This window comes from Arvicola amphibius, chromosome 6 (genome assembly GCF_903992535.2).
Source record: "Arvicola amphibius chromosome 6, mArvAmp1.2, whole genome shotgun sequence".
Lineage (NCBI taxonomy): Eukaryota > Metazoa > Chordata > Mammalia > Rodentia > Cricetidae > Arvicola > Arvicola amphibius.
The window spans coordinates 108567475-108639563 of NC_052052.2; the positions used below are offsets into that span (position 1 = coordinate 108567475).

Consider the following 72089-nt stretch of genomic DNA (forward strand, 5'->3'; position numbering starts at 1 on the left):
TACATCCCATGTTCATCTTTATGGGTCTGGGTTACCTCACTCAGAATAGTGTTTTCTATTTCCATCCATTTGCCTGCATAATTCAAGATGTCATTGTTTTTTACCGCTGAGTAGTATTCTAGCATGTATATATTCCACAGTTTCTTCATCCATTCTTCCACTGAAGGGCATCTAGGCTGTCTCCAGGATCTGGCTATTACAAATAATGCTGCTATGAACATAGATGAGCATATGCTTTTGTTGTATGATTGGGCATCTCTTGGGTAGATTCCCAATAGTGGAATTGCTGGGTCCTGGGGTAGGTTGATCCCGAATTTCCTGAGAAACCGCCACACTGCTTTCCAAAGTGGTTGCACAAGTTTGCATTCCCACCAGCAATGGATGAGTGTGCCCCTTACCCCACAACCTCTCCAGCAAAGATTATTATTGGTGTTTTGGATTTTAGCCAATCTGACAGGTGTAAGATGATATCTCAAAGTTGTTTTGATTTGCATTTCCCTGATAGCTAGGGAGGTTGAGCATGACCTTAAGTGTCTTTTGGCCATTCGAACTTCTTCTGTTGAGAATTCTCTGTTCAGTTCATCGCCCCATTTTTTAATTGGGTTAATTGGCATTTTACCGTCTAGTCTCTTGAGTTCCTTATATATTTTAGAGATCAGACCTTTGTCAGTTGCAGGGTTGGTGAAGATCTTTTCCCAGTCAGTAGGCTGCCTTTGTGTCTTAGTGACAATGTCCTTTGCTTTACAGAAGCTGCTCAACTTCAGGAGGTCCCATTTATTCAATGTTGCCCTTAAAGTCTGTGCAGCTGGGGTTATGCATAGGAAACGGTTCCCTGTGCCCATTGTTGTAGAGTACTTCCCACTTTCTCCTCTATCAATCTCAATGTGTTCAAATTAATATTGAGGTCTTTAATCCATTTGGACTTGAGTTTTGTGCATGGTGATAGATATGGATCTACTTTCATTCTTCTACAGGTTGACATCCAGTTATGCCAGCACCATTTGTTGAAGATGCCCTCTTTTTTCCATTGTGTACTTTTGGCTCCTTTATCAAAAATCAGGTGTTCATAGGTTTGTGGTTTAAGATCCGGGTCTTCTATACGATTCCATTGGTCAACTTCTCTGTTCTTATGCCAATACCAAGCCGTTTTCAATACTGTAGCTCTGTAATAGAGTTTGAAGTCAGGGATGGTAATGCCTCCAGAAGTACCTTTATTGTATAAGATTTTTTTGGCTATCCTGGGTTTCTTGTTTTTCCATATAAAGTTGATTATTGTCTTCTCAATCTCTGTGAAGAATTTTAATGGGACCTTGATTGGGATTGCATTGAATCTATAGATTGCTTTTGGTAGAATTGCCATTTTTACTATGTTGATCCTCCCAATCCACGAGCAGGGGAGATCCTTCCATTTTCTGGTATCCTCTTCAATTTCTTTCTTCAAAGACTTAAAGTTCTTGTCAAATAAATCCTTCACTTCCTTGGTTAGCGATACTCCCAGATATCTTATGCTATTTGTGGCTATTGTGAAAGGTGATACTTCTCTGATTTCCCTCTCTGCTTCCTTATCCTTTGTGTATAGGAGGGCGACTGATTTTTTGGAGTTGATCTTGTATCCTGCCACGTTACTGAAGGAGTTTATCAGCTGTAGGAGTTCTTTGGTGGAGTTTTTGGGGTCGCTTATGTATACTATCATATCATCTGCAAATAATGAAAGTTTAACTTCTTCCTTTCCAAATTGAATCCCCTTGATTCCCTTATGTTGTCTTATTGCTATTGCTAGAACTTCAAGCACTATATTGAAGAGATAAGGAGAGAGTGGACAGCCTTGTCGTGTTCCTGAATTTAGTGGGATAGCCTTGAGTTTCTCTCCGTTTAATTTGATGTTAGCTGTCGGCTTGCTGTAAATAGCTTTTATTATATTTAGGAATGACCCTTGTATCCCTAATCTCTCCAAGACCTTTATCATAAAAGGGTGCTGAATTTTGTCAAATGCTTTTTCAGCATCTAATGAGATGACCATATGGTTTTTTTCCTTCAGTTTGTTTATATGATGGATTACATTAATAGATTTTCGTATGTTGAACCAGCCCTGCATCTCTGGGATGAAGCCTACTTGATCGTAATGGATAATTTTTCTAATGTGTTCTTGGATTCGGTTTGCCAGTATTTTATTGAGAATTTTTGCGTCCATGTTCATGAGTGAGATTGGCCTGTAATTCTCTTTCTTGGTTGAGTCTTTGTGTGGTTTAGGTATCAGGGTAACTGTAGCTTCATAGAAGGAATTTGGCAGTGACTCTTGTGTTTCTGTATTATGAAATACCTTAAGGAGTATAGGTATTAGGTCTTCTTGGAAGTTCTGGTAGAATTCCGCATTGAAACCATCTGGTCCTGGGCTCTTTTTGGTAGGGAGGTTTCTGATAACAGTTTCTAATTCTTCGCGACTAACAGGACGATTTAGAGCATTTACCTGGTCCTGGTTTAACTTTGGTATATGGTATTTATCTAAAAAACTGTCCATTTCTTTTACATTTTCCAATTTTGTGGCATACAGGCTTTTGTAGTAAGATCTAATGATTTTCTGAATTTCCTCTGTGTCTGTGGTTATGTCCCCCTTTTCATTTCTGATCTTGTTAATTTGCGTGTTCTCCCTCTGCCGTTTGATTAGTTTGGCTAAGGGTTTGTCAATCTTGTTGATTTTCTCCAAGAACCAGCTTCTTGTTTCATTGATTCTTTGGATTGTTTTCTGTGTTTCTATTTTGTTGATTTCTGCCCTCAGTTTGATTATTTCCAGTCTTCTACTTCTCCTAGGTGGGTCTGCTTCTTTTTTTTCCAGAGCTTTCAGGTGTGCTGTTAAGTCACCAATGAGTGCTTTCTCCGTTTTCTTTAAGTGGGCACTTAGTGCTATGAACTTTCCTCTTAGCACTGCTTTCATTGTGTCCCATAGGTTTGAGTATGTTGTGTCTTTGTTTTCATTAAATTCAAGAAAGACTTTAATTTCTTTCTTTATTTCTTCCTTGACCCAGGTGTGGGTCAGTAGTTGACTGTTCAGTTTCCATGAGTTTGTGGGCCTTCTGGGGGTAGCATTGTTGTTGAATTCTAATTTTAATCCATGGTGATCCGATAAGACACAGGTGGTTACTAATATTTTTTTGTAACTGTGGAAGTTTGCTTTGTTACCAAGTATATGGTCAATTTTCGAAAAGGTTCCATGAGCCGCAGAGAAGAAGGTATATTCTTTCCTATTTGGATGGAATGTTCTATAGATGTCTGTTAAGTCCATTTGGTTCATTACCTCCATTAAGTCTTTCAATTCTCTGTTAGGTTTCTGTCTGATTGACCTGTCCATTGGTGAGAGAGGAGTGTTGAAGTCTCCAACTATTAGTGTGTGTGGTTTGATGGCTGCCTTGAGTTCTAGAAGTGTTTCTTTTACATAAGTGGGAGCTTTTATATTAGGGGCATAGATATTCAGGATTGAGACTTCATTCTGAAGGATTTTTCCTGTTATGAGTATAAAGTGTCCCTTTCCATCTCTTCTGATTGATTTTAGTTTGAAGTCAACTTTGTTGGAAATTAGTATGGCCACACCCGCTTGTTTCTTAGGGCCATTTGCTTGATAAACCTTTTCCCAACCCTTTACTCTGAGTAGGTGCCTGTCTTTGTGGTTGAGGTGTGTTTCTTGTAAACAGCAAAATGTTGGATTCTGTTTTCGTATCCAGTCTCTTAGCCTGTGCCTTTTTATAGGTGAATTGAGTCCATTGATATTAAGTGATATTAATGACCAGTGGTTGTTAACTTCAGTCATTTTTAGTAGTAGAGTTTGTGTGTTTCCCTTCTTCTAGTTGTGCTGGTGAAGGGTCGCTAGATGCCTGAGTTATTGTCGGCGTTGTTGGACTCCTTGGTTTGTGATTTTCCTTCTATTACTTTCTGCAAGGCTGGATTTGTGGCTGCGTATTGTTTAAATCTGTTTTTGTCCTGGAATATCTTGTTTTCTCCATCAATGGTGAATGCAAGCTTTGCTGGGTATAATAGTCTAGGCTTGCATCCATGTTCCCTAAGTGTCTGTAGCACATCTATCCAAGCTCTTCTGGCTTTCATGGTTTCCATTGAGAAATCAGGTGTAATTCTGATAGGTTTCCCTTTATATGTTACTTGACCTTTTTCCTTTGCAGCTCTTAATATCTGTTCTTTATTCTGTATGTTTTGTGTTTTGATTATTATATGGCGTGGGGATGCTTTCTTTTGATCCAGTCTATTTGGTGTTCTGTAGGCTTCTTGTACCTTCATAGGAACATCCTTCTTTAGGTTGGGGAAGTTTTCTTCTATAATTTTGTTGAATATGTTTTCTGGGCCTTTGAGTTGTAATTCTTCTCCTTCTTCTACCCCAATTATTCTTAGGTTTGGTCTTTTCATGGTGTCCCAGATTTCCTGAATGTTTTGTGTTAAGAATTTGTTAGATTTGTTTAGTTCTTTAATCTGTGAGTTTATTTCTTCTATAGTATCTTCAGAGTCCGAGATTCTTTCTTCCATCTCTTGTATTCGGTTGGAAATACTTGTCTCTGAAGTTTCTGTTCGTTTACTCAGAGTTTCCATTTCCAGTCGTCCCTCAGATTGTGTTTTCTTCAATACCTCCATTTCATTTATCAGGTCTTGTACTGTTTCCCTTACCTGTTTGATTGCTTTTTCTTGTTTTTCTTGTTTTTCTTGGGTATCTTTGAGAGATTTATTTATTTCGTCTACCTTTTTGTTTGTCATCTCCATTTCCTTATGGCAGTTTTTTACCTCCTGTTTAAGGTCCTCTATTATTTTTATAAAGTACTGTTTAATGTCGGTTTCTTCTATATCTTCTGGGGTAGGGTGTTCAATTCTTGTTGTTTCGGGATGTCTGGCTTGTGGTGATGTCATGTTGCCTTTCATGTTGTTGGAGGAGCTCCTGCATTGGCGCCTGCCCATCTCTTCCCCAAAGAACGATGGATCCTCCTGCAGACTTTCAGGTCCCCTTGCAGGCCAAGCAGCTCTCAGACAAAGGCCTACCTTGCTCCGGGCAGTCAAATGAAGGAGGGGACCTCCCACCGGCCTGGGTGCACTCAATTCCAGGTCCCCAGAGCCCAAACAGGCTGAGCTGTGGGATTTTGTGGCCCCAAAGACGGGAGGATGAGGCAGGGGGAGGGGGGGGAGGATTCTGGGTGCAAGCTGGGAAGGGACAGGAAGAGAGAGGCAGTATCCGGGGAGAATAACCCCTGCAGGATGAGCAGGAAGTGTGCTGGTGGCAGGGGGAGTTGTGGAGAGTCGGTGGTCCCTCACCGGGCAGCTGCCGCGGTTCGGGCACTCACTCCTCACTCACCCCAAAGAATGATGGATCCTTCTGCAGACTGTGAGGTCCCCTTGCAGGCCAAGCAGCTCTCAGACAAAGGCCTACCTTGCTCCGGGCAGTCAAATGAAGGAGGGGACCTCCCACCGGCCTGGGTGCACTCAATTCCAGGTCCCCAGAGCCCAAACAGGCTGAGCTGTGGGATTTTGTGGCCCCAAAGACGGGAGGATGAGGAAGGGGGAGGGGGGGAGGATTCTGGGTGCAAGCTGGGAAGGGACAGGAAGAGAGAGGCGGTATCCGGGGAGAATAACCCCTGCAGGAAGAGCAGCTCTTTTTTTTCTTAAAATAAGTTCCTTGAGAATTTTGTGTGCATTGTGTTCATACTTGCTGTGGGACAATGGTTTTGTACCCTGTAAAGTTTTGTAAGTTGTACTGGTTTAAATAAATGCTGATTGGCCAGTAGCCAGGCAGGAACAGCAGAATTCTTGGAAGAGCAAAAGCTGATTTTGCAGTCATAACTCAGACGCAGAGGAAGCCACATGAGAAAGCCTTGCAGATCAAAGGTACCAGCCATGTTGCTGACACAGACAAGAATTCTGTGTTAATGTAGGCTGTAAGAGTTAATAAGAGGCCTGAATTAATAGGCCACCCAGTTTATGATTAATGCAGACCTCTGTGTATTTTGTTGGGACTGAACGGTTGCAGGACCAGACAGGACAGAAATCTCAGGCTATGTATATTTATTCTCAGCTCTTCCCAGATCCATTCTCATTCCCAATCCATTCAATGTAGTGTCCTAAAAAAACAACCATACCAGCCAACCAGCCAACCAGCCAACTGACCACTCAACCAACCAAATAACCAAACAACTAACTAACCAACCAACCAACCAAATAACCAAACAACTAACTAACCAACTAACCAACCAATCAAACAACCAACCAAAAAACAAACAAACACCAAAAACAAAAACCTCTTAAGTTTGTGCTACCAAAATAATTTTGGATGTGTGGTCTTTCACTGGAGTGTGGTCAGCTAATAAAGGGATACACACATAGATGAAACTGTCATATGCTCTTCTAGCAGTAACAATTGACATGTGTTCTGTGCCTAGGGGTAGGAACATATGAGTATCTACCTGCTAGGATTTTTACATTGTTTTTACATGTGACAAGTGGAGGGACTAACTCTGCTTCATTCTACATTTATTCAACAAGTTTGTATATTGAATAGTCTTGACATGTAGAGACAGCATCTCTCTGCAAGGAAATGGGAATCATGACTAATAAAGTAAACAACTAATTTCCTTGTCAAAGAAGCAGCCATGCTTACTGTTCATTGTAAATAATATGGGTTTCCTTTACTTTTTTTACTCAACCTACTGAATGTTCATGTGCCATTGAATTGTTTTACTTCATGCTCTGAAACCTAGAAATGTAGGAGCTGATGCAAGAGTGACCTTACTTTGGCAACATATATTGTCATGAGCAATGAATTCTCACTTACCCTAACCCAGGAGTTTCAGGGTTTCTACCAACATGTACAAAACATATCTAGCTAGTTTATTAGTTTGTAAGTAAGATTATAATCTCGATCTTCCATATTCTTGACAATTATTTGAAGTAAATTGAGGAGTAGGAAGAATGGTAGCAGAGTGGGCATGTTAGGTGCTATTTCCTTCTTTCCTCCTTCTCTTCCATCCTTCCTCCCTCTCTTTTTCCTCCCTTCCTTCCTTCCTTCCTTCCTTCCTTCCTTCCTTCCTTCCTTCCTTCCTTCCTTCCTTCTTATTTTGAAACAGTGCACCTCTACAAAGCCTTAACTGTTCTAGAACACTTTTTTTTCTCATTTTTTTTATTCAAGATTTCCATCTCCTCCCCCTTCCCTCCCCTCCCTTCCACCCATACCCCCACTCCACCCCTCTCCAAAGACAAAGAGCCATCAGGGTTCCCTTCACTATGTTAAGTCCAAGGTCCTCCCAGCTCCCCCTAAGTCCAGGAAGGTGAGCAACCAAACTGACAAGGCTCACAGTGAGCCCGTCCATGCTGTAGAGTTCATGTTCATTGCCATTGTCCTTGGTTTCTCAGTCCTCCTCCACCGTCAGCCACATTCAGAGAGTCCGGTTTGGTCCCCTGTTCCATCAGTCCCATTCCGACTGGACTTGGTGGTCTCCCATTAGATCTGTCCCACCGTCTCAATGGGTAAAAGCACTCCTTGCGGTCCTGGCTTCCTTGCTCATGATCTCCCTCCTTTTGCTCCTCATCAGGACCTTGAGAGCTCAGTCTGGTGCTCCTATGTGGGGCTCTGTCATTTTCTCCATCCAATGCCAGGTGAAGGTTCTATGGTGATATGCAAGATCTAGAACTCTTTTTGTAGAGCAGGCTGGCCTCAAATTTACAGAGTCTGTCTGCTTCTACTTCCTGAGTACAAATTAAAGGTGTGAGCAACTATGCTCAATTCTCTTTCTTTTAACACAATACTTTTTATTAATTATTTGGGAGTGTCACAATGATTATTATATTGTGATCATATTTGACTCCTCTACTTCCCCTAACTCCACCTAGATCCACGAATACCTACCAACCTCATGTATTCTTTTTATTCTTAATATCAAAAGGAGTTCAGTTTGTGCTGCTCATATATTCAGCATGACTCACTTACCAGGTGCCACGCACTTAATGCAAACTGACTCTCCTTCCCTAACCAGCCATCAGCTATCAATAGCTCCTCAAATAAGGGTGGGTGCGACTTTCAATAGGAGAAACAATGATGCTTTTGAAGCCCAACCAGTAGCAGTGAATATAGTCTCCAGACCCTAGTGAACCCTTAAGCTTTCATCTCATTTACCAAGTTGGAAACCACCTCTGTGATATGTTAAAGGCTGCTGTAATCCTGTCTTAGGTTACCCACTACTTTAATCACGCCTTTCATTATCACAGCTTAGATTTGTACTCTGAATATTGTGTCAGGACCTTTCATTGTTTATACAGGTAACCCATCATCCACGTGTCTTTTTCTCATTGGACTTCCTCTCTTATTCAGGCAAGCTTTGATTTTTTTTATCGACTGCTAGCTCAGTTACTTGTCTTATTGCCCAGAGCAAGGGCTGCACAACTGACATCATAGCTTGTTTACAATCCCATCCCATATTTGTTACTTTCAGGGGTTGTAGTATATTATCTAGTCTCTCGGAGGCTTGGGAGGAACCTCTATAATCATGTTGCACAGCCCATACCTCAAGGAGACATTCCAATCTACACTACATAGTACAAGATGAACATGTTTCAATTTCCTTCCCTCTTTAGTTGAAGCAGTGCTAGTTGTGTTTGTCTTTTCATCTGTTCCAAGGACAATACAATTGCTAGTGTAGCAAGCAATCCTGCCATTCCACACCACTAAGAGAAGGGTGGATGAACCTCAGAGGCTCTGAGGGTGCTCCACTCAGTTGTGTGCCATCATCCATCATCATCACATGCGGGAAACATGGCAAACTCGGCTATCTGACTTTGTAAAATGCTGTATTGTTTCTTTAATTTGTTTCCTCTTCTCTGAGTGGCATGGAGGATGAAGACTCAAAGAGAAGGCTGGGTACTTAGCAGGTACTTACAAAAAATAGGAAAGATATCCTTCCTAACTGCTATGCAAATCTCAGCATACCTTATAGAAAAAAATGGAAACATACAAGCAGTAGGAAAAGGAAACAATTATCAAAGTGAAGGAACAGCCTACGGAATGCAAGTGGACCTTTAGCAGATACTCATCTTCCAAAGTGTGAGCATCCAGAACATTTAAAGAACTGAACAATCTTGCATTGAACCACTTTGGAAAGCAGTGTGGTGGTTTCTCAGGAAATTCGGGATCAACCTACCCCAGGACCCAGCAATACCACTCTTGGGAATATACCCAAGAAATGCCCTATCATACTACAAAAGCATTTGTTCAACTATGTTCATAGTGGCATTGTTTTAATTGCCAGAACCTGGAAACAACCTAGATGCCCGTCAATGGAAGAATGGATAAAGAAAGTGTGGAATATATACATATTAGAGTACTACTCAGCAGTAAAAAACAATGACATCTTGGATTTTGCATGGAAATAGAAAACAATATCCTGAGTGAGGTAACCCAGACCCAAAAAGAGGAATATGGTATGTACTCACTCATTAGTGGAATCTAGCCATAAATAAAGGACATTGAGCCTATAATTCGTGATCCTAGAGAAGCTAAATAAGAAGGTGAACCCAAAGAAAAACATATAGTTATCCTCCTGGATATTGGAAGTAGACAAAATTGCCAGGCAAAAATTGGAAAGTTGGGGGAGGTAGTGGGATGGGGGTAAAGGGAGAGGGGGAGAGAAGGGAGAAGGGGAGAATGGGTAGAGCTTGGGGGAATAGGATGGTTGGGATGGAGGAAGGGTGGATATGGGAGCAGGGAAGTAGATATCTTAATTAAGGGAGTTCTTTTAGGGTTGGCAAGAGACTTGACTCTACAGGTGTTTCCAGGTATCCAAGGAGATGTCCCCAGCTTGTTCCTTGGGCAGCTGAGGAGAGGATACCTGAACTGGCTCTATCCTATAGCCACACTGATGAATATCTTGCATATCACCATAGAACCTTCATCTGGTGGTGGATGGAGAGAGAGACAAAGACTCACATTGGAGCACTGGACTGAGCTCCCAAGGTCCAAATGAGGAGCAGAAGGAGGGAGACCATGAGCAAGGAAATCAGGACCGTGAGGAGTGTGCCCACCCACTGAGACGGTGGGGCTGATCTAATGGGAATTCACCAAGGCCAGCTGTGATGTAGGAGGGTCTTCTATCTATCTGTTGTTTCATTGGTTAATTAATAAAGAAACTGCTTGGCCTGATAGGTCAGAACATAGGTGGGTGCAGTAGACAGAACAGAATGCTGGGAAGAAGGGAAGTGATGCAATTGCCATGTCTCTCCTCTCTGGTTCAGATGCCATGTCTTTCCTCTATGAGTTAGTCATCATGATTCTCTGATCCGAGATAGACGCCATGGAGCCAGCAGCCAGGTCAGACATGCTGAATTTTTCCTGGTAAGCCACCACCTTGTGGTGCTTCACACATTACTAAATATGGGTTAAAGCAAGATGTGAGAATTAGATAATAAGAGGCTGAAACTAATGGGCCAGGCAGTGTTTAAATGAATACAGTTTGTGTGTTGTTATTTCTGGGGCTAAGCTAGCTATGCGGGAGCTGGGCAGGATAAAAAGCAGGCCTGCCCGCAGCTCATCACTACACAGCTGAACTAGGACTGATAGAGCATGTCATCAAACCAGACTCTCTGAACATGGCAGACAATGGGGGATGACTGAGAAGCCAAGGACAATGGCACTGGGTTTTGATTCTACCGCATGTACTGGCTTTGTGGGAGCCTAGTCTGTTTGGATGCTCACCTTCCTGGACTTGGATGGAGGGGGGGAGACCTTGGACTTTCCACAGGGCAGGGAACCCTGACTGCTCTTTGGAATGGAGAGGGAGGGGGGGAAGGGAGGAGAGGAGGAGATGGAAATTTTTAATAAAAATAAAAATAAAAAAGAACTGTACAATCCAAATAATAAACAATTCAACCATAAATGAAGAAAGTAAAGAGCTCTAGGATGACCAATAAGAGTATAAAAATGTTCACTGTTTATGGCAATCAAGAATATGCAAGGCCAAGCTAGAGATCCTGTCACTGATCAGATGACTGAATAAAGAAAATAGAGACCAATGAATGCTGTTGAAGAAGTGGGTGGTGGGGTCCTTCTGTAATGCTGGTAAGAATGTCAGTTGCTTCAGCCAGAATGAAAATCAGTATGAGTAGCTTCAGCAAACTAAAACATAAACTTCATTTTGGTCTACATATGCTGCTCCTGAAGTGTATGCAGATGAATCAAGGTGAGTATAACAGCAATATCTACATACCTGTGTTTTTAAAGGTACTTTGCAGTGACCAATATATTGAATCAGTCTAGGTGCCAATCAGAGGATGAATGGATAAAAAAATGTGGCATACATATAAAGTGGACTTTTATTAAGATATAAGGAGGAAAATATCATCTTATTTGCACCAAAGTGGATGAAGCCAGGTGAAAATGATCTCAATAGACATAAAAATCACAACTTGGGAAGGTAAATAGCTCATGTGTTCTCCATAGATGGTGTCTAGATTTTCAGAAAGACAGAGTAGAAGGGGGGCTGTTTTAGGGAATCAAAGAGAGAACAAAAGGCATTGTGGATAAGGCAGTATGATCAAGATATCATGTGTCAGTGTGGAAAAGTCACAATGGAATCTTACTGTTTACAAAGTAGAGAAGAAGAGATAGCCTTTTCAAGAGAAACTGAGCTCCCACCAGCAGTTGTAGGTAACGTGATTGATCAGTTACTACCCACCAGTTTCCTGTTTTCAATTTAAAGAAGTCAATGTGGGTTATCAACAGACTCTTTTCTTCTACAAGAAATTCATGCTTTTATTTTTACTCACCAGTAAAATTTATTATATTATTATATTATTAAAATTTATTATATTATTATATTATTAAAATTTATTATATTATTATATTATTAAAATTTATTATATTATTATATTATTAAAATTTATTATAGTTCACTTTCTTTACTTTCATACAAATGCAAGCAGCCTTTAGTTCTCTTTTCTGTGGACTATTGCTTTAAGCAGCCCCTCCCACATGCCACTGTCTAACTCTATACTCTGTGGACTGTTGCTTTAAGCAGCCCCTCCCACATGCCACTGTTTAACTCCATACTCTATGGACTGTTGCTTTAAGCAGCCCCTCCCACATGCCACTGTTTAACTCTATACTTTGTGGACTGTTGCTTTAAGCAGCCCCTCCCATATGCCACTGTTTAACTTTCCACTAGATATTTAAGGAGCTTTCACATTTGGCTGGACTGCATCCTGTGCAAGCAGAAGACTCAAGACCTGCTTAGTTGCATGATTGACAAGCTATGAGTTCTGTGCCTCTGCGTGTGGCTCTGAATGATGGTCACTTCATCCCTGTATTGGGGTTTGGAACCACTGTGCCTGATAAGGTAACATTTGTGTCTTGGGTATAAGGGTTTATTAAAAACAATCAAGGATATGTGGAAGTTGAAGGGTACTTTCAGATTTTCTCCTGTTTGAAGTAGACCTCTAGAATCTCCAGATTAGATTTATCCACGTTTAATAGGGAGGGCAGTCTTGCTACTGTTCCTTGGAGATTTATGCGGACAGTACTGTTTATTCTCGACTCTGTTTTTCCTTTAGTTTCTATTCTGTTTGGCAATAAGTGGAAAGCAGCTATGAGTGCTACTATTGTGCTTTGAGTTTGATTGTAATGGGCTTAGTGATGTGTATTATTTCTGTGATTTAAGCAATTTCCTTTTCTGATAGATATGATCCAGATAAAATATTTTGATAGACTTTACTAGAGATGTTGCTTATGAAAAATGATGAGCTTATTGCATTCTGCTGAGCAGCAGGGAATGAGCACCACAGCACAAATTCCAGACCTGTGATGAAATAAGATTTGTTTTCTACTTTCACTGTAGAAACATTTACCAAACAAATAAAGAAATAAATAAAACATTATATGGGTGTACTATACTTTAACAAAGCAACTCTAAATTCTTGTTCCTTGTTCCTGTTTATGACATTTGAATCAAAATACCACAGGAGGTTCTCATGGGAAAATGCTTACATTCTGGTTTTATCCTCTGGTTTTTCAGTGAGTGTCAAGGACAACACTTAAAGCTTGAGTGGTAGTTTTCTCCTGCAGAAGACATAATTGCAGAGATATTTTTACCTGTTTAGGTAGGAATTTTTACCTCATAGCATGCATAGCTTGAGAGAGAGGTAGGGAGCAAACATTACAAGAGCTGTGGTTTCAATAAATTTGTAGATGTCAGTACAACTTAGAGAAGGATAGGGATAGGCTTAAGAGAGTTCAAAGGGACAATTGTTGGAGGTAGAAATGTTGCTCAGTGGTTAAGAGCACTGGCTACTTTTGCAGAGGAGTTGAGTCCCAGGCACTCACATTGTACTTACAATTGTCTGTAACTCCAGTTCCAGGGCATCCAACAACCTTACTTCTTCTTCTTGCTTCTGCTGGCACCAGAAAAGTGAGACATGGATATCCATACAGACAAAACATTCACACACATAAGATGAAAACAATTAAATGGAAAACTGTCAAAGAAGAACATTATAATATTTTAGGAAGATTGACTACATTTAAGAAAACAATTCATGTAAAATTGTGTGGGGTCTTTAATGACTGCAGTTTGATTGATCCATATGGTGTAAGGAGAGAAAGAGGCCGTGTAGTCCTGCTGGAGACAGATTCCAGAACTTTAGCCAGTAAGCCACAGCCACATGGCAATACACAAATTAATGGAAATGGGTTAAATTAATATGTAAGAATTAGCCAATATGAAGCTAGAGTAAATGAGCCAAATAGTGTTTCATTAATATGGTTTCTGTTTGATTATTTCAGGGCTAAGTGGCCTCCCTCCAACACTATGAAAGCAAATTATTAAAAGAACACTCTTCTGTCTCCTTTATTTATTCATTTTTTAGCTCTGAATCAGCAGACAGAGGATGTTGACAATGACTCAAAGGTTTGGGCTTTCTCAGTAAAGGGACATTTCATTAATCATCAATATCAAGTTGATTTCAATGTGTGATGATTTTATGAGCAGTTCATTATTTTGTGCTTGTCCAACTGTTGTTATTTCGCTGCCCTCATAATTTATTCTACGTGAAGGAGTCTTGGGATAGAATGTAATGCACTACCATTTGTTGGGGTCTAGCTTTGATGAGTTTGTATATTCCACAGTAGGGGCATGTGGATTAGAAATGTTAGGCAGAATAGACAGAGATACAAAAGAAATACAGAGACATAGGATAGTACCAGAGTGCAACTCAGTGAAAAATGAATACTGTATCCACTCACATTTGTTTGCTCTATGATTATATAACCCTATAAAGAAGTGGAACAGTTACTTGTTTCAATACTTGAGACATCAGGTCACTATTTCCCAAGTTAAGCATTCTGATGTTTTGGACAGGATATGTAGCAAATACTCATTAGTATCTTGTAGGCAGCCACTCCTTATGTCAAACCTCCTATTTTAGAAGTGAAGTAACAGGAATAGGATTGAATTCTCTGACCTTAGGTCAGGGTGGAGCAGATCCACCTCTATGGGCTATCTTAATGTTTAAACCACCAAGTAACCACATCCTAGGGCAGGACACCTTGTTTGTAGCCACACTGAAGAGTAAAAATAAGCTCAAACTCTCTGACATTTAGTCAAGATGGAACAGGACTCACATCTGTGGGCCCCCAAAACCATCAAATACCATTGCCCACTTGTACTTGTTGATGTAGGTGCAATTGCAGAATGAATTTTGTAGGTTTTATAGAATTAAAAGTAATTGCTTTAGAAAAAGAGAAAGAAAGAAACAGAGAGAGAGAGAGAGAGAGAGAGAGAGAGAGAGAGAGAGAGAGAGAGGAGAGAAAAGGTATTAAGACATTATTTGACATTTGTAATTTCATTGAAAAAATTCTTATCAAATTCACACTGCTTAGCAAAACAGGATTAGCTAGATACAGAATAATAGTATGTCATTTATTAATTTGACTTGCACATATATTTGTACAATTCACAGAAATGATACTGTATCTCATTAACACCTGAATCTAGTCTCCCTTCACCCTTCAGTTGTCAGATGACTTACAACTGCCTATAACTTCAGTTCCATAAAATTCCACACCTTCTTCCGACCTTGAGGTCTCACATCTGTACCCCCACATATACATACATACATATATACATGCATTGAAATTAAAATAAATCTCTCAAAATATCAGAAATGATGACATTAATTTAAATGATATCATTTATGTGAAACTCAAAATGTTGTATTTAATACAAATAAAAGAAATAATGCTATGAGTTATTAAAACAGACACATGAACCCCCTAGTATCACATAAAAATATCTATTTACGTAAGTATTTGTTCTGGTTCTATTGTGAGAGAAAACATTCTTATGAATATAACACACATCATCTTAAGTATATAAAATTGTTTATAGTACTGGTCATACATTCCATTTAAGTGAAGTAATTATCTTCAAAGGATTCATAAGATATCTAAATGAATTCATGGAGTGGCTTCTGAATGACACATGGCAGGATCATAATTGATAAAGTGCAACTATTTCACAGGGATCCATGAAACTGGACATCATTACTGTACACAACATTAACAGTCTTGTTTGAGATGCCCCAAAAATTTGAGAAATAAGCAATGTCTACAAGGCAAAGACACACCAGGATAATAATAAGGCAAGCTTATTGCTACTTAATACAAAATATTTGAATATGAAAGGAATGCTATAATATTATAGACTTCACAGCACAAATTGCTAACTGTGCTGGAATTCTTGATTCTTAGCTGGTAAGAGGCTTCAACCAGACTCCAAGGGAGAGGCTGTATCCCATTCCTATAAGTTTTTCTATCTTTCTATGCTGCCTCAATTAGACCTCTGAGTCCTTTGATCAAATCACTGAATTAGGAGATATTTTTCAGGATTTCAAGGGCAGTTTTGTGCTGATTGCTCTAGACTGAGCAGATTTGAGGAATGTTTCACTCTGAGGCTGATTGGAAGAGATCCAGGAAAATTGGAATTGACTTATCCCCACACACTGTGAGCAACTCCAAGAAAGAGAAGTTGATTCACTGGAAAGCCACTGTTTGTGTTTGAGATGTCTTTCATTACACAGATATTATTTTTGCTTGTTCTTTTAGGTTCCTAAGGATGAACTTATCAAGGCTATCAAAATAGCTATAGATGCTGGGTTCCGCCATTTTGATTCTGCTTATTTGTATGGAATAGAAGAGGAAGCAGGACAAGCCATTAGAAGCAAGATTGCAGATGGCACTGTGAAGAGAGAAGATATATTCTATACATCAAAGGTATTTTGTGCATGGGATGTTTGTGGACATATTTAATGTGGCTCAACTGACGAAACAATATGTCTTTGGATCAATACCTGTTTCATACATCATTACTTATTGGTATAAATTTTATTCACACAGTGATGTATTAAAGATAGGATAACAGCAGATAAATATTTCTTTGTTGAGTTAAACCTTATGACTTTCATGTAAGTATACCGTGCTGAATCTTAGGACAAAACAGTGTGGTTCATCATGAAATGTAGAATGAAACAGAGCTAGAGCTAGACCATGACTTAACAGTGATCATTGCTGAGGAATTGAAGTAGAACTTGAGATTCAACAAAACCAGGGGACTGGAAGTTGTGGTGCTCTGGAGTGCCTTTACTGGCATTCTGTGGAGCTCTTATTCCAGTTAACTAGAGAGAAAAACAATGAAAAACAAAACAAAACATTTCTCATCACCAATGAGCTCAGAGCACACTAAGCTTCATTGCTGAGGAGGGGAAGAAAGAGGTACTTGCTTGAGACATTTCTTAAGCTGGTAGAGGCATTTGTCCCAGGCTAGTAAACAGTGTTCTATGAGGACAGATTTTACACAAAAGGATAGTATAGGAAAGTCTATATTATTCAGGCTATAGAGTCTTAAGAACCATAGCTCTGATATTGAAGTAAATAAAAGACAGTTTATTTTGGAGCCATTTTGAGTAAACATGGCTTAGGATACACAAATTTACCTTACCTCAAATTCTATTTTCCAGTGTGAAAGTAGTATCATGAAGTGTTTTTATTTTTATAGAACAAAGAAAATCATAAGGAACTGCACATTTAAAATACATTGGTTGGTACACCAGAGAGACAGGTAGAGTGAGACGAGAGAGATCTTTTACAGGATTACCATGCTGTTGATGACATTCTTAGCTTTTGGATTGGTGGAAGTTAGTAGCCTGATAAGTTAATTTAGTCTCAGTTGTTTTTACCCATTAGTCACAAGATCTTAGTTCTGACGCAAAGGTGCACAAGCAGTGACTGTTCCAGATGACTAGTCCAAGATAAGATAATTCGCCTCTGGATCCGCAGCATTCCAGCCTCACCACAGACCAAAGTTCCAGTCGGCCAGTCGGTCTCTGCAGACACAACTTCTTTTCGGGAGATTTTGTTCACAAGAGGCATAGTTAAAAATGTATTCAGTTAAGTTCAGCACACACTAACATGCCCGCAAAAGGGTTTTCCTACAACCTACAGTTATGTATATTGAATGAGTATTAGCTCTTCCTGTGTGGTTGAATGGATAAGTGATTTTGTCCAGTCTTGAGTGTTACTTTGTAAACTCAGCATTATTATTACAGAAAACAACCTTTCTCTTTAAATATTCCATTCCGTGTTCAGTAGATAAACTGATAATAGGCAAGCATGCAATGATGTTCTCGCTACATAGCTCAGTGGCAGGCACTGGACTATAGTCACAATGGAGTTTCTATGTAAAAAAAAAAAACCAATGAAGATAAAGAAAAGCAGGGAGGGTGTTTCCAGCTGTAGGAAAATGTCTCCTTGTTAAATAAAGTAATCGAGGAAAAGTGAATGAACTCTGAGTTCCAAGTTTCATTCTTTTACTTCGGCAGCTTTGGAGCACTTTCCACCGACCAGAATTGGTTCGCTCTTGCTTGGAAGCATCACTGAAGAAAGCTCAGTTGGACTATGTCGATCTGTATATTATTCATTTCCCAATGGCTTTGCAGGTGAGCAATCACTGTGCTTACCATTATTTCACTAGTGGTGCCCGTATAACTAAGAGTTATGTGACAATTTATGATTTCTGTTCTTGGGTGGATGTATGGATTATTCTGATGAAAATCTTAAACAATAATTCCCAAGTTCCATTTCATAGGTTTTTTTTGAAACAGTGTTTCCTGCCTGTGAAAGAAAATAAATTAGTGGTCTTTTGTATTAGAATGTGGAAAAAACCCAATACCCATACTCAATGCATAGTTCTGGTTTTAGTCCTTGTGATTTTTTTTTGTGTGTGTGCATGTGTGTTCACGTATCTGTTAGTGCACATGTGTGTGCTTATTCATATGAAGGACAGAAAGCAGTCACTGATGTTGTTCTTTAGATGCCATTCACAATATATCTGAGACAAGGTCTTTCATTGGCCTAGAATTCTGAACAGTCTAGACTGACTGGACAATTAGCCCCAGGAAAACTGCTTGTTTCCACCTTCCCAGTCCTAGGACTGCAAACATGTACAACCACACCTGGCTTTAAATCTTGTTTTCTGTTTGCTGTTTTACATGAGTTCTTAAGGTCAAACTCAGGTCCATAGGCTTTCAAGTCCAGTATTTTACCCATTAGACCATCTCCTCAGTTCCCCTTGGTCTTTTGAAGGTGTTTACATGCAGATTACATGGAGATTAATAAAACTGCCACACATATGCTTCACAATGAGGTTCCAACATCTTTCATAACTGCACTTTGAAGGCAGATCTGCTGGTACTCGGTCTGTGTTGGTGTCCTGGTTAGTTTTAGCTGTCAACTTGACAGGGCCCAAAGTCAACTGAGGGAGTCTCAGTTGAGGAATTGCTCAGGACAGATTTGCCTGAGGTCATGTCTTTGAGAAAGTGTCTTGACTATGGATTGATGTGAGATGGCCGACCCCACTGTGGAAAGTGCCATCCCTCTGCAGGTGGACCTGGCCTATGGAAGGAAGCTAGCTGATGAATGAGGAAGGGAGTGAACCCTGGAGCAGCATCCCTCCATGTTTCCTGCTTCAGTTTCTGCTTGAGTCCCTACCCTCAATAATGGACTGTGGTCTGGAAGTGTAAGACATTAAATAAACCCTTTCCTCCCCAGCTGTTTACAATAGCAGCAGAAAGCCAACTACTGCATCTGGTTCTCATACTACTGCCCTTGGAGAGTTGGTGACTGGGGATTATTTGTCTTGATATTTCATGGTGGTGGGATTTTGTAGATGGCATTTAGCCATTAATAACAGTGTTGTGCAGATTTCTTGCTATAAAATTACATGGAAAACTTAAGCTAATTTGTGCAATGGAGGCTACTATGTTACATAACTGGGATGTCTGAGCCATGACTACATTTAAAGGTATGAATAGCATCAGCATCAGAGATATTTTCTCCATTCCTTATCTCTACTTCTTGTCTATTTAGTTGGGGATTGTCATTGCTATTGGTAGAAGATATGGTCTCGTGGCAATTCAAAATTCGTGATTGGTAAAACTTGAGAGTTACTCTGGCTTTCTAACCCACATTAATCCTGAAAAGAAAGTCTGACTGATGGCCCAGTTTAATTGTGCATGCCCTTATACAATATTCTGTCCACTGTGATAATGAATTGTTTTGTTCAAATCATAATCCGTTATTGCCAGAGACCAAGTTCATATAATTACTAGATTCATCAAAAAGGTAGAGGCATTTTCCTATAGGGAAATATTGGGTCTGAAATAATAACAAAAGTAATGCAAGACACCATTAGGACTTTGAAGAAAGCACTATTTAAGCAAAAGAAAAATATAAAGATTAGGGGATGCCAATCTTTAAAGTTTCGTCCTTTGTCACTCCAATTGCAAAGTATCTAAAATAATGTCCTGCTTACTTGGGAAGGTTTCATGGCCCAGACCATGAGAGACTTGGCAGTGTGACCAAATGTGGTAACATGACTGTGGTAAAGTCTTTAAAATGGATGATTCTATTCCAGCCTGGAGCTGAGATATTTCCAAGAGATGAACATGGAAATCTGTTGGTGGACCCGGTGAATCTCTGTGACACATGGGAGGTGAGTTCTTAGAGGAGAGAATACAGAGGGATTATAGTGAGAGTTTGAGTCAGGTATTACCTTCACCTGAGAGAATAGAATGTACATAGCTCAGTCTAAAAATATTTTAGCTTTTATAAGAATGTTTTTGATGGAATTATTGAGGGAATTCATTATTGGAAAATAATAATAATGGAGAAGAATGGAGGGCAGGGGTTTAGGAATCTCCAGAAAATGTTGGAATGTTACCCATTTCATATGTATGTATGTATATATTGAACATCTCAGCTTCATTTTCCCCTCCATTCTCTCCTCCCAGTCCTTTCCATTCACCTCCCCTCCAACTCCCTCCATCCGGGAAGGTCTCCATGGACATTGAAGTTCTTGTCGTATAGGTCTTTAACTTGCATGGTTAGAGTTACACCAAGATATTTTATATTATTTGTAGCTTGTGTGAAGCATGTTGTTTTCCTGATTTCTTTTTTAACCCATTGATCATTTGTATATTGGAGTGCTACTGAATTTTTTTGAATTAATATTGCATCCAGTCATTTCACTAAAGGTGTTTATTAGTTGTATGAGTTCCCTGGTAGAATTCTTATTGTTGCTTTTGTATGCTAGCATATCATCAGCAAATAATAGTACTTTGACTTTTTACTTTCCAATTTGTATTCTCTTGATCTCCTTCAGTTGTGTAGCTAGAACTTCAAGTACTATATTAAATAGATATGGAGTTGACAGCTTTGCCTTGTTTCTGATTTTAGTGAAATATCCTTGAGTTTCTATCCATTTAATTAGGCATTGGATATAGAATTGTTGTATTTTGCTTTTATCATGTTAAGTATGTTCCTTGTATCCCAGATCTCTCCAAGTCTTTTTTCATTAAACGGTGTTGATTTTTGTTGGAGACTTTTTCTGTATCTAATGAGATGATTATCTTGTTTTTTTTTCTCCTTCAGTTTGTTTATATGGTGGATTACTGATAGATTTTTGTAAGATGAACCATCCCTGCATATCTGGGATGAAGCCCACTTGATCATGATAGATGATTTTTTGATATGTCCTTGGATTATGTTTGTAAGCACTTTATTGAGTATTTTTTGTATCTATATTTTTCAATGAGATTGGTCTGTAATTCCATTTTTGTTGAGTATTTCTGTGATTTGGGTTTCAGGGTGACTGTGTCCTCATAAAATGAGCTTGGCAATGTTCCTTCTGTTTCTATTTTGTGCAATAATTTGAAGTGTATTGGTATTAGCTCTTCTTTGATGATCTGGTAGAATTCTGTGCCAAAACCATCTGTCCCTGGGCTTTTTTTTTTTTTTTTTTTGGTTGGAAGACTTTCAAAGATTGCTTGTTTGCCCTTGGAAAATATAGGTCTATTTGAATTGTTTATAATTTAACTTTAGTAAGTGGTATCTATCAAGGAAATTGTCCATGTCTTTTACATTTTCCACTTTTGTGTAGTAGAGGTTTTTGAAATATGACTGTTTCTTTGAATTTCATCAGTGTTTGTTGTTATGTTCCCTTTTTTGTTTCTGATTTTAATTTGGATTTTCTCTTTGTCTTTTAGTTAGTTTGGAAAAAGATTTATCTGTCTTGTTGATTCAAAAAACTAACTCTTTGTTTTATTGATTCTTCGTATTGTTCTATTTTTTGAATTTTATTGATTTTAGCCTTAAGTTTATTTCTTGCCATCTGCTTCTTTTGGGTGTATCTACTTCTTTTTGTTCTAGATCTTTCAAGTGTTCTGTCAAGTTACCAGTATGAGGATTCTTGAATTTTTTTTTTCCCGAAACAGGGTTTCCCTGTAGTTTCTAGAGCCTGTCCTGGAACTAGCTCTTGTAGACCAGGCTGGCCTCGAACTCAGAGATCTGCCTGCCTCTGCCTCCCGAGTGCTGGGATTAAAGGCGTGCGCCACCACTGCCCGGCTTGAATTTTTTTATGTAAGCACTTAGTGCTTTGAATTTTCCTCTTAGTTTTACTTTCATTGTATACCATAGGTTTGGTTATATTGTGTATTCATTTTAATTGAATTCTAGGAAGTCTTTAATTTCTTTCTTTTTTTCTTGCATGAAAATTCAGTACATTTAATAAAGTAAATGTTAATTCTGTAAGGACTTGTTCATTTTCCATGAGTTTGTAGGTTTTTTGTTGTTTCTGTTGCTGTTGCCCTCTGACTTTAATACATGGTAATCTAATAGGATACATGGGATTGTTCCAATCTTCGTGTATATGTTGAGACTGGCTTTGTGATCAAGTGTGTGGTCAATTTTGTACAAGGTTCTATGAAGTGCTAAAAAGAAGGTGTATTATTTTCTGTTTGGGTGAAATGTTCTGTAGATAACTGTTAGGTCCATTTATGTCCTATTACTTAGGACTGTAATTTCTCTGTTTAGTTTCTGTCAGGACGACCTGTCCATTGTTGAAAGTAGAGTGTTGAAGTCTCCCAGTATTGCTGTGTAAGGTTCTATGAGTGATTTAAGCTTTAGTAATGTTTCTTTACAGATGTGGGTACCCTGGGGCATTGATGTTCAGAATTCAGTCATCATCTTGGTAGTCTTTTTCCTGACGAGTATGAGATGTCCTTTTCTGCTTTTTCAGTTAATTTTGGCTTGAAGTCTGTTTTGTTAGGTAGTAGGATAGCTATACTTGAGTGCTTGTAAGGTCCATTTGACTGAATAATTTTTTCAACATTTTACTATGAGATAATGTTTATCTTTGATGTTGAGGTGTATCTCTTGTATGCCGAAGTATCAATTCTAGCTTGTATCCATTCTATTAGCCTGTGTCTTTTTATTGTTGAATTGAGTCTATTGATATTGAGAGATATTAATGACCATTGATTGTTTGTTCCTATAATGTTGTTGTTAGTAGTATTAGTAGTAGTAGTATGTTTCCCTTCTTTGAGATTTTTTGTAGTGAGATCATGTTACTTATGTTTACAAGAGTGTAGTTAATTTCCTTGGGCTGGAGTTTTCCTTCTAGTACTTTTTGAAGGGTTGGATTTGTGGATAGATATTGTTTAAATTTAACTTTGTCATGAAATATCTTGTTTTCTCCATTTATATCAATTGAAAGCTTTGCTGGGTATATCTGTCTGGGCTGGCATTGTTGGTTTCTCAGAGTCTGCAAGGCTGTCCAGGTCCCTTCTGGCTTTTAGAGTCTCAGTTGAGAAGCTGGGCGTAATTATTATATGTCTGCTTTTATATGTTACTTGGCCTTTTGCCATTGCAGTTTTTAATATTTTTCTTTGTTCTGTATATTGAGACTTTTGATTATTGTGTAACAAAGGAAAATTCTTTTCTGATCCAATCTGTTTGGTGTTCAGTAAGGTTTTTGTACCTTGATAGCATGTCTTTCTTTAGGTTAGGAAATTTTTCTTTTATGGTGTCGTTTCTATTTTCCAGGTTTTGAGCTGGAATTCTTTTTCTTCTTCTATTAGTATTGTTCTTAAATTTGGGTTTTTCATAATGTCCCAGATTGCCTGGATGTTTAGTGTTGGGAATCTTTTAGCTCTACCATTTTCTTTGACTAAGGACACTATTTCTTCTATTGTATCTTCACTGACATTTTCTTTTCTATCTCTTGAATTCTGTTGCTGATGCTTGCATCTGTGTTTTCTTCACTTACCCTAATTTTTCATTTTCTATATCCACTCTGTGTTTTCTTTATTGCTTGTATTTCAATTTTAATGTCTCGAATTGTTTTCCCCACCTAGTTGCTTCTTCTTAGTTTTCTTGCCATTCTTTAAGGGATCTGTTGATTTCCTCTAACATTTTGGTTTTCATTTTTTCTTTGAGTTGTTTAACGGAGTTTGTCATCTATGTTTAAAGGACTTCTATCATCACATCACGTTTACTTTAAGATTGTTTCCCTGTGCTTTGGCTGTGTTAGAATATTCATGGCTTGCAGTAGTAGGACAAGTGAGCTCTGGTGGTAATATATTGTCCTGGTTTTTGTTCATTGTGTTCTTACACTTTTAGGCATCTAGATTTGGAGTAATTATAGGTCTAGTTGATGGTTTCTCAATTTGCCTTTGTTGGAAGGATGTTTTCTTCCTTATTTTCTATTTCCTTTCTGGTCTTCTGGATCCCATGAACTATGGTTGATAAGAGGGTCTCCACTCATACTGGAGGCTGGAATTCTTGATGTCCTGGATGGCTTCTGTTCCAGCAGGGGATTGCTGCCCAAGTTTGGGGCTAGTGTTTTGGTTAGGTATGTCTGTGACTTTTGATCTGACCAGGGGTCCTCTCAGATTCAGATGCTGGCCTGGCTTCTGGTGGGGTAGGAGACTTCTGCCTGTTTTTTTTTTTTTTTTTCAGGTAGTAAGTAAGCCTGGTCTTTGGAGTTCAGGATGCTGGTCTAGCCTCTTGGGATCAGGATTCTGGTTTGGCCTCTGATGGGATGGAAAGCTTCCACCAGACATGTGGGCCAGGATATAATGATAAGGAGAGAATGGGGCAGTTAAATTTATGGTGGTTGAGCACAGGTAGGGGAGGAAGCAATATTACCTGGCACTCAGGGTATTGGTCTGTCATCTGGTGAGTGGAAGTATTCAGCTTAGGGGTGAGGTCAAGGAAGTGGTGATGAGGAGAGGTGGGGTGGTTGGAGTTAAGTCCGAGAAACAGGGGTGTGTGGAAGGAGGTTTTACCTGGGTTTCAGGATGCTGACCTGGCCTCTGGACAATGGAAGGTTTCAGCCAGAGTTGTGGTCAAGATCAGGTGACAAGGAAAAGAGGGGCACTTGGGCTCATGCTGGGTGGGATAAGTAAGGGTTGTTTGGGTTGGTGGCTTACCTGGTTTTCAGGAAGGTGGCCTGGCCTCTGATGGCCTGGTAGGCTTCTGCCAGTAGTGTGGTCTGGAATAAGGTGATAGGGAGAACAGGGGTGACTGGAGTTAAGCTTGTTTTCAGCAAGCTGGCCTGGCTTCTCATGTCACCTATTTCTTAAGGACTCAGGATTTTTTTTTTAAATTTCCCTTCCTCTGCTCCTTATTTTCTTTACAAATTCTCCATCCTTAGATAGTCAAAGCCAGCATTGATTGGAGCATCCCCTTTAACACTAATTCTTGGAACAACTGTGCAATTTATCCTTCACTATCTCTTCCACTATAGGCCATGGAGAAGTGTAAGGATGCAGGACTGGCCAAGTCCATTGGGGTATCCAACTTTAACCGCAGGCAGCTGGAGATGATCCTGAACAAGCCAGGGCTCAAGTACAAGCCTGTGTGCAACCAGGTGAGCCCTTTCCACTCCTTGCCCTTTTAGGCCTTAATTTGTTCTTAATTTGTTCTTCCTGCACCACTGACTCACATATGTTTGTTGTTTAGCCCTATTTCTTTTACCTTCATGGGATGGAAATTTTAAAAGTACAGTCTCTCTGAGAGGACATAAGAGTACATTCATTAAAATTATGAAAAAGGCAGCGGAACACTGAGGCTAATTTAGGCCTCATAGGATATAATAATTAGAACAAGGAAAGGCAACCAAAGGAGACAGGAGTTATAGTGTGGCCATTGGTGGCCATTGAGAAGAAGATCAACTTCTTCTCCATCTATGAGAAACAATTGGAAGAAGAAAGATGCTGTGGAGGGAATGGTCCACATAATGAAAGGTCCCGGAAAGACAGGGTGGGCAATAAAGAATGATGGAGCAAAAGTAAAATATAGATGCTAATAATATGAATATTAGATGGTTGTGCCCTTGGTTCCGACAACCTCTGATTTCAGGTATAGCTATAGGGAAGTTAACAGGAAGCTATCAAATTCATCTAGATTCACGACATATCTTACTTGTTTATGGTGAAATCATGATGGGAATTTTGGGCAGAGAACTATGAGCTGACCTTCTGCCTGAACACACATCTATCAGAGGAGAAGTCTACTCCTTCCTGCTTTCTGAGAGCAATTCAACTGTTCACACACATACATGCCAGAAATATGTGTAAGTCTGAGGATTATAGGAATTACTTGGTTCTCATTTTGCACCATCTGGGTCACAGGAACTGAAATCAAGTCATCAGGTCTACAGGCAAGTGCTTTAACCTAGTACACCATTTCACCTGCCCCTTTTAGGATATTTACATGATATTTTCTATAAAAAGTTTTACACATCAAGATAAAAATCAATTTTATATGAGATTAAGAGTTTGCCCTTGACTACCAATGTTCTGAAAGAACCATCACCGTGAAAGTCAGCATGAGCAAATGGATTTGTTTACCCTTTCTTTTCTCTCTGTATTATGATGGACTTATTGGTTTCCTACATTAATATGGATCCTATGAAACTGGTTCTTTTGTCATAACAGATGTCATCAAGAACCTTTGGCCAAGCCTTCATGAAGTGGAAAAGATCCTTTAGCATCCAAGGACTGGTCCATAGAATTATTCCTTCTCAGATACATATTTAAAAAAACCTTTCTATAAGAAAGAGCAATTGAATCTATTTTGTTAAAGTGATTGCTACTTAATGTTATTTTTTTGCTTCAAATTTCAAATTATACTTTTTAAAATTTCACGTTCTTTCATTTTGATGATTTCCTTTGGTGCTAATGCAAAGCTTCTTACAATCTGATTATTTTCTATCAGGTAGAGTGTCATGTTTACCTCAACCAGAGCAAAATGCTGGAGTATTGTAAGTCCAAGGACATCGCTCTGGTTGCCTACTGTACATTGGGAAGTTCACGAGACCCAATATGGTAGGTATCAAAAACAACAGCGAATCTCAAATATCATTGTTGAAATAGATTTAGTCCTTTAACAGCTCTCTAGATCTAACTCTCAGCTGACTTAGAGAGGTTGGCATTTAAATTTCCAAGAAGATCTGAGGTGATATTGACTCTACTGGCCTAAGGAGAATAGTTGCATATCTATGGTCTAGAGTATATAACAGTTTTGGAAGCCTCCTATCCTTAAGGTAATTTGAACTTCTATAGTTTAGCATTTTACCTTCCCTTGCAGGGTGGACCAAAGCAGCCCAGTACTTTTAGAAGATACAGTTCTTTGTACCATGGCAAAGAAGTACAAGCAAACACCAGCGTTGGTTGCCCTTCGTTACCTGTTACAGCGTGGGATTGTGACCCTGGCCAAAAGTTTCAAAGAGAAGAGGATCAAAGAGATGATGCAGGTGATGTAGGCACTGAAGCATCTGTGAAATATCCTGTCTTAGTTAGGGTTACTATTGCTGTCATGAAGCATCATGACCAAAAGCAACTTGGGGAGGAAAAGGTTTATTTGGCTTTGTTTCCACAACACAGTTCACCATCAAAGGAAGTTGGGATAAGAACTCAACCAAGAGAGGAACCTAGAAGCTACGACTTATGCAGAGGTCATGGATGAGCAGTGCTTACTGGCATGCTCCTCATGGTTGCTCAAACTGCTTTCTTATATAATCGAGGGCCACCAGCCCAGGGAGGGCTTCACCCACAATGGGCCAGGCATCTCCCATCAATCAATAATTAAGAAAATACATTATATATGGATATTATAGAGACATTTTCTCAATTGAAGTTCCCTGCTTTCAGATAACTCTAGCTTGTGGCAAGTTGACATAGACTAGTCAGCACATATCCTTAACATGGGTCTTTTGTGATCTCTCAGAACATCTTTGTGCATGTTAGGCTCTTTTAAAATTATATTTATTCATATATATATATTTATATACACATATATATGCATGTATGTATGTCTCTGTGTGTGTTCATGCATGCATGTGCCCATGATGTGTATGTGGAGGTCAGGTGACAGCTTTTCAGGAGTTAGCTTTTCTTTCCACTATGGATTTCAGGGATTGAATTCAGGTCTTCAGGCATGTGCCACAAAGGTTTTTACTTCCTGTACCATCTTGCTGCTCTGGATTGAGTTTTCTCATTTGCAAGACAGTGAGGGTTTACTATTGATTTGGCTGTTGTAGCGCTGCTCTCCTTCATTGGCTTTCTATTTATTCTTTCGGTAACTAGCTTAGGCTGCACTTCATTACACATCACAATTTTTGTGGGGGTGGAGTAGCCTAGAAATGTCTGTTATTTCCTTTCATCTATAAGGTCATTTAAGAATCTTTCTCTCTCCCTATCCCCCTTCCATCTTTCTGTGCGTGTGCATGTGCGTGTGCATGTGTGTTTGCGTGTGCATGTGTGTGTGTGTGTGTGTGTGTGTGTGTGTGTGTTTTGCATGTGGACATAATCTGATGTGTGTCTGGTTGTCAGAGGACAATCTTGGATGTTAGTTGTCACTTTTTACTTTGACACAGAGTCCTCGTGTACATAGCTGACACTGGGTGAACAGGATGTCCTAGTTAGTTTTCCTTTGCTGGCTTAAAACTGTGACCAAAAGGGAGGAAAGGGCTTGTTTGGCTTACACTGCAACAGCACCGTCCACCCGGCCTTCAACAGCTTTATCAGCTGTTTAGATACTGCTTTTCTCTTTTCTTCTACCACACTTTACAGTAGTACTATAGATTCATAAAATCATTATTCTGAATACACTGGGAGCTAGTGTTGATAATTTGTATGTTTAACTGATCTCTAATTTAGATAAGATCTTTGGAAGCCAGTTCCTATTCTATTTGCTGATGACTTCATTACCATTTGACAATTTATAAATTAAACTATATAAAACTTATTTTCTTATTTTTAATGGGATATAGGAGTCTCTGTTCATACATTTTAGTAAATTCTTTTGTTAAAATGTTAACTGAGTTTTCTGTCCTGTCTGGTTCCTGCAGTCATTAAGTCCCCCCCAAAAAATCACACAGAGGTCTACATTAATTATAAACTGATTGGCCTAGTATCTCAGTCTTCTTATTAACTCTTATAGCTTATATTAGCTCATAATTCTTGTCTGTGTTAGCCATGTGGCTTCTTACCTTTTTCGGTGAAGCAGTCACATCTTGCTTCTTCTGTGTCTGGGTTATGACTACAGACTGCACTTCCCTCTTCATAGTGTTCTTGTTGTCCCTCTTCTACTTCCTGATCATCCCTCCTATACTGCCTGCCTGGTTACTGGCCAACCAGCATTTTATTAAAAATAATACAAATGACAGAATAAAAGACCGTTGTCCCATAGCATTAAAATTCAGTTTTTAGTGTTTTATTCAGTATTTAAGTTGATATGTCGCAATAACAACATCTCTGTTTCTTTCCTAGATGTTCCTTGGTTTGTAGTTGGGTGGTTCAATCTCTTATATAAGAATATTGCTTTATTTCTTTTCTGCCTGTTATTTCTTTTTTTTTTGAGGGGTGCAATGAACTTTATTGATGGTATTCAAGAGAGTAGGGCTCCCTAAGCCCCTCCTGCTATTCTGGGGGTCTGGGATGGAAACTGTGAGGGAGATGCTCAGTGTGAAGGATTAAGTTAGGACAGGGACTGCTCAGCAGCCGAGGGCCTCTCTCTTGCTGTGTCCTTGCTCCCTGTTATTTCTTAATAGTGTAAATGTTGTGAGTGATCTCTTCAAGAGATTTGGGACATGTCTCCTGTGTTTTTAATATTGTCTCTGTACCACTCTTTTGAATATAATTGTGTTTCCCAGACTTGCAATATGTAATATAAAAGTAATAAAATTTCTACTTCTGTGATAGGTTTTTGAATTCCAGTTGACTTCAGAGGACATGAAAGTCCTAGATGGTTTGAACAGAAATTTAAGATACAATTCTGGAGATTAGTAAGTACCTTTGATCAATACATTTCTTCAGTTTGTTGAGTAGAAACGTAATGTGTTAAATGTTACCTCGATATGCAGAAGACAAAAGCTAATGTGAGCTGGGGATGAGTTGCTCTGGGAGTTCTTACAGATTGTCTCTAGGGCTCTGTTTCATGGTGGAACCAGGGTCAGCTTGACTTCCACATGTGCCTTCTGCCCATCTCAAGCCACAGAAGTTTTTGGATAATACAAGGCCTTTGTTCAAACTGAAGTTCCGTGTAAGCTTCTGTTTTCTACAGCTGTGTCATAGAACATATACTTTACCATCTACCTGAGTTAAATTCCTGAGCTTATCCATCATCTCCCACATACCTCAGGGTGTTTTCCTAACCAGATCAAAGATATCTTTTCAATACCATAGTCTTAGTTAGACTCGCATATCCACTCCATATGCAATTGTTAATTACACCTTGTCAACTTGATGTTTTAAATAGATTCAAGTCTCTCGATATGCAATACCTTTTCCTGAACTCAGCCCTCAAATTCTACCTTTGAATAAAACCAGTTGTTCTTTGTGAGGTGAAGAGAAACTATTGTTTTGTATTTTAAGAAATACAGAGACCTCAGTGCATAGGACAGAGATGTCTCAGGTTAGTGAGCTAAGAAAGCAAAGAAAGATCTTGGAAATGTTCCTATTGTTAGGAGATTTTCCCCCTTTCTATCAAGACAGGGTTTCTCTGTGTACCTTTGGAGCCTGTCTTGGAACTCACTTTGTGGACCAGACTGGCCTAACACTCACAGAGATCCACTTGCCTCTGCCTCTCAAGTGCTGGGATTAAAGGTGTGTGTCTCCACTACCCAACTGTTGGGAGAAATTTGAAGCCAACAAATGATCTCTACTTTTCCTTCCTTCTGTAAGATTGTGGGAAGTGAAAAAAAATACCCTATAAAAGAGTGTAGGCAGCAGTGTGTAATTTTCCTGCCCATGAGAATTTGAATTCACAATGTAAATAATGGAATGGTGTATGAAATGAGAATAGCCCAATTAAAAATTTTATGTGCTAAATTAACTGTGTAATATTATTACACAGTTAATAATCTTATTCTATGTATAGAAAAAAGTTAAGAATTAGGGGAGATAGAGAGAATGGCAAACATAGAGGTGTTATTGCTGTACTTTATGCTTAACTATATAAAATAAAAGAATGATCTTTGTTAATTATATTTGTGTCACTAGTAAAGTATGCAAATTACCAAATTACAAAGCATGCATCTAGAATAAGGGTCTTAACATTGTTAAAGTGGGCATGGTGGTACACAATTATAGCCCCAACAATGGGAAATAGAGGCAGGAGGCTCAGAAGTTCCCAATCATTGTTAGCTATATAGTGAGTTTGAGGACAGCCTGGGATATGTGAGACCCAGTCTAAAAAATTGAAATTTTTTTCCATTTATAAACTTTACCTGTAAATCATGCATTAGGGTTACCATTGCTATGAAGAAACAGCATGATGAAAGCAACATGGGAAAGATAGTTTTTATTTTACTTACACTTTCATATAACAGTTCCCTATCAAAAGCAGTGAAGGTAGGAACTCAAGCAGGGCACAAACCTGGAGGCTGGAGCTGATGCAGCAGCCATGGAGGAGTGCTGCTTACTGGCTTGCTCTACATGCTTGCTCAGTCTGGGTTCCTATAAAACCCAGGACCACCAGCCCAGGGATGACACCACCCACAATGGACTGTGATCTCTCACATCAATCACTAATTAAAAATGCTCTATTCATTTTCTGGTAGCTGGATATTATGGAGACATTTTCTCAATTAAGGCTCTTTGCTCTCAGATGACTCTTGCTTGTGTCAAGTTGACATAAAACTAGCCAGTACAATATGCAACACTGTGTTTGATAGTAAAAAGAAAGTGAACTTGTTAGCAGTAACTAGTACATCTTAAACTAACCTTTATTACTGACCAACATTTGAATTTATCCTTCTTTAAAACGAGGAAGAATCAATTTCTTATATTAGGCATTCTTTTTTTTTAATTGTAGTTTTAACGGACATCCCAATCATCCATTTACTGATGAATATTAACATGGAGACCCGTGTCAAATTTCCACCAGAAGATCTGTTTATGCGTCATGATATGAGACATGTCCTGGACACTGGCCATTGAACACATCACTTCTTATCAGACCTTCTTGTCTTGTCAATTCACAGTCAGCTAAAGCTAAGTCCCCAGGGCTGTGTGAGAAGTCTGAAAGACAACATGAAGATGTTTATCCCAATGACTCTTACATTTTGAAAAATTCGTTTATTTTTTATTATACATGTGAGTATCCTACATGTATGTGGACCTCATAAATATTCTTGTTCACTGAGGGCAACAGATCACCTGGAACTAGAGTTACCAATGGTTATGAGTCACAATGTGGGTGTTGGAAGTTAAATCTTAGTCTTCTGTAAGAGCAGCAAGCCTTTAAACACTTTGCAGTTCACCAGGTCCTACCCTAAAGATTCTTGCCTGCTTCTATTTCTGTGACTTCAATGGTTTATTTCCTTCTGACTCCTTCTGACACCAACCTGATTTGCCTAGAAGTTTTGGACTGAAGGCATGAGATGATGACCATCATTTAGTAGACATTTTTGGGTAGGAATTGGAAGAAATTTTATCATTTAGTGAATTAACAGTGATAAATTATTGATAAGCCAATATTCCTCAAATTCTTTGAGAAAGAAGAAAGTACTCTGCAGTTTATCCCGCTCTTAGTTTGGAGGTGAGGCACATCTGGCAAGGGTGACCAAGAGTCCCAGGGCTTCCTTTACCAGCCCAGGAACAAGGGCTCCAAGAGCATGGAGATAAGATTTCCCTGTGGGAAAGTTGGGAGGTTGGGAGGTGGGTAAGAAGGGAACTCTTCTAAAAGAGTCATCATGACATAGACGTGAAGACAGAAGAAAGCCAAACATGTCTCTGCTTGGGAAATATATCACTTGTTTTTGATCATTTTATCCTAGGTAAAAGGGAATTCTATGTATTTTATCCAAGATAGAGATCTAGACTTTCAAGGGTTTCAGCATTTTGCCTTATAGAGCTATGGTGAGAAAAATTAATTCACATCAGTGTAAACTCAATACTCAGCAAATTTTCTTAGGTTTAAAAATTGATTTGTGAAACATGATCTTATGTGTTTATAGGTAAACAAGTAAGACTTATAAAATATAAAATATCTTAAGATTTTAAATTGTGTTATCAAATTAATATTAAAATATTTAGCAAAGGTCAGAAAAATTCTATAAGTTTTCAGAAATTATCTGAAATATTGTATTTGACCAGCACAGTGTTTTAAGAATTGTTAAGTATAGGCAATATCTTTTGCACAAAGAATATGTTAAAGAAATCAGAGAGGAAGGGTGATGGTGCTGTGCTCAGAGAAGGTCCAGAAGAATGTGGAGGTAAATTAAAAAAAATTATCTACCGAGTTTCAAGGACACAGCTGAACTTACATATTTTGTTAATAAATATCTCAATTAAGAATTTTTTGAGATAGTTTCTCATTAAATACTCCATGTTCACCCCTCATTCCCCTAGAAAGCTGAGATAAAAGGCATACCACTATACCTACATATTTGAAGTCTATTAAAGAAAGGGAAAAATCATCAAAAAGCTATAAAATCTCTACTTTCTATTAATAAATCTAACAAAATATGAATCAATAACGAAGTATAATCCTATGAAATGTGTTGTTACAATAAAGCTATTATAATCTTATTAATAAATGAAAATATATGTTATAATGGGGAGTATGAAATTGCTTTAAAGAAATTAAACAACATATAAAAACTAGACATTTTATTGACCTCCCACAGACAGGGTTTGTGTTGATGTCTGTGGCTCCTGATACCGTTGAAGACCATGCTGATGCCAGGGTTCTGGGCTGTCATTTAAAACCATGGTCACATCTGAGCCTGGGCTGCTACCAGGGACCATATATATGTATGTCCTTGGTGCTACCAAAGCCAGTAACTGTGTTGATGTCTGTGGCCCATGGTGCCACCAAAGGTCACATAGATGCCCAGGGGCTGTCTGTGGCCATGTTAGTGTCTGAGGGCTGCCTTGCCACTAGGGTTATGCCCATCTGGGCGGGCTGCACTGCCACATGGCAGCAGGGTGTTATCTGGGCCCAGGATGCTATTGCTGGTCTTGTCTGGGTCTGTGGTCCAGCAGTAGCCAGGGTCTGGGTTGATGTCGGTGGCTCCTGCTGCCACCAGGGGCTGTGTTGATGTCTGGAGTTTGGACAGCAGCCTGAGACCATTTTCATGTCTGAGGGCCTTGACGGGCCATACCAATCAGGTGGCCTGTGCACCTACTGGGGCCATGAAGATGTCTGGACCCAACCTGTTGAAAATAACCATGTCTGCATCTGTGGTCCTGTTGCCACTGGTATCTGTGATGATGCCTATGGCCTATATTACTTCATAGGTTCATATGAAATATGTTTGTTGAATTCTGAAGGCTGTGCTGAGCTGGTACCATCCTCACTTGCCCTGAGATAGCTGGCTATGCCCCTAGTTGGACACTGCAGCAAAAGAGCTGCTCCTACTCCACATGGGAGATCTGGTCCCTGCACTCAAGAGAAATGGTCTTATCCCTCACTAGGGGCATGGGAGAGCTGGTCTCTAGGGCATTGGTCTAGGAGAGCTGGCTCTGTCCCTCACCTGAGGGGGGCAGTCCCAGAGGCTCAGTCCAACCAGCTCAGCTAGCACCAAGACATGAATTCTTGGCCTTTGGTTGGCCCGCCCTAACTTTTTCCCCATCTATGACCTCAGGAGTTTGTGAAGGGCCTTGTCCTCAGGAACAGTAACTGTAAGATCTCTATGACTCACGGCAACAGCATGCGACCTGAGAGGAGTTTCAGTGAGGGTCCAGTGATGCTGGTGTGCCAGAGGCCCTGAACCAGATCACTGGCTCGTCACGATGAACAGTTTGCGGGTGGTATTGCTTAGACAAAAGGATATATTGTTTGACACACTGCATCACTCAGTACCACTAGGTCAAATGAAGAGGTATTGCAAAGACAGAGGACCAAGGTGGGTTTTTTTTGTTTGTTTATTTTTTTTAATTTTTTTCTTAGCTAATGCTTATTATTAACTAGCTCTTAAACTTAAATTAACCCATAATCCTTATCTATATTTAACCACATTGCTTGGTACTTTTTCTCACTGAGGCATTCTCATCTTGCTTCTTCCACACCTGGCTGGTGACTGTGTCTCTGCTTTTCACCTTACAAAATTTCTCTAGTCTTGTTGCCCCCAACTTTATTTCCTCCCTGGCTACTGGTCAATCAGCATTTGACTAAACCTGTAGGAGTGACAAATCTTTAAATTGTAAAAGAGCATTTTCCCATAGCATTTTCCCTGTTTTTCTTCTCAAAATTATAACCTGAATCTAATCTCTTTGTTTAGCTGTTTTTCTGATCATTATCCATAAAAAGTAATAACCAATACACCAAACAACAAAAACATACATAATCCATTTTGGGGGGAATATGGGAGTTGTTTGCTAGGCTACTTCCTGCTGATTGGGAGTGTTGATAATCTTATGGAGAGTCAAAGAAAATTTAGGATATGATCAAGTCCTGACTGTACTCTGTGAGGCTCGATTGTCTAAGCCAGCAGTCTTGAAGCAGTTCTAGATGTAGAACTCAGAGGAAACTGCAGCAGAGGTCTTCTATAATGTAGCGTCATCTGGGACATCCACTTCTATTGGAGATTTTTCAGGGCATTTTCCTTGATCAAACCATACTTTTCTTTTTTTAAATTTTTTTTTATTATTAAAAATTTCTACCTCCTCTCCACCTTTCATTTCCCTCTCCCTCCCTTAACTCCCCTCCCCCTCCCTTGCCAGTCCAAGGAGCAGTCAGGGTTCCCTGCCCTGCGGGAAGTCCAAGGTCCAACCCACTCCATCTGGGTCCAGGAAGGTGCGCATCTAAACAGACTAGGCTCCCCAAAAGCCAATACATGCGGTGGGATCAAAACCCAGTGCCATTGTTCTTGGCTTCTCAGTCAGCCTTCATTGTCCGACACCTTCAGAGAATCCGGTTTGATCCATGTTTTTCAGTCCAGGTCGTGCTGGCCTTGGTGAGCTCCCATTGGATCAGCCACACAGTCTCAGTGGGTGGGAGCACTCCTCAAGGTCCTGACTTCCTTGCTCAGGTTCTCCCTCCTTCAGCTCCTCATTTGGGCCTTGGGAGCTCAGTCCTGCGCTCCAGTGTGGGTCTCTGTCTCTATCTCCCTCCATCGCCAGATGAAGCTTCCCAATGAATGATGGATCTTCTGGTAGACAATCAGGTCTCCTTGCTGGCCAAGCAGCTCCCTGACAAAGGGCCTACCTTGCTGCAGGCAGGCTATTGAAAGAGAGGACCTCCCACCGGCCTGGGTGCACTCAATTCCCGGTCCCAGCACCCAAACAGGCTGAGCTGTGGGACTTTATGGCCCCGAAGACGGGAGAATGAGGTGGGGGGGGGGCTTCTGGGTGCAAGCTGGGAAGGGGTAGGAAGAGAGAGGCAGTATCCGGGGAGAATAGCCCCTGCAGGAAGACCAGGAAGTCATTTATTTTGTTTTTAATTAATTTTTAGGGGACTTCTTGGGGGCTTACTGCAGGGTTAGGGGCAGGTATGGAGGGACTGGTCCATGAGCAAGATTGGGGTGCATAATGTGAAATTCCAAAAGAATCAATAAAGAGTTAAGTTAAAATGGAAATCATCAAATTATCTTCCAAGGTGACTGTACCATTATGCACCTCCACTAGCAATGAATGACGACATCCATTGCAGAGTCTTCCAGCATTCGGTGTCGTCAGTTTTCTGGAATTTTTCCGTACTACTAATATTATCATCTCATTATTATTTAATTTACATCTCTTTAAACAGAAACAAATAGACAAGAACAAAAATAACCTAGATATTTATATCATGATCATAGTCTCAGTGTCAATGAATCAGTTCTAAACCAACCAAATATTCCAAGGCAATAGCAAGTGAATTTGTAGACATATTCTTTTGTGAAAGTTTATTAGGTGGTTATAAACTTTATATGACATACTTATAAGACAAAATAAAGTTACTCTTAAACAGAAGGAATTATGTAAGAAGGACTTACAAAGAAAATCCAGAAATAAAATACATTAGGACTGGAGTGATGGCTCAGCCATACCACTGCTGTCCTTGAAATCATGAAGACCTGAGTTTGACCTCAAAACCCGCACTTAGAAAGCCAGCTATAGTAACACACATACTTGTAAATTTAGTGTTGGGGAGGCAAAGACAGGTGTATCCATGCCCTCCTAGCCCACTTGGCAGGTTTCAGACTGGTGAGAGATCATGCCAAGGAAAACGAAACAAAACAAAACGAAAAACAGAAAAATGAACGGTACCTTAAAAATGACAGCCAAGGCAGTGCTCTGGCTTCCACAAACCCAAATACATGCAGACACAAGTACAACGAAAATTAAATACGCCAGTCAAAACTAGAGAGAGCAGTGTGCCATGGAAATAGAGCAGAGGTTTCTCCATCTTGAGTTCTTGCTGAGACCATTTTAGGTTAAACTAGATTTTGATCTTAATGGGAAGTCCTGTGGAAAATTATCCAGATCCATTCTAGGAAGCCAAGGTTAATGCCCCAGCTAACTTATCTTGGCTTCTGTTAAACTGTCTGCTTGTGCAAACCTCCCCCAGAAGCTGCCCAGTAAAAGAACAGGATAAACCTTTTGTCTTTAAAAGGCCCTTACTCTAAATGCTCCGCATTACACTTGAGTCTAGAGTACCTGCGTGTAGTTTCAGCTGGCTTGAATAGAGACTTTCAAATGGCTATAGATTATCTGAGTGGTCTTCTCTGGAGGGTAACCCACTACACCAGATACATACTACAGTAACTATGAATATTTGATATACAATTGAAAATGGCACATGTATTTTGCAGGAGAATTATTCTCCCGGTCATTCCACAGTGCCAATAAAGCCACCTTGAATTAAAGGACAGAGTCTGCAATTGCCTGACTGGGATGAGCCACTGAGTCATTGGAGGAATTAGGAGGCCTGATAGCAAGGGACAGGGAAAGAGAATAGAGAATTTCTGGGGCTCGTAGATGGAAAAAAAAAAACATGAAGAGAGGGTCAGCCAATTGACTCTCTGATGTTCCTTGATGTTTATCAGACAGATCTTTATCTAAATTCCTGACTCCCCAGATTTTATTATATTAGAACAATTTTGGTAAACATAGGTGTATATATAAAAATTGTTCCACATATTAATTAACGTTATAGCATAATTAAACATCTACTCAGCAGAAAATACTCTAATATTAATTTTTCAAAGGTAATAAAGAATATTTTTGTGTTTCCTATGTAGAAAAAGTCATGACACTCATGAGGTTTGGAGAACAGTCACGAAGAATCTCATTACAACAGCAGATCCAGGTTTGGTGTCACGCGTATTTCTAGCACTTGGAAGGCAGAGAATGGAAGATCGGGAGTTAAAAGTCATTCTCAGTTCCATGGCATGTTCAAGGGCAGCCTGTGAGCTACAGGAGAGGCTATTTCAATACACACAAAACCCAAAACAAAACAAGAATAAGCTGTGTGTGGTGACACACACCGAAATCCCAATAGTCAGGAGGCATAGGCAGGATGAACTGCAAATTTGGTGCTAGGCTGGACTTCATAAGTCGCCAGCTGAGTTTCATAGAAACCTATTTCAAAAACCAAACCAAAGTAACACACACACACACACACACACACACACACACACACACACGCACACACGGTGGAAGAATTTGTTCATGAAAATATACTATGTAAAAATTAACATAGGATTTTTTGGGAAGTATTTCAATAAGTATTGCTGATGCTCTAAGAGGATTAATATTTAGAATATGTGAATTTTGTAGCCTGATCATAAAGAGTTCAGACCTTCATAGGTGCTGTAGGTCTAGCAACTATACCCTGGCGGCTGGTTGCTCCGGTCGCGCCACGAGGGGTCGCACAGTAGCCCGGCCACGCAATCAAGGGGCGACCAAGGGAATTCTGATGTCAGGTTCCCAGCAGCTTAGCCTCACCTAGATTCTTCCTAGCCAGTTCTGGCGCTGCAAGTTCCATTGAGGACGAACAGTGGTAGGTTTCCTAAATGCCACTCGCTTAGCTCATCAGCACAGCTGGACAAAGTGGCATGGCGGGGTGAGGGGAGGTGGCGCGGGGGAGGGAGACCATAATCTGCTCAAGAAAGCTGCAGTCAGCTTTTTAGGTAGCACGGAACTAGGCAGGGTTTAACTCGGTCACTCAGGGAGAGCTCTCTGTTAGGAATTTGGCACTTTTGATACAGCTTGGGTTCTGGAAGTCGGTCAGTCCCATCGGGGTCTTTGAGAGTTGCCGAGAAAGTCTGATCTAGGAGAGGCGGCCGGTGACAAGGACATACTGGGAGCTAAGTAGCTAAGTCACAGTGGGCATCACAGGACATCATCACTAAGCCTCCATACTGGGTCTTTTGGGTCTGAAAGCAACAGGTCACTCTTCGGCCCGGGGAGGAGTTTCTCAACAACCCCAAACTGCGCCTACCTCGGCGCAGACTACAGATCCCAACATGCACTGCGCGCACCTCTTTCAAACACACAAATGCCATTCTTGCCAGGACTTCTGCAACTGTGCAACTACCCAAGTTTCAGAATCCAGAACTTCAAGTTCTGACTCGATGATACCTGCGGCGGTGCTATCCTGCCTTTGTTTTTTTCGTGGGTTTTCAATTTGTTTTAATAAATTAGTATCCCATATTACCTGCAATGCAACGCAACAAAGGCACATAATATTCCTACCTCTCCTAAAAGTTCTTCTGTATTCTTCCTGTAACTATGACTGTGCAGAAATGGCCGGCTACTCTTTGAATTGCTACTTATCTTAATTTATTTCATAAGAGAGCATAGGAACCTTCTTATATTTCGTTTAACAATTGTACCAGAAGTACCTTCTGTAGAACAGTGTAAACCACTTTCCCTATTTTTATTTAGTTTAGAGTTTGGGGAGGCTGAAGGACATGATGGTGACAAGACACAGCTCAGATTAGGACCACAGCCTGATGGCTCAGCATGGGGGAACCACAGCAGAGATTCCATCACTAGATAAGAATGTAAAGAAAGCTGTGGACCAATGATGTAATTTAATCTTAGAGTTCACTACCAAAGATCACACCCTAATGCGACTACCTCTTTCCCCTTCCTTTTAAATTCCTAAGTGGGCCCAGAATCAGAGTTTTTGTTCTTCTTTTGAGGAAAGCAGGAACGGTGAAGTGCTGGATATGCTCATTAGTATGACTGAATTATTCTAACATACATATGCAGAGAAAAGCATCCGCCTTTCTCTCCTCACGTTTGCTACCAACCCATCTCCTCTGCACACCCAGTCACTCCTACTCCCATTCTCATTGGCCCCCCAGTCCACCAGAAAATTCTATCCCATTTCCCCTTCCCAGGAAGATCCAAGTATTCCCCCTAGAGCCCTCCTCTGTACCTAACCTCTCTGGGTCTTCAGATTGTAGCTGGGTTATTATTTATTTAACTGCCAATAATGATTTACAAGTGAATACATACAATATTTGTCTTTCTGGGTCTAGTTTACCACACTCTGAATGATTTTTTTCTAGTTAAATTCATTTGCCTACAAATTTCATGATGTCTTTTTTTTTAACAACTGAGTAATACTCCACTGTGTAAATGTAACACATTTTTTTTAAAAAATTCATTCTTTACTCCAGGGACATCCAGATTGTTTCCAGTTTCAGCTATTATGAATAAAATCACGATGAACATAGTTGAGCAAGTGTCTTTGCACTAGGATTTAGTGTCCTTGGGGTATATGCTGGGTCTTGTAGTGAAGTGACTTCTAATTTTTGGAGAAACCTCATATTGACTTCCATAGTGACTGTACAAGTTTGCACTCCCACCAGCAATGGAGGAGTGTCCCCTTTATCTATATCCTCGCCAGCGTGAACTGTCACTTGTGTTATTGCTCTTAGCCATTCTGACAGGGATGTGATCTCCCAGTAGCTTTGATTTACTTTGATTTCCCTGATGGCTAAGGATGTTGAACATCTCCTTAACTGTTTAACAACCATTTGCGTTTCTTCTACTGAAAATACTCTGTTTAGATCTGTACCTCGTTTTTAATTTAATTATTTGGGGGTTTTGGATGTCTAATTTTCTTTATATATTTTGGATATTAGTCCTCTACTGGATGTGGAGTTGGTAAAAAAAAAATCTTTTCCCAATCTCCCTGATTGCTGCTTTGTCAAAGTAATGGTGTCTTATGCCATGCAAAAGCTTCTCAGTTTCATGAGGTCCTTTTTATTAATTGTTGATCTTAATGCCTGTGCCACTAGTGTTCCCTTCAGAATGTTGTCTCCTGTGACAGTGTATTCAAAGCTATTCCCCATTTCCCTTCTATCGGGTTCAGAATTCAGGTTCAGAATTAGTGTTACAACTCTGAGGAGGGAGAGACTTCCCCGTCAGATGTGTGGCAGCTCGTAGGAGGAAGGTTTCCCCAGTGGAGGTGTTGCAGTTCAGAGGGGAAAAGTTTCGCCAATGTGTTACAGTTCTGAAGGGTGAAGGGAAAGGTATCCTGACAATCATAAGCCAAGAAATACCACAAAGAAACACCCATTCTATGGGACACACAGGAGATCTGGATGGGGAAAGCGAGGCTATAGCTATTGTTTTGCTACAAAGTTCTAGGAAGGAGTCTGGTGGATGGTGTCTGCTGGGGTAACAGAGAGCATCTAACATGCATTTATAAGTCCAGCTCCAAGGGATCTGACAATCTCTTCTGCCTCTCAGGGAACCTGCACACACTTTAGGTATTCTGCAAGATTTCAGACAGATGTGTTTGAACATTAGAATACCCTTCAAGACATAAAAAATTGACTATAAATAATAGTTAACAGTCTTTTTGTCAGGGTTCTCTTGAGTCAGGGAGACAGAGACAAAGACAGAGACAGACAGAAAGAAGGAATTTATTGGAATGACTTACAGGCTACAGTCTAGCTAATCTAACAATACCTAGCTGTGATCAAAAAGCCCAGAATGTGTGGACCATATTAAAGAAATGTCTTTTTACCTCAAGATCCAGATTAAACGTGTGTGTCCTCCTACATCAGAAGTCTGGATTAGAAATGGAGTCACCCACTTATAACCAAGCAGAAAATCTCTCCGAGGTGTGCCTTCCATTTCTGTATTGTAGTTTATTCCACATATGGTCAAGTTGACAATAAGAATAGCCATCACACAATCTGTTAGTTTGTAAAATTTCTCACTTCTACCATGCTAAAGAGAAAGAGAAAACATCAGTTTGAACTACAACTTCTGAAGTAAAACCTATATCGTCCCCGGGAGATAGTGCTTTCTTTGCTTTTCTTTGTGTCAGTTCTCAAGACAAAGAAGCAAAACCAGCAAGGCCAGCCCCCGACCAAAAAACTCATGTTAGTTCCTGCCTGTATTGAGAATGAAATAAATCCAGGATAAAGGTTACAGAAGGTGAGTGGATAGTGTGCTTGGAAGGATGCAGTTCAATTCCTTATGATGAAATAAATAAATACTGTCTTGAAAACAGTGAGTGTTAGGCATTTTAGCACTCAGGAGTCTAAGGGGTAAATGGGGGTGAGTTTGAGGTCAGCCTGAGCTCTGTAGTGAGTTTGCGGCTACTCTGGGCTATATAACAAACATGTGACTGAGGTAAAGAATAAAGAAATAGAAAGAACTCCAAATCATAAAATACTCAAAGTCCTTAAAAGTGACTTCTTAAATATTAAATAACAAAGTAGCCACAGTCAACGCAGCTATGACATTTATTACCTATTTACTTTTAAATATGTTTCAATTGACAGGTATTTGTGTATATTTGTAGAGTAAACTCTGAGACTTTGATATCTGCATGCATCATTGAAAGTGTTAATGTAGGTGGTAACATGCCCAGATCAGCACCAACTTCTATGACCATTATGAGAACAAAAGGCTTGGACTTCTGGGCTCATGTGCAGAATCAGGGACAAAAAAGAAACATTTGGCTACTATAAGCTGTTTTCGGAGTTTGTCTCAAGTACAGGCTGGAACTGGTATAGGGAAGGGCTCATGGATTAGGGGGAGGGTGTTGTGTGCATAGCCAGTCTGAAGACTCCTCAAGGAAGTCTGGAATTGGACACAGGGTACACTCTGTACTTGACTCCAATTTAGAAAACTTTGTTATGAAGTTAGTTTATGCCTGTGGCTATCAGGCACTGTCACCTCAATTGCCGTGCTGTTTCTAGCTGTGTACGCAGATTAAAGGCTGAGCTCAGAACAAAGAACTTTGTGATGTACTCTGGGTTGTGATAAGGAAAGAATTCTGTGCTAAAGGGAAGAGAAGAAGAAGAAACCACAATAAACTTGGCCACTTCTGTCTTTATTATTTTATCTAAACTTTTTTTTGATGTAGCATCTCATGTTGCCTAGAGTGTCTTCTACATTTTCTAAGTAACCAAGGTTTACTTGAATTTTTGTTTCCTGAATGCTAGGATTATAGGCATGAATTAGTATATCTACTTCTCTAGTGGTAGAGATCAAACACAGGGCTTTGAACCTGTGAGGACAGCACTAACCTAGACACATCCCCAGACCCACTTCTGCCTTTAGGGGACCCAGATACATGGAAGGAAAGGCTGAACACAAGTGAGCTGACTTTCAATATCTTTGGAGTTAGTTCTGATGGGACAGATACAGAATATGCTGAATAGTGCTCAGACTCAAAGTTCTAATCAGTTGTCTCTTTCTATGTAGCATTTTCTGTAATGGCTAACCATGGAATGGCGACCAAGTTCGATCCTACATATGGTGCCTTCCTCTTGAAGGAGTCACAGAACCAGTATCTGAGGGTGAGCTTCAGCTATGAGGAAATTATTCTTGGCCAAAGAATAGGAAAAGCAGGCACAAATGGCCCATGGGAGAAGCCGCAGTAAGTGAAAAGAAATGAAGGGAACAAGAGGAAAAATATTGATGCTCAGGGTCACTGGCATACAAGTCAAGCATGGGCAGATTAGATTATGAGGAAGTTGGCAGTCGTCTGAACTCAGACTACTTGGGCCAACCTTACAAGTCTTTTGTCCTTTTGTTATCATTTCTTCACAAGTAAGCAAGATTTGGGTGTAGACGAATCCAGCCAAATCACGAGCATGTAATCAGGGCAGGGCAGAATTGAGTGAAGTCATGCATGCAGTACAGATTAGAACATGCTGGAAAACAAAAAGCCCTGTGACATCCTCAGTGTCAAGAGATGGTCTGTTTTTCTTCTTGGTCTGTGAGGCTTGACAGAGTTGTCAAGGATTCAGTTCTGTCTTTGTACAATTCGCTGAACAACAGATGCTCATCTTAAGAGACTTAAGGAATTTTGAGTCTTACAGGAGAGGGGAACAAAAAGGACCCAGGGAAGGGACAAAGGAGGAGATAGGAAAGCAGGAACAGGAAGGAAGGGGAGCAGATGAGAGACTGATTACTTGAGTCTCATGCAATACAACAATCCTGTATTTCAAATAATTAATAGCTCCTACTTTCTCTGACCTCATTCCTATAGAAGAGTTGTCAGACCTGCTTGGCAAGGTCTAAAGATCTGGAAATATCTAGATCTACTACAGAACAGAAGGGGCTTTGGCTTTATTTAAAACAGTCCCTGTATGCAAAGCAATTTTCTATTGTGCACACTGGTCCTATATAGGTGCTATGAATGCGGGACACTATTCGAAAATGACAGCCCCCCCCCCCCCAGTAAATCTGTAGAGAGAGAGAGAGTGGGATATGATGACCTTCCATTTGACTGACGGTCTGAATCTAATGAAAAGGAAAGAATGAGAAGAAGAAATAGGACCCAGTGATTACAGCTCTTGTTGACCTCAGACCTTGAAGAATGGAGTAAGAAGGTCCCTTAGTGTGGTGTTTAGGTTTTCCTTGTGAATTAGTCGCAAGCAGCAAACACATGGGTAGTTACCTGAAGTACATCTTAAGTATGAATTAACCTCCTAGGGAAGCTTGAGTTTCTTCACTAACAGTGAAAGGTGATATCAGCTTCTCCCTAGCAGAAGTGTAGACTGAGAGGAGCGAATATATAGCTAACATTTGGACTGACAAGATGGCTGAGCGTGCAAGGGTGCTTGTCGTACCAGCCTGGAGGTCAACCCCTAGAATCCAATATGCGTGTAGTGTGCTTTTAGTGTGTGTGTGTGTGTGTGAGAGAGAGAGAGAGAGAGAGAGAGAGAGAGAGAGAGAGAGAGACAGAGACAGAGAGAGAGACAGAGAGAGAGATTTAGTGAGTAAGTGAATGAGAGTATGTGAGAAGGTGAATCAGTTTGTAGTAATGCATTCCCATATGTGGGTATGTGTGCTCTCTGTGTTTTAGTTGTGAAGTGTGTGTATTTGTGATTGTATAGTAGTGTTTCAGTGTGTGACTATTATTCTCTAAGTATGCATTGTAAAGTGTGTGTTTATATGAATGAATGTGATTATAAGTGTGTGAGTGTGAGCATGCCAGTATGCTACCATGTGTGTTTGAGTGTGTTTATAGGACCAGGTGTTAATGTGTGTGAAATAGATAACTGTTTGTTAAGTGTGTGTCTCAGTGACTGAAAGTGATTGTATACATTTGTGAACAAATGTGATGTATGTGTATTTGAGTATATGTGTTTTGTCTATGTGTGTATGTTTTTGATGTGTGCATGTATAAATGTGTGATGGTGTATGTGCACATGTGTGTAGATATGTTATATATACATTACCTGAATGTATATGTGTATGTGTGTATATGTGTATGTGTTTGTGTGTATGTGCTTAGTGTGTGTAGGTTTATTCATATGCAGTACTATATGCATGTATGGTGTATGAACATGTGTTGACCAGAGGAGAATTGTGAGTGAACTGTTCTGTCATTCTCTGCCTTACTTGTTTGAGACAGAGTTTCTTGCTGGAGCTGGAACCAACTGACTGGCCAGCATCCCAGTGAGCCTCCCGTGTCCCTACCTGGCAGCTCTAGGAATATAGGTATACACAGCCACACCCAGACTTTTATGTAGGTGCTGGAATCTTAGCTGGGGGTCCTCATCTTGTACAGCAAGTGATCCTAGTCACTGAGCCATATACCCACCTCCCATTTCTTTAATTCTCTGAATGTGACTATAAGTGTGGTGTGTGGTAGCTTACTCTTTTTATAATGTATAACCAAGAAAGGGCTTCATCATGGCCAGAAAAACATGAGTCCAAACAAGGGAATAGATGTAGAGAGGCTTTCAATGTAACAAATGGCCAATAATTGTTCAATTAATCTTCTGTTTTAGGACAATTTGTGGGAGACTATAATGAGAAAAAATTATAAAGACTAAATAATGTATCAGTATGTAGTACTTTACTCTAGAATTCTTTTTCCTAAGAAATCATGGAACTGGTTCCATTTCTCAGGAGCATGTGAGCTGTGTTACCTTCCTCCCCACACCCTGCTGTCTAAGGGTTTGACAGGAAATGAGTAATGATTAAACTTTCCCCCCACAGTTGCGGTGTATCTTCCTGTTACTCAGCACCCAGTAACAGCAGGGAAAACAGAAGCGGAGCATTCCAGAATGAATCCCAAACTCTGTGCAGAGCTAAATGATGGCCACCACATTCCTGTTCTTGGTTTTGGAACCTATGCCCCAGAAGAGGTAAGGGTGGTGGTTTTGGAGTTCAGAAGAAAGCAGACAGGCCTAGTGGGAGCTGAGAGTTTGACCATGAGGATAAGGACTATAATTCTTAGCTCTGCCTTCACATTAGTTTCAAAACTGAAACAAGCCTGTTTCCAACTGGGTGCAATAGATAAAACCTAATAACAGCCCTTAGTACATAAGGTCTGGGTAAAGGCTTGTACATGACACTAAGTGTCTTGTAGCTCATATATTTTCAGAATTTTTTGAGAAATGTATGTTAAGATCACATCCTCTCTATTTAATGAATTCTGTTACAAAGTTTGCTGAGTTTTTTATGTACCCTGAATAGTAATAATTTTCCAGATAATACATTATTTTTGCATTACTGCGGTCAGAATAGCTCATAGAACCCAAAGAAGAGATTGGTGGGTGAGTTTTTCTTTCTTTTTTGGATTTAGCTTATGATCCCAAGCTCCAATCTGCTGTTGCTTGGCCAGCTTTGCCTGAGCAGAACATCAAGGTGGTGGTGCTGGTGGTGTATGTGGAGGCAGCTGCTCCTCTTTCTATTTTTCGTGGAAGAGAAGTGAAGGAAGGAGCTAGGGCCAGCATGCATTCCAAGCACGCAGTCCCAGGTCCCTAAGTCCTCCAATTAAATCATACCCCTACTTTCTGCCACTCCCCAACACGGAAATGAAATGAAGAGATTAATTTAATGATCTGGTCAGAGTCCTCTTGATCTAATTACCTCTGTAAATGCCAACACAACACACCCAGATTTTTTTTGTTCCTTAAAAAGAATTCAAATCAAGCCACCAAAGTGAACCTGCATAGAAAGACATTTGGCAATGATTTCCTTCTTATCTGTAGGAAATTTCTTTATTCTGTTATTCCCTTGCTGCAAACAAACCTTACACAAAGATCTACATGCTGGTAAGGATTACTGAGAGTAGAGAAATAGTCTTCTCCAGGGAAGAAGACAGTGATTGGTCATCCAAAACCTAGTTGTCAGCCCTGAAAATATATGTGTGATTAACATTATACAGACTGACCATGTTATATTTAAGAATTTATGTATATAAATATATTTATGTAATAACAATTAATAAAGAAAGAAGTATCAATACGAAAGAGAGCAGGGAGGGATACATGTGAGGGTTCGTAGGGAGGAAAAGGAAGGGACAAATGTAGAAGCTGTATTATAATCTCATAGTTAAAAATTAACAAATTATACACTTTAATCTTATCCTCAAAAAGTAAAAAGTGTTTCTTAACTATAGATGATTTTATGTATTTTCGTTTCTATGTTCTTTACATTGAGGACATGAATAAAAGATGTTACCTATACTAATGATTTGAAGGCTTGCTCTGTGCTTTCTTCCTTTGATGTTGTTGTTTCAGGATAATACAGTGCTGCTTTGCTTACTATGGCTTGGTAGCATGTTTTGAAATTTAACATTACAATGAGATAATGGTTCACCTTAGATTGTCTGTTAAAAAGGGACACCAGAAAACAAACACTGATGGAATACTGAATGAGCAGAACTCTCAAGCATCCTAATGGGAATGTAAATTAGTACAAACACCAAAGAAAACTATAAATTTATATATAAATTCCTAAAATTAAAATTTTTATATGATCTACCCATAACCTCCTTCACCTGTACAAGGGAAATAAAGTCAGTATACTGGAGTGATAGATGCAGTCCCAATAGTAACAAGTATGAGTTTAACCTAGATGCTCATCAAACAATGAATTATTATGATGTTGCATACACACACACACACAAAGTAAAGTATTGAGAATCCACAAAGAAAAATTAATTTTTGTCATTTTTATGAATTAGAGGATATTTTAAAAAGAAAAGAAACACAGAAGCCAAATAACAAATACCACTTTTATGAAAGCTCATTTTTGACTGAAATGTAGAATAGTGATTATTAGGTTGGATACAGGTACCAAAACACAGATCAGGATTAAATTGTGGCATATCAATAGAATGTTGACTATATTTTACAGTGATATGTATTTCAGTAAAGGGGATTGAACCTAAGCCCTGGAGCATGCTAAGTAAATATTATATCATGGAAAGAAGTTATATACATCAACAGGCTTAACAAAAAGACCTACATTTTGAGATAAGATCTCACTGTGTTGCTTACTCAGGCCTTGAACTCAGGAATATCCTGCCTCAACCTGTGCCACCAGGTCTACTTTTATTAATATGTGGAGGAGAGTAACTCAAAGATCCTAAATGTAATGTGAAGAAGAGAGAAATGACATTTGCACTAATTTGATTGGTGCATGTGATATACATTGATCAAAATACTTCAACCCCATGACATGTCTAATGTTAGCCAACCTCTTCATTATACTGACAATGAGCCATCCCTCCTCATTTCTACCATTTCCCAATGATATAATCAAATCATAAATTAACTAAGGACTGACCTCCTAGTGTGGTTAGTCCTCATGTTTCAATTGCTTGATCCATCAGGGGACAATTAAGATTAAAACTATAACATTCTGTGCCTGGCTCCAAAAACACATAGTAACACAAGTTCATTTATTCCATTTTAAAGAGACCCTCAAATATCTACAGCCCCAGCAAAGGCCCAAATTCAGAGTCTCCTCTGAGCATCAAGCAAAGTTACTTAAATAGTTCTGTTTATATATCATAAAAGTAATTCTTATGATTAAATCTATATCCTGGCCTAATACATTTTAATGCTAGAATTTACTTCAGTCATACAGATGGAATGGTTGGAGCATGAATTAAGACGACATCCTGCTATGTGTTACAGTGTTTATTTTTAAACTAGATACTGATTGACAGCTGTCAACCTTATTTATCAGCATTTCATAATGGAGAAGATGGCCGTATTTTTAACTGTTTGCATAAAAAGCAGAGTTTTTGAAGGTCTTCTTTGCTTGGGAGAGTACATTTTAGAGTGTATTGACAGAGGGGATGTCTATATATATCCTCAGCTAAATAATTAGGGATTGAGGCTCTCAATAGATTTCCTGCAAACAATGCATGCATGTATACTCTAAGTGCAACGTGAGGGGAATTTTTGTGTTTGCGTGACTTCTCCAGGGGAAACTTTCAATACTGTTCCTCTTGCCATGCACACTGTCTGGGGTTGTTTTTACTTTATAACCTTATTCTAGAAATAACAACCACTGTTACAGCCTTATACTGAGTCCTGGGAATCCTCCCAGCAGATCACGGAACCTGGAGGAGTCCCTGAAGACCTTGCATGGCAGTGATTAATGAGTGTCTCCATCTGAAGACTTGGCTCGGATTCCGAATTCTCATTATGTGAGAGAGGAAAAGGGCCGGGCAAACCTGGGAAGATTCAACACCCCCAAGACAGAACTCACTTAACACAGCAGAAACTTGTGGTTTTGTAAAGGAACTAACTGTTTCAGAATTAATGAATCACATGGATCTCAAGATATTCCCTCTGGTTGCTTTTCTAGGTTCCTAAGAGTATGATCACAGAGGCCACCAAGATAGCTATAGATGCTGGATTCCGCCATATTGATGCAGCTTATATGTACCAAAATGAGGAAGAAGTAGGACTGGCCATTCGTGACAAGATTGCTGATGGTACTGTGAAGAGAGAAGATATATTCTACACTTCCAAGGTATTGTGCACATATGGTATGCTGGGGCACAGATGAATGAAATTGGTGTATTGATGCTAGCATGGTTTGACCAGTAGTTGAATTAGGCATATTAGTCTACTGTTTAATTACATATGTTAAACGGGTGTTGAAAACAGAGGACGCTTATGGATCTCTGCTCACCACTGTGTTTGAATTTGTAACCTTAAGGTAAAATTATTTTGGTGTTTTGATTCTCACTTAAAAACGGTGTGATTTAACATGGCCAGAACTATGATAAGACTGGCATCTTAGAACAATCTCATATCTTATCTCTTGGGTGACTAATGTTACTTTAGTTTCTTAACGTCCATTTTCACTTTCATTGGCGATAGAGAAGAATAAAAGTTTGCATCCTGAGTATCTCATGAAACATTGATAGAGTCCTGTATTGTGTCTAATATATGTTAAAATATCAAAAATACTTCCTTTCACTTATGTAAATGATAGGAATATTAACTCTTCCCCATTGACTAAATGAATGAAAGGATAAGAGAGAAACCTCCTTTGTAAACTCTTGTGAAATATAACTCAGAGAATGGTTGTTGTTATTATTCTATCCAATTTTACTCAAGTATTAATTTCCTACCATTTTCATATCGATTGACCAATACACCTCAGGTATGTATCAGACTTGACCTTAATATATTAGACAATGGAAAACTTAAGTCTGGACAGAGTATTTTTGCTCTGTGGTCACCAGTTTCGGACCAGTTGAAAAAGACTCAATTTTGGGTAAAAGAAATCCACAAATTTGGGCAATGCGATAATGTATCACAGCTCTCACCCTAACAATTGCAGCTCCCCTCCACGTGCCATAGGCCAGATCTGGTCCGGGTTTGTTTGGAAAAGTCACTGAAGAAGCTTCAGCTGGACTATGTTGATCTCTATCTTGTTCACTTCCCAGTGTCAATGAAGGTAAGCAGTCAGCCTCCTCGTACCTAGTTTACTCCAGTGCTCAGCATCAACTTTAATTTCACTGATGATTTATTTAGATAAACTGATTCAATGAATATATCAGGAAAATTCACGTGGAAAAATTTGGAACCCAAATCACACTAGATTGATGGATTTGGAAAAGTCTTTAGAAGTTCTCTGTTTATAGGGTTTTTCCTTTGTTCTATCTTTTCCATTGGTAGTAAATATGATTTGATCATGGTTGTTTATTTATATTGAATGCCTTGTCTGCACCTTCCAGTGAAAAATTCATCATGAAAATAAACATGCTTGCATCTATCCTCACTTCAAACTGTGGCTCTTTTTACATTTAATATTTTTATGTTAATCGCTTTAGTTTAGTTTTGTTTTTTTTTTTTTTTTTAAAAAATGGGATTGGCTTTGAACCTGCTGTGTTACCAAGGCTAACACTGAGTCCACATCCTCTTGCCTCCATATGCTAGAATTGTAGATATGTGTCCTGAAGACCACAATCTCATATCTTATCTCTTGGGTGACTAATGTTACTTTAGTTTCTTAACGTCCATTTTCACTTTCATTGGTGATAGAGAAGAATAAAAGTTTGCATCCTGAGTATCTCATGAAACATTTTTTGATATATGTAGAGCTGGTAATTGAGCCTAACTAAGGCCTTGTGAATACTATATCGAACACTCTATCTACCAGCTAAGTTGTATCCCAGTCCCTTGGTGGACAAGTGTTTAGCTGCTGCATGACCTTGTAACTGGCGACTTTTTTCAGTGATAGACAGATGTTCCTCCAGGAGATATCACATTGGTATTAAACAATAATGCAAGACAGATAATATAACCGTAGAGATCTGGAAAATTTTGTGAATCAACACATATAATAGATGTGAGAGAATAAAAGAAATCTGTTACCTTATATATTCCCTACAACTTTACATGCAAAGCCTTTTGCAGATGTAAATTTATGGGGTGGCCCTCTGTGTACCAGGGAACATTGCAATGTGGAAGGTCATGACACTGGTGAGATGGTGACAATGACTGTTTATATTCTAGCCAGACAACGATCTTAATCCAACAGTTGAAAATGGGAAATTATTATTTGACACAGTGGATCTCCGTGACACTTGGGAGGTAAGTACTTGGAATACAGAGCACAGGGGAAGTTAAGAGAGGGAGTCAGGTCTCAGTTTCACATGTGAGAGTCAGATATGGACCTTCAGATCAAGAAACACATGATCTCTTCTAGGGCTAATTTGCAGTTGCAGGTAGGACAGCATAATTGGAATATATTGGAGACTACTGGAAAAGTATCGGGAGAAATGTTTCAATATATGATTTCTTAGGTGACCCAAGGCACTCATTCTGTCTTTATCTTCTGCCCATATTTTAAGCTGTTTTCTCTCTTTTTAATAATCAACGCATATGTTTTATTTTCCTTTCTTGATATTTATAACCATCTCTAGCCACCTTCATAAATTATTTTTTACCAACTTCCCCCTGACCCAGGCCATGGAGAAGTGTAAGGATGCTGGACTAGCCAAGTCCATCGGGGTGTCCAACTTTAACCGCAGGCTGCTGGAGATGATCCTGAACAAGCCAGGGCTCAAGTACAAGCCTGTGTGCAACCAGGTGGGCATCTACAGTATTTTTTCTTCTGCTCTTCATTCTTTTCTTCTTTTATTACTAGCCACAATCCTCTTCTCTTACTTACCTGAACTTCATGGAGCAAAGAATGCTGATTGTATTTCTGCTTAGTTAGGCGTTTGAGGAAAAGCCTGGGAGCTACCGTGCTTCTGTGCACGCAAGAATATGGAAATGTAAAAGTACTCAAGGAGAGTTGCACTGGGAAATACAGAAAAATAACTAAAAGCTGCAAGAATGAAAGAGCCATGGCTCGAGCAATGGCTTGGTCATTAAGAGCGATGGCTCCTCTGAAAGAGGTTCATGTCCCAGCACCCAAAAGGCAGCTCATAAGTCCATTTCTAGGGGATCTGACTTCCTCTACATGAGGTTAATTCTGACTTTGTATGGTAAGTTTTATAATATTCCTTCTCTTTCTAGTTTACAGAACAGTTTGAGGAGCATTGGTATCAGTACCTTGTCTTGGTTGCTTTCTATCAATCTGATAAAAGACCATGACCAAAAGAAACTTGGAGAGTAACATGTTTATTCCATTTTGCAACTTACAGTCCTTCATTGAGGGAAGTCAGGGCAGGTATTGCCAGCAGAAACCTGGAGTCAGAAACTTAGGCTGAGACCATAAGGAAGACTGCTTATTGGCTTGCTTCCATGGCTTGCTCATGCTGCTTTCTAATACACTTCAGTACCTCCTGCCCCGTGGTGGTGTCTTCTAGTGACATCTATCATTAATCAGAAAAATAGCATATGGATTTGCCTACAGGCAACCAATAGAGGCATTTTCTCAAGTGACACTCCTATTTCTAGATAACTCTAGCTTGTGTCAAGTTCACAAATGCTAACCTGAACATTTCTCTTTAAAGGTGTGGTAGAATTCAGTACTGAATCCTTCTGGGCCTGGGTTTCTACTCGTTTACATTAGCTGGATTGCTATTATTGTTTTTGTCAAGTTGTTTACATATTTTCACTTACTTTGGTAAGACATATGAGTCTAGGGATTTGCGTACTTCTAGGTTCTCCAGCTTTTTGGGATGATAGTTCTCAAATTATGCTGTAACAATCCTCTGGATTTCATTGTGTCTGTTGTAACTTCCTCTCTATCTTCTATAATTTTAATAATGTGGTCTCTCTTCTCTTCTTGTTATTCAGAGAATTTTTTTTAAAGAAATGTTTTCTTTTGCTTCAATTATTACTCTCCTGTCAGGTGATAAATGTCTATGGGGAAGTCATGTTTTAACACAGGTTTTCCCATAATTGAAATCTATTTCATACATCTCTTGGTATATTTTTGCCTGAATTATCTGTTTTACTGGGGTGCTTCAGAGGTTAATTTTTTATTTTAAGATACTTGTTTGTTTTTTTTTCTTCATTGAATTCTACTATAAGTAAATTTTGATTAAGAAGTGAAAATGAACCACAGATATCCCTAAGTAATGGGGTAAGCCTGGTTGTTTTTCCTTAGTTATCAATGACCTGAGGGAATTTTTACTTTGATAGCAGCACATTAGGGACAGATATCTGTGTTGTCTGTTTTGTTACTATGTAATTATTATGTATGTTTACACATACATTCCTGAACACATAAAGTACATCTTGCTGATTTTGTATAATGTTATTTGTATGCATGTATTCCAGCAGGATGACCACGTGACATTGTATAAACAATTCGTACGATCTTCCCTTGGAGGTTGTGTGTGTGTGTGTGTGTGTGTGTGTGTGTGTGTGTGTGTGTGTGTGTATTTGTTTTTTGGGATAGAGTTTCTTTGTGTAGCCCTGGCTGTCCTGGAACTCACTCTGTAGACCAGATTGGCCTCAAACTCACAAAGATCTACCTGCTTCTGCCTCCCAAATTTTGGGGTTATAAGGCATGCATTATCTCCATTTGGCACTCTGGGGATTTTTAAAACACAATTAAAAATTTGTTTTTTTGTGTGTATGTATGTGAATGTTGTCTGTCTGTCTCTGTCTCTGTATCTCTGTGTGTGTCTCCATGTGTATGTCCGTGTGTGGCTGTGTGCGGCTATGTGTGTAGGCAGGCATGAATGCAATGGTGTCTGTGTGGAGGTCAGAGGACAACCTTGTGGAGTTGGCTTTCTCCTTTCAGCTTTAGGTGTGTTCTGTAATAGAACTTAGGTCCCCAGGCATGCAAGCCAAGCTCTTTCATCCCCTTGCCAACCCCTGATTGCTTTGATGCCCAAATATACCCAAATGTCACCAGCAGAATCCCTACAAATTTACTTTTTTGTCCTTCATACCTGCCCTCATGTGTTTTCAGCCAAATTCTTGCTTTATGGTGTAATTCAAATCAGAGGCTTGGTGAGCTTACTCTCTATGCCCTATCTGTACTTCATATTTTCTCATTGTATCTGCATTCAGTGTTCCAGTCAGTTCACCACAGGGATGTTTTTAGATTTTAAAAGAGAATCATTACTCGAAGTTGAGATTTTCTACTCAGATTTCACACAGTATAGACTTTTCTGCTTCTTTTACTTATGAACCCTTCCTTTTCATGGATATTTGAGGTTTTCTATAATCTGAAATCTTTCTGTCTTGTTGATCTACAGGTAGAATGCCATCCATATCTCAACCAGAGCAAGCTCTTGGATTACTGCAAGTCAAAAGACATTGTTCTGGTTGCTTATGGTGCTCTAGGAACCCAACGATATAAGAACTGGTAAAGAGAATTGTAACCAAATCATACCTAAAAAATCACATATAAAATAGCTTCAGTCTTGAAATCCCAAGTTTTCTGGAATTAACTCAACAGGATTGAGGATGGGGAAAGCCTTGTTAACTAATAATCTTTAAGATGTGGAACCTATTTTAGCCATGGCTTTCTGGTACCCAGAGATAAAACCTATACACCACCAAGTTGCGCTCTCTGTGTAGCTTCCCCCATGGTCCAGCAGAGCCTGAATCTTCCATTCCTGTGGCGTGAGTTTTTCCCTTAAAATAAATAAAATATATTTGTCTATATTTAAGCTAGCCTGGTTATTTCCTTATCTAGGTAATATCAACATACAGTTCTGAAAATGTTTCAGATGATGCTAGTATTCTGATTTTGGAGTCATAATTTAATAGTCCTAGGTCCAGAGTGAGCAAATCCATGTGTTTTGTAAGACTCCTAACACATCAAATCTTAAGCTCAAGTAGTCAATATTCCTTTCTTTTCAGGGTAGATGAGAATGCCCCATATCTTTTGGAAGATCCAGTTCTTGGTGCTATGGCTGAGAAGCACAAAAAAACTCCAGCCCTGATTTGCCTCCGTTATCTACTGCAGCGTGGGATTGTGGTTGTTGCCAAGAGTTTCAATGAGAAGCGGATCAAAGAGAATATGAAGGTGAAGAAAAGACTATGGGCATTGGGGCTCCTGTGCAGTGTTTCTCCCTTGAAGGCTTGTTTGCAGGCTTCCAGTATCCTTGTGTCAGGTGACTGTGCCTGGAATTCCCTAGGCATGTGTGTTTCAAGTGTATGCATGAGCATTTTCTTCTCTACAATAGCACTCTGGGTTCATGGCTGTAGAGGATTAAAACTGCCTTTGTTTCCTCTTTAAGATAACAATGTGCTCTGTAGTCTTGTACACACGCACACCTTTTATCCATTCCCTGAAGTGAGGTAACCAGACTATGTGATTTTCAACCTTCCTTAAAAATTTACTTTATATGTCCTTGATTCTCGTAAAGAATAGTCTTCATATATTGATTCACTCTGTGGGTTGATTGTCTTTATTTTCAAGTAGGAAAGTACTGTTACCTGTGCTAGTTGTCTAGTAAGCCAGCTGCAATGTACAAGTTTACAACAAAGAAATTAATGCTACTGTTTCTTGTCGTGTCTTTTTTCAGGCAGTCTCTCTGCAGTCTAGGCTAACCTCAGACTCACTGTCCTCTGCTCTTAGCCTCCCAAGAGCTAGGATTACAGGTGCGCTCCACATTCAGCCTGGACTGGATACTCGAAAAACTCCGTACATTTCTAAGCTTAACCCTGCACATTATCAATGTTTTCATGCTCTGTGGGTCATTATAAGTTACAGGCCCGGCAAACCTCAAGGGATGGGAGAGAGACGCGATCCCATGCTGGGAAAAAAAAAAACTTGCAAGTTCATATTACAAATGTGTGTGTCCTCAGAAATTACAAGAATCTGGGGAAGGGGCACTTTACAGTCCGTTTACCACATTTATATCATCTCAATGTTTGCTTTTCAGATTCAGAATTGTTTGTTGAAGTATCTTCCTCGTAGTTTTATCAGTATTTTCATTAGTTTTATGATATATATTTATGTGCTAGAATCTCTCCCTCACTGGGCTCACACCATTCATGACTTTACTTTGTGGTCAGTGAATATTATTTCCTATATGTGTAGCAAAATGAATTTTTTTTTTTTACATTCTATACAAACGATATTTTTTCCCAACTGGTTTTTATTTCAAAGCAAGTTTTTGAGTTCTATGTAAAATTGGGAAGGATGTAAAAATTTGTAGTGTTTGTAAAATGGCACGTACCCTTCTAGCCACAAAATTGAGCCTCCTTTTCTTTTAACTGTTGCCTTGGCTTTTCTCTTTTGTGATCATAGTATTAGAAAGTCGGTCTTTGATTTATTACCTTCAATTTTAGTCTTAGAGATTGAACCTAGAGCCCACATATGTTAGGCAATTCCTCTAACACTGAGCTGTGCCACCATGCTTGCTTTGTTATGATTTTTATGCTTTTTACATAAACGTGTTTGCTCTTATTGACTACATCTGGTCAGATAAAACTTGGCATCACATTTTCCCAATTCTGCATCATGCATTGAAACATGATCTATTTATTTTTACACTACAAGCTTTTTAATATGATTTAGGTATACATTTCTGAGTTTTAAATCTTTTTAAATATTTTTAAGTAAATTTTTACTCTGTCCGTTAAAGCATTTGTAAGTATTCTGTCAGTTTGAACTTAATAATTTAGATCAATTTTTGATAATGTTCATTTTGTTTTGATAATGCTCAAATTTATAGAAGTTAGTTAAAAATAATAAATTGATACCTATTACCTAGATTCATCAACTAATACATTATGGATACTTTTGTTTCTGTTTCTTTCTTCCTCTATTTATAAAAAATGCCTATTTAAGGAACCTCTCATGTTGATGGTTTAGTAATAACTGAAAATAATTTTGATGCTTTAAGTGTTGCTGTTGCAAATTTCAATAGTGACATCCTTTTTGAGCCTGCTTTTGGATCCCTTAAACAAAATATCATCTGTATTTGAGAAATTTCTGATTATATATGAAAGGGTCATTTGTTCACATTTTAATCATTCATTGATTTAATGTACAAAGCCTACTCTATGCATCATAATTGTTACTAACTCATATGTTTTAAAGTGATCATGCTGGGCGAGGCTGTCACATTCCTTTAATCCCAGCACTCAGGAAGCAGAGGCAGGCAGATCTCTGTGAGTTCAAAGCCAGGCCAACTTGGTCTACAGAGTAAATTCAAAAACAGGGTCCAAAGCTACAGAGAAAGCCTATCTCAAAAAACAAAACAAAACAACAAAAAACAAAATAATTAAATAAAACATGATCATTAGGTTCCTCCAGATCTTGCATGCAATTGATCCTGTAATCATTTCATTTGTCAATTTGGTCTCTTTTCCAGGCTCTTTTGAGATCTGATATTGCCTGTAGTACAGTGAAATTTAAATATATTGTACATAGTAATATATTTGCATTCATCTTTCATTTGGTATTCATTAATAGTTTCGTTTGATCTTAGCCAAAGGCTGAGATTCATTTGCTTAATAACTTGTATTCTTTTTGTTGCTATTCTCTTAAAAGTCCTTTGGAAGCTCTTATCCCCACAACTTTTAGTCTCTTTAGCTTGTGTTTTTTAGATTGTCAAAGATCTGGTCATTCTAAAATCTATCTACTTATGTGACAGGTTTTTGAGTTCCAGTTGCCGGAAGAGGACATGGCAGTTATCGATAGCCTGAACAAAAATTACCGATATTCTACTGCTAAAATGTAAGTATTGGAAAAAGCATTGCTCAATTTGTTTTATGATGTCGAATTTAATGTGGTGTTTTAGAGTAGTCTTAATACTGATTAATGGGGTCAGTGTGAGACAGGAGTTTTGGGGATTCTGGTCCCAAATTCTTCACAGATATCTGTCTGATACATTAACAGGATACATGTAATCAGGGTTAGCTTGTATTGCTATATATGGGCTTCAGTACTTAGTATTCCACAGTCGGAAGGTCAGCCAATATTGCTGACTTTATATCAACATATAAGCCACTATATTTGACAACTATATAGTGGATATACAATAAAATATGGATTTTATTGTAGCTTATTTAGAAGGATCCAAAACCATCAAATTATTTATTTTAAATAAATTATTTTTATCATTTTATATTTTGTCTTGTTTTTCAATTGTAGAGACCTACAAAGTAGGACATGGAAGTATATCTCATAATTTTGTCATTTTCATTTCTAATTAACTATAGTGTGTTATATATGATAGTGAATTAAAGCTTATTGAATTATGAATTTGGGATTACTAGCACTAAACTTCATATACATACTTACATGTACATATATACATATATATGTATATATACACATGTATATATATTTAGATAAATATCTGTAGAAATGTTGTACATAAATCATTATCAGATTCTATTTGCATTGAACTCTGGAATGAAGATGAGATATTGCTTTGATAAACTGATGATGTAGGTGGTGGAAAAGAATATGTTTGTACATTTGAATATCAGAGTTCTTTTAACTTTCAGGAAGGGGAACTAAAGTGAAATAATTTAGTTTTGATCAACAAACAATTGCTATGCAGGCTTCTTGTGACAGTAAGATTGTAGCAAGCAAAAACAAACCTTTTATTGTGATGGCAGTCAGAAGGAGAGTCATTCTCTCTACAGTCTAAACTTGTTCTATACATTTTCTTTCTTATTACAGTACTTCGGCCCACCCTGACTATCCATATTCAGATGAATATTAATATATAAGCCCTTGTTGTGATACCACCTTGATGGTAGCAATGTGGAAGATGCCATTGATGCTGATTGGACATCACCTCTGGTCAATGTTGTATGTCAGCCTATAATCAACCAGATCAAGAGAGATGGGTACGGTGTTTTTGTGAAACTCTAAACAATGAGATTTGTCTCTATGAGGTGCAAGTAAAGCACCACTATTGTCTTTCATTTGCGTAATTTGTTTCCCTCTGACTCATCTGAGCTCAAGGAAACTATAATTTGACTGTTGACAGGGAATAATGTAGACAACCAGCTTTGAAGGATTAGCAATTGGGTGCATGGAATTAAGGTGAGGAGAATTTGATAATCCTTTCTGAGCTATATGGGTAATTGATGGGTTTATCATATAGATAAAGAAAACTTTCCTCCCAAGAGCCAGAGTTGAGGGCTAAACCTAACGCCTTTCTTCAAATAAAGGGTATAATACTGGCCCCACTGAGTACTGATTGAGAGGCTGAAACTCAAATTAACTGAGAACTGAAAACTGCTAAATACTTGTTCTGATTTCAACCTTCTTAGTTTTAAAAATAAACTTGGATTTGATACACATCATCTTTTCAAATACTTTATTTTTTGTGTGTTTTTGAAGTATGTGATTGTAGGGACATTTGTCGGGGACTAGCCTTGACAAAAATACCTCTTTCCAGGGGAGCAGCATGGGGATTTAGAAATATGAATAAAGAAGATGAAGACACATGAAAGTTAATAAAACAGAAACCATAGAATAGTACCAGGGAGGCATTCCAGTGAATACTGAAACTGTCCATGTTTAATTTTCCATATACTTTTATACCCCAATCTAAAAGGGAGATGAAGGCAACAAAAGACTTCTTTAACATGATACAATGGACAGCTTGAACAGTTAATTGCTTTAATAATTTGATATCAAGTCATTAGCATTCTGTGGTTTAGGCAGTAAAATTACCCTAAACCAAGTATCTTGAAGGCACCACTCTCCAGGTAACCTCATATTACAAAAGAAGTATCTGAAGTATGCTTGCATATCCTGACCATCTATCAGGATGGAAGGGATCTACTTGTATGAGCCATTTTAATGTCAAAAGAATCAAGAAACACATCCTGAGTCGGGATGTGTAGCTACACTTGTCAGTCATTTTGAGCAACCTCCAAACTCTGACCATCAGACAAGGTAGCAATAGGTTCACATTTTTGAGCCTCCATGATTCCTTCCTTTTTATTAATTTTAGTAAAGCCTGTGATTTTGCAAGGGACAGATGATTGTGTCTGCCTTAGGTGAACACTTTCCCATTCCCAGACTTACCTGTCTTTGGTACATGCATTTCAATCACACATGTCCATGTCTTAGGTGCCTAGGAGGAAAAAGGCTCAAACCCATTTTTGACTGCTGAATCTCTGAGCCAAGTTTCTATCAAGAGTTTATCTACAATTAGATAATGCTTTGTAAATATAAATGCTCCAATGGCTACAATCTCCTGATTAAAGGAGTGGAGGATCACCAGGGTTGGGAATACCCTTTTTTAATTGGCCTAGCTTTTTTTAAAAAATAATTTTAGCTGTATCAAAATATAAATTTCTTATTAAATATGCCAAATCCAAAAACTCATCAGCAATGTCAAACTTTTCTTAACACCTTATAGTGAACTAAAGAAAGCAATTACAAACATTAGCACATCAATACCATAATTCTAGAGTGGAAATTAACAATAAATACACAATTTGTCAAATCACAATTTTCTTAAATCCATTTTAATCAAAATATAAAAAAAAGGTTTCTCTGATGGGTAAGAATCCAACTGAATTTCTGCTTTTAAGTAATTGTCTTTGTCTCTGAGAAGCAGCAAAACACTTTTAGGCTACCTTCCCCATACTTAAAGAGGGGTTTCAGTCACTCCTTGTAATGGGTCTTTGTTTCTATGATGGGAAAACTGAGGTCTCAGTTCTAAGGTCTTTTTTCTTTTTAGCAGCAGATTGAATATCATACTGGCAAAATGAGTACTGTGTCCCAAAGTGTAAAACAATTAAATGTTCAGTCTGCAATTTGGGGCTGACTCTAAGGTAAATGGGACTCCTTAGGTCTGGAAGTTTGAGAAGCAAGTACATCAAGAGGCTGGGAATCACAGTTGTCACCACAACCTTCTTTCCCTTCTCAGATTGCAGCAAGTTGTACTAAGTCGGGAGCATTGGTTCAGGGGTTTCCTGGGCCTGCAGCATGGTGGGATGAGGAAATCAGGTTCACAGGTTTAGGAAACTCTCTCTGCTTGTTTATGGAGTCATCTGTGACTGTGATGGCATCAGGACTGGCATTCCTCTGCTGTATGCATCAACGCAGACATTCTGGAAGTTTTCTCGCTTGATTCTCATCCCGTCAAAAAACACAGACATGCCCTCGACACCATATTAATGCAGAATCAGGTCCTTCCCATAATTCAGTGCAAGGTCCTCCCCACCTTGTTTTAGTAAAGCTCTTGGGTGTCCGCCATTGTAGCGCCTCTGAGACTGCAGGGCCAGACCAGACTAAGGGGGTAATAGCCACACCGATTTTCAATATGCTTGCTTTTTTATCTTAAATATTGTAATCACAAAATTAGGAGAACTCCTGAATCCTCTCCTCTTTTAAAAGCCATAGATTTATCCATTTTAGATTCCTTGGCTCATGGACCAAATAGCCTCTAGTTATTTCCATTGACCTGCTCTGGGCGCTGACTGTGGAGGTATAGCCCTTCAAACTTCCCTGCCTCCTGCCTTTCCTGGCTCCACAGCACACCACGGCCAGACCCAGCTGGCCACTGTATAAAGTTTGTGAGTCAGTTTTTAAGCTCTAAACCTTCATTTCAGATGACCTTTTCCAAAGATGGAGACCGTGTCATGAATACTTGTCAAAGACTAAGAGTTGGTGAGGACATGAGCACTTATAACACAAATCTTCCAACTGTCCTTCTTGTGACAAGTTTTGTTGCATCCCAGAGGCTTTCTGAAGCCGCAGCCGTTGGCAGACACACCCAAGATGGGCATCCAACATTACATCTGCTTTTCTGAAGAGATTTCATCCTTAAATTAGAGGAGCCCTAACTTTCACTTATTCTAGAAGAATTCTTGGATTACCTTTTAAATTTGATTTCTCCCCTATTGACCTTAGATGTATTTGTGAGTTAAGGTGACTTGTCTGACTTCAGCTGAATATCTGAATGAGTTGCCTCAGTCATGTGTCTCTTCCCAACAATAGAAACCCTAACTAAGACAAAGTCCATTTTGGTGATCCAGTGATGTAGTGTTTGGGATCACTGACAGGAACATGGGTAAGGGATTACGTATGGGTGACTTGGGCAGCCACATCACTGCACTCTGACCGTGTGACCTCTCATGAAAGCTGTGTCTTTGGGTTCCTTAGGAAGCTTTAGGTAGCTTAGGTAGCTACACAAGGGAAGTCTCATCTCACAGTATTATAGTGTCCTGGCTACTTTAGCCACATTTTCTGCCATTTGGACATGTATCCTTTGCTGTATTCCAGACGTTCTGTTACCATGTACTCTTATTTTAAAATGTCTCAGGCATGTTTAATGTCCTCCATGATTTCTTCAATGATATACTTTTTTTTTTTTAAATTTCTGCTAGCCACAAACTCACAGTGTACTTGAGGATTCCTTTGTACTCATGATCCTTCTGTTTCCACTTCCCTAGTGAAAAGATTATAGCTGTATACAACCACATCCATATTATTTTTAGAAGAAAATCCAGAATTGACTAAGTTCAACAAAATTACAATGGAGTCTGAAACACATTATAAAAAGAAATAGCAAAATCTCAAGGGATCTGAGTAAAGAACTAAGTTTTGAATTTATCAGAGTTTTCTGTAGCTGACTAGATACAACACAAACACACACAGTTTGAACCAAGGCATCTACAGTTGGATTGGGGAAATAGCACTTTCATTTTTATAACAATTTAAAATATCTAAGAATAAATTTGACATTGGCTACAGAGCTTCCACAGAGAAAAACAGTAAGATAAAAAATGGTAAGATATTGGAAACATAAAATTAGATATAAACAAGTGGAAGAAAATTTGTGATAGGGAAGATGACATATTGAAATAATAGATTTGCACAAAGCCATATATAAATGAATGCATGCAATAAGTTTTATATTCTAGTAGTCTTTTTTATATTGGATAAATTTTTATCAAATTTATATAAAACATTAATTATGGATAGAAAGCTTAAAAATATAAGTGAAGCTTGTATCATTGGAGTTTAGAATTCATTACAAAGCCAGTATAATGTGTTGGTGGTGAACATTCTCAGTTAAGGTGACTTGTCTGAATGGAGTTGAATATCTGAAACCGGGGGTTTAAGTTGCCTTTGCATCTATCTGTTATACCTACAAAGACCCAAGGCCTCCACGCAAGTCAGAATGGTTGAGAACATTAGAAGATTTATAATAAGCACTCAGTTCCCTGAGAACAGCACCATTGTAGGAAACGTGGGAGAGCCACTAGGTGGCGCAGGAACACTGTGGTTCTCTACTGGAAGAGCCCTGTAACCCAGTTCAGTGAATTTAAGATGTGCTAGCTGTGGGTGAATGTGGCACACCTGGAAAATTCATGCTCACTCTGCTTCTTGCAGAGTGTGGTCTGGATGTGTCTATAGTTTCCAGACATTTCTGGTCAAATCAGGGTTTCTGTGAGAAAAGTGAGTGACTGTCTTGTTAATGTTACAGCTTTGCTACACTGAGATTAACATCATGATTAATACAATTCACCGGATGGAGGTCAGTACCATTGTTGGCAGTTAGTGTGCTTGTAAAGAGAATACAGACCAAGGAGAGCTGACAGCTAAGACCTGTATGGGGAGGACACTTAAAGTACTTAGTGTGAGATCAAATTCAGCACATATGCGTCATATCGAAATGAAGCATGATATAGGTGTATTGTAAAGATAGTAACAATGATGCCTTGCATCAGAGAGCACAACAAGGAACAACAGTTTGATGAACAGAATCTAGGTAAGAAAACCATCTTTTATGGAAAAGTGTCCAGGTTCTGGATAATGTCACAGTGGAACTGCAGAATGAGGTACAGTTATATAAGGCTATTTAACAGACTTTGGTTAGGTAGTGATGTTACTTGTGCCATTAATATAGGAGTAGGAGGGTCCTGCAATTTGAAAACACTTCCATTCATTCAGTGGGAAGTCAAACAAATACTTGCTGTGATGGTTTTCTCTTGTGACCTTTGGTCTTTGATGTTCAGAAGTCAAGAGTTTGTTCTGTTTGTATCATTTGAGGAACTTAAACACTTTGAGTTTGCTGTTAGACTCTGTAAATTTCCTGTATTTTCCCAGTCCTGTGGGGGGATAAGGAATGTCTTCCATATCAACTTTTGATGGCTATGACATTTGACAAATATAAGAACATATGGCATTCTTGTGGTTTTTTTCTTGTTAAATTTGGTCTGTTTCCGTTTTAAATTTGAAAACATTTGAAACACTTGCCTCTTGTTTTGGAGCTTCTCTTCCATGGAGCTGTACTAGCACAGAAGAAGGAGGACTTATACACAAACACAAGGATCCCCATGAATGTAGGAGTGTAGTAAAAAGAGGGGGCTTCATAAAAAGTGCAGTAATTTCTTCCCTGATCGTTTCCTGATTAGACTGGCATTTGCTAGATGACATTAGAGAAAATTTACTAGATACTTCTCATCTTTGGTTCTTGTGTTGCCTTGAATTAAATTATTTTAATGTCTTTCAATGGCTCGGAGGAGGTGGGTTTATAAGTTTATTAACTATATCGCCACTTGCAAATATACTAGGACTAGCATAGTGGAGTTACGTGTTTGCAGGTGTCCCATAAAGATACAGTGGGGTTCCCTTGAACAGTGTGTTGACATTGAGACTTGGGATGTCATCAGTCCTCAGTAATATAATCCATTCTGTAGAAGATAGAATGACTTTTACAACTAGGAGTGGGAGGAAATGACTGTGTTACATAGAGATAACATCTTTGGGAATATGGCACCTTTAGAAAGTACTTATTGCAAACTTGTAAGGGAAGAGATGATGGCTTGTAAATGTCCTTGAAATTTAGAACGTAATAGTTTCAAAGCCAGAGTTACGAGGGTGATACGTTTATGGGATTATTTCCTTGATTATCATCTACAGAGCAAGTATTTACTGAAAGAGATGGTGTGTCTTCCAATTAAATATAGAAACTACAGGGAAACCCTGTCTCGAAAAACAACAACAACAACAAAATATGCTTCTTGAGGATGATCAAGCAGGTTAAAATTCTATTGTACACCTTATTTGGAGACAGAAACTGATAAAGTGATGAGAGTTTATAATATCTGCAGTACAACATACCAATATAGATTTAGCAAGCCTGTAATAATTGAGTCTTCATAGGTGTAAGCAAACACTGCTCATTCGTTCTTGGCTGCCCAGACCTGAATAATCACAGAGAAAGTATACTAACTACAACACTCTCAGGCCTATAGCTTAGGCATATTCCTAGCTAGCCCTTACATCTTAAATTAATCCATTTCTATTAATCTGCATATTACCAATAGGCTGTATCTTCCAGCCTGGCTATATTCTGCCTTGCATAGGATAAAGTAGCTTCTTTTTTTTTTTTTTACCAAAGGTTAAAAAAAAGTATACATCACATAGGCAAGCCACGTACACTAGGCAAGAATCCTCTGGTGATAGCCTGACCATATCATTGGCATCTGATGTGGGATGCAGTGGGAAAATATAGTTGGTTCACAATTTACAATAATGCATCTAGTCATGGAGTATACTCTGTGAAAGCTACCAGCGTGTAGTTTTATTACAAAAGACACATGACTTTGACTAGAGAATGGCACCAGAGGTGATCTCTGTGATTCAGTTATCCAGAGTTTAGATGTGTTTATGTTCCAGAGTGTCTTTAGAAAACATTAATCAACATAAAAAGATCACAGCCATCACTGGATATTTTGACCAAGGGTAAAATCAGCTCAGATTACCAGAAAGGCATGGCAGGCTTGTTTATATATCTGAGGGACTCTGACTCAGATAATATAAATTAAATTTCTGATAAAATGTATGCATTACATTATCCACTGTTATTGTATAAATAGAGACTAATCCAAATAGAATGAGCAAATCGACTGGCACCTTCAGGTAGGACCTTTAATAAAGACATATATATATATATATATATGTATATATATACTTTATATATTTATTTTTGGTATAACAGGCAATACCAATAGATCATTAGCATTTATCCATAAGCAATTTTAAAATACACATCTCCTAAAGTATCCTGGAAAAAACAAGGGAACTGCTTGTTTCAACAGAAGGGAACCCTTGTATGTTGTGTTTGTATGGATTGGAATCAGGACACAGCAGAGTTTAGTTGGAATTCCATCTCTCATTCATAAATTTCATCCTGTGATACAATGATTCTGATTATATACTATGGAACTCAAGACCTTTGCAGACCAGCTCCCCTCTTGGTTCTCTCCAAAGCCTTCTGTAGATCCCACTCTCCAGCTTCTTGGCATTCTAATCTTTGAGTTTCTATGGCTGTTTATGCTCTACTTATGTACATGTTGTCTTTAAGAACACATGTGATGCATTTTCTTGTTGTTTGAAGGTCAGGAGAAACACTTACTGATCAATCTCTTCTAATTGCTACTTCCCAAAAGGATGAACACTCTATCGATACCTATTCTAGAAATGTCAATAAAAAGCTGTTAACTCTTAAACACTGTAAACGAATATGTAAAAAAGATAAATCAGTTTGAGGTCTTAAAGAGGCAGGAAGAGGTAAAGCATTCAATATATACACAGGAATTAGTGAGGCTGAAGCAAACTATTTTTATTTATTTGCATAAATGAACTGAATTTAGTGCTTTTGCTCCTTGATATATAGACATAGCCCCAAATCAGGGAGAGTTTCTAAGCAGTATGGATTGAAGGTTATGTGTCCAGCTATCGCCATATGAGAGTCCAGTATCACACACAAGAGCTTCTAACAGAAGTCATGGCAAAGGCCTCCATGTTAAAACTCATTGAAGAATGGAAAGCGGGGATGAGTCTTGACCCTGCAGTGAGGGAGAACAATGCACAATGCACCTGAAGACTATTTCTAGTTTATGATTTCTACAGATATGGCCACTGAGGTGAAAGTTGAAAACTTTTTTTTCTGATAATTCGTATGACATGTGTCCTTACCTTTACAAACAGTATTTCTTAATAGAACTGAGGAAGAACAAACGAACTGTTCAAATACATTATTTTTGGAACTTAACACATAGAGAGAACAGAATCATGCATTCAAATATATACACCTTTCTATAAAACAAAAAGACGACCATGTCTTTCTACTGCAAATTCTCAAAAAAATAGAAACTGATATTGTCTTGTTTTGAATTGGGCAAGTCCAGTTATGTATTTGACAACAATAAATACTTTAGGGGGATAGAGAGATGGCTCAGCAGCTGAAAGTGTTTGCTGCCATCCCAGGTAACTTGAGTTAGATCCTTGGACCCACATGGTAGAAGGACAGAATCAATGGCTGCAAGTTGTCCTCTGACCTTCACATGCAAGGCATGTGTCAAGAGCTAGTTCCAGGACAGGCTCCAAAGCTACAGAGAAACCCTGTCTCGAAAAACCAAAAAAAAAAAAAAAAAAAGAATAATACACACCAAATTAAGAAGTAAAAAAATTAAAAACTACTCTGAAGTGATAAAGCAGATGATAGGATCTCAGTGTCAGTTTTATTCAATCATTAATTATTCACTAGCTGATAATCATACAGGCTATGCTTTGTTAGATTCAGAGCTAGAAGAAATGTCAGTTATGAGACTTATGTTCTGTGTCCAAGGAAGTTACTCATAGCAGCATGAAAGTGATAAAATGATTCATCATTTTAGTAAGAAAAACCACCGATTGCTTGCCAGTATTTCTATCTCTTTGTAGTAAAAGTTATGTAATAGAATGATAATGTAATCGAATATAATTTTAATAATATAATAAAAAGAGGTTAAGACGTTACTTGATTAACCTTGTTTATATTGTACTTCTTTTTGTAACTTATACAGAATTATAGATAGCTTGAAGGAAAGTGATGATTGTCCATTGAGTATAAATTGTGTTTCCTTTCCTACATCAATGCAGAAATTCTTTTTTTTTTTTTTTTTTTTGGTTTTTCGAAACAGGGTTTCCCTGTAGTTTCTAGAGCCTGCAATGCAGAAATTCTTGAGGAAATGTTAGTCTGAGTCCTGAACAAAATACAGTGCAAAGGAAATAAGAGGTTTCATATTATTAGAGTCATTAAATTAGTGATATTCAGTAATCAATTCAACATGGAGAGGGTAAGAGCGACTGACATGTACCACAGAGATGATGGAAGTGGCTTTGGTCTGATAAGAAATTGAGCAGATTTCAGAGATGATACTGTAAAATTAATCATTACAATATTTAAATATGTGACACTGAAATACCCAGAATGTATAGCCATAGAATACATAGATCTACAGGAAGTATATAGACTCGACAATGCTGTGGGCTCTCCCAGCACATTCCATGCCACAAATACAAGAGGAACAGGTACAACTGATCAGGTAACCCTGCATCCACCTCTGTTTTTTGCTGTGTCCAACAGAAAACTCAGCTTGAGTCTAGAACGAGAATTCTAGAAATCTGTGCCTTGTCTGACTCTAAGTATTCTTTGACTTTCTCATACTGAGGTAATATTTGACAGACAGGGTATTCATATACTCTCCTTAGGAGAGAACCATCAAAATTACAAAAGTTATGGAAGTTACTTACATATCAGCAGGAAAGTACCATAAATTTAAGTCCAGGCCATCTAGGATTTTCATGTGATCTGAAGCCAACCATAAATCAAAAACCTGTTGTTAAAAAAAGAAATGTTATTTTAAATATATATTTATGGAGAATATTTATCAAACTGAGAAAATAGACAATACTTATAACCTCTGAGGAGTTGCCCCAATTTCTAAAGTCATCAAGCAAATCATTGAATTCCAGATTAAAAAATTAAATGGAAGTATAGCAACACAAATAATATGTAATACTAGACTTAGATTTCAAAGGAAGCTGGAGAAGAAAGATAGCTTACACAACTCAAAAGAGATAAAGTCATGTATACAAAAGATTCAGAGAAGTGCAGAGACAGTCTTGAAAATGCACTTCAGGGAAGTCAGGACTGCGAGGGGTGCGTCCACCCACTGAGATGGTGGGGCTGATCTAATGGAAGCTCACCATGGCCAGCTGGACTGGGACTGAGAGAGCATGTGATCAAACCGGACTCTCTGAATGTGGCTGTCAATGAGGGCTGACTGAGAAGCCAAGGACAATGGCACTGGGTTTTGTTTCTACTGCATGGACTGCCTTTGTGGGAGCCTGGTTTGTTTGGATGCTCACCTTCCTAGACCTGGATGGAGTAGGGAGGACCTTGGATTTCCCATGGGGCAGGGAACCCTGACTGCTCTTAGGACTGGAGAGTGAGGAGGAGGGGGAGTAGGGGGAGTGGGAGGGAAATGGGAGGTGGGGAAGAGGTGGAAATTTTTAATAAATAAATGAATAAATAAATAAATTTAAAAAAAGAAAATGCACTTCAGTAATTATCATGTATACAGTTGCATTTTCTCTAGCAAACAGAGCCTATCTGAAAAAATGCAGCTACAGAAAAGCTGCGCTTGGCTTCCAGTTTTGTGTGTCTGGAAGCCCTCTTTTCTTTAAAGCTTTTTTAGGTCTTATGTAGATCCATGCCTCAGACAGGAGGCACCATTTTGTAATCAGACTGCTCTTTTGTTTCCTGGCTGTCAAGACCCGAATAATCACACAGAATATATATGAATTACAACACTGCATGACCAATGACTCAGGCATATTTCTAGCTAGCTCTTACATCTTGAATTAACCCGTTTCTATTAATCTGTGTATCACAACAATGCTATGATCTACCAGGAAGGATCCTGCAGTATCTTTCTCCTTCAGCAAGTACTTGGTGTCTACTTGCCTCCACCTATTCCCTCTATGTGTCTCCGTCCAGATTTCCCATCTGGCTTTACTCTGATAATGCATTGGCCAAAATGGATTTATTCATCAACCAATACAAGCAACACATGTACAGAATTTGAAGGGAATTTGAAGAATCCACATCACATTTGAAACACCTGCCTGTTGTTTTAGAGGCTCTCTTCCATGGAGCTGTACTAACAACAGAGGAAGGAGGACTTCTACACAATCACTAGGTTTCCCATGAATATGGAAGTGTAGTTGGGGCGGGCCTTCATAAAAAGTGTTAGAATTTCTTCCTTGATCATTTCTTGATTTGATTGGTGTTTATTAGATGATATTAGAGAAACGTTAGTAGACATTTCTTATCTTTGTTCTAGTGTTGCCTTGAATTAAATTATTTTAATGTCTCTCAATGTATCAGAGTTGGTGGGTCTTCCAGCTAATTAACTATGTCACCACTTGCAAAGATACTAGGGCTACCAAAGTGGAGTTCCATGTTTGCAGGTATCCCATAAAGATCCAATGGGGTTCCTTTGAACAGTGTGTTGACATTGAGACTTGGGATGTCATCCATCCTCAGTAATATAATCCATTTTGTAGAAGATAGAATGACTTTTGAAAATGTGGTGGGAGGAAATGAGAGTATTACAATACCAATACAGATTTAGCAAGGCCTTAATTATTGAGTCCTCATAGGAATAGGCGAAGACTGCTTATTTGTTTCCTGAATAATCACACAGAAACTATATTAACTACAAGACTGTTTGGCCCATAGCTTAGGCATATTCCTAGCTAGTCCTTACATCTTAAATTAATCCATTTCTCTGAATCTGTATATTACCAGTTGGCTGTGGCTTACTGGTGCTGGCATGTTACTCTTTGACAGCTACATGGCATCTCCTTGACTCCTATATCTATATCTATATATCAATATCAATATCTATACCTATATATGTGGAAGATATACATATCTTCCAGCCTTGTTATGTTCTTCCTTGCCATAGGACAAAGTAGCTTATTTCCTAAACAATGGTAACAATACATATTCATAGCATATATCACATAGGCAAGCCATAGAGACTAGGCAAAAATTCTCTAGTGATAGTCTGACCATATCATTGGCATCTAATGTGGGATACAGTAGGAAAATATAGCTGGTTCACTGTTTACAATAATAATAATGCCTCTACTCATGGAGTATATCATTTCTCAGAGAAAACTACCACTGTGAAGTTGCATTACAAAAGCCATGTGACTTTGAGTAGAATATGGCACCAGAGGTGATCACTGTGTAGTCCATTTATCCAGAGCTTGGATGTGTTTATGTTCCAGAGTGTCTTTACAAAACATTAAGCAGCATAAAAGATCACAGTCATCACTGGATATTTTGACCA

At 38.8% G+C, this 72089-nt stretch overlaps 2 protein-coding genes across 3 annotated transcripts; both read left to right on the forward strand.

Moving 5' to 3' along the window:
* The first annotated feature begins 12228 nt into the window (after nt 1–12228).
* Nucleotides 12229–32117, forward strand: LOC119816158 (3-alpha-hydroxysteroid dehydrogenase-like). The gene is made up of 9 exons (XM_038332506.1): nt 12229–12362; nt 16124–16291; nt 17896–18012; nt 19989–20066; nt 25161–25283; nt 26633–26742; nt 27005–27170; nt 29620–29702; nt 31733–32117. The coding sequence occupies exons 1-9, from the start codon at nt 12279–12281 to the stop codon at nt 31773–31775; spliced, it is 972 nt and encodes a 323-aa protein (XP_038188434.1). The 5' UTR covers nt 12229–12278; the 3' UTR covers nt 31776–32117.
* A 6613-nt stretch (nt 32118–38730) lies between these two features.
* On the forward strand, nt 38731–60228 carry LOC119816330 (prostaglandin-E(2) 9-reductase-like). Of its 2 annotated transcripts, XM_038332899.1 has the most exons (10): nt 38731–38848; nt 46282–46430; nt 49894–50061; nt 50881–50997; nt 52059–52136; nt 52512–52634; nt 55208–55317; nt 55818–55983; nt 58565–58647; nt 59602–60228. In XM_038332899.1, exons 2-10 carry the CDS (start codon nt 46350–46352, stop codon nt 59642–59644), a joined length of 969 nt encoding a protein of 322 aa, XP_038188827.1. In that variant the 5' UTR covers nt 38731–38848; nt 46282–46349; the 3' UTR covers nt 59645–60228. The 2 variants fall into 2 exon arrangements, with proteins under 2 accessions (XP_038188827.1, XP_038188828.1); XM_038332900.1 differs by lacking the exon at nt 46282–46430 and having other exon boundaries at nt 38749–38848.
* The last annotated feature ends 11861 nt before the right edge of the window (nt 60229–72089 follow it).

Bases quoted from the DNA above. Each gene is read 5' to 3' on its own strand.
- LOC119816158 (XM_038332506.1), top strand. From the start codon at position 12,279: ATGAGTTCTGTGCCTCTGCGTGTGGCTCTGAATGATGGTCACTTCATC. The intron at 12,363-16,123 runs GTAACATTTGTG...TTGTTCTTTTAG, and splicing joins GAACCACTGTGCCTGATAAG to GTTCCTAAGGATGAACTTAT. The intron at 26,743-27,004 runs GTAGGTATCAAA...CTTCCCTTGCAG, and splicing joins AGTTCACGAGACCCAATATG to GGTGGACCAAAGCAGCCCAG.
- LOC119816330 (XM_038332899.1), top strand. From the start codon at position 46,350: ATGAATCCCAAACTCTGTGCAGAGCTAAATGATGGCCACCACATTCCT. The intron at 50,998-52,058 runs GTAAGCAGTCAG...TTTATATTCTAG, and splicing joins ACTTCCCAGTGTCAATGAAG to CCAGACAACGATCTTAATCC. The intron at 55,984-58,564 runs GTGAAGAAAAGA...CTTATGTGACAG, and splicing joins GGATCAAAGAGAATATGAAG to GTTTTTGAGTTCCAGTTGCC.